A 72,089-nucleotide genomic window follows, 5' to 3' on the forward strand; every position below is an offset into this window, starting at 1 on the left:
CGGCGGTCCTAAGTGTGTTCACACACATCACTGCCATATCATGTCAACAAATATACACTAAAAAAATCCCGGAGGTGACCCTCATGCCAAATCCAAGTATGTAGGTTTCTTGTCCACCTATTGAAGTACAATTTCCACCTTTTCTCCGCCTTCATCTGACCTTCCCAAGTCCTCGGAATCTCGCTCCAAAGATTGATATCCGCACTGCTGCACACTAGGCAAGACTTCACCTTCACCTGCTCATATCTTGGGGAGGCTGTGCCCCTCTCCGCTCACACATCCAAAACCCAATCTAACCACATAGCCTTGTTGACAACTGTCTAAGCACAAACTCCATGTTCGCTTCAACTCCATCTGACACTCCAGGTTCCTGGTACTAACCCTCAAAAATGAGTGTCCGCACTGCCTGCTGCACAAATCTCTCTGACTCCAAAGTTGGAGACCTCATAACTCCCTACTCGCTACTCCCTTTGATGAGCCATCTGGACCGGCTTGTAGAGTAACTCCTCTTGTACAGTCTGCACACTACAACTCCCTTGATCCGCTTCATGCACCTCCTGCTAATAAGTCTCGAATATCAGTGTCTGGCCCTCCGTACACTCTTCAATAAGTTCCACATTCCACCACTTTCTAGCCTACACTCTAGCATCCATCATACATCCTCTGCACTCACCTTCCCTGCTACACCAAGGCCACCCTTCATGTGCATCATCTTCCTCCCTTGAACCCTGGATCACCTGCATCTGCATCAACCAAAGACTGCCCTTTTCCTCCTCCTTGCACCTGACACTAACTAAGTGCACAATGGAGAAGGTGGATATGTATTTATGTGGGAATCAACCCTTGTGTGTGTGAGTACCTATATAAAGGCTTTGTAATTGTGGGCTGAAGAGAGGGCCATTTTATATATACACTTCTAGCTAATACAAGTGGGGGTGAGCGGGCTATTTTGAAATCATCTTTTGTGTATATCAATCTTTTAAAGATTGGAAGTCTTTGCAGGATGAACAAGAGTGTTCAACTGATGAGTTGCTGCAAATTGTGGATTCAGCACTCATTTGGTGGCAGCAACACTTAGGCAAGATCTTTCATTATGAAGATCTTTGTGCTGTGTGTGGGGAGTTCGGGCATTTCTGCAAAAAGAGGAGGTAATGTCCAATTTATGCAATAGCAAAGCTTGAGAAGGTAGAGCAGGAGATACTTGAAGCTATTGAAGTTCAATGGTTAAAAAAAAGAGGGTTACAACAAAGAACAGCAAGGCAGATGAATCACTTGTAAGGGCATTAGAGGGAGGGAAGAGCTTCATTAGCCACAAGGGAGGAGGTAAGCTGTGTGGAGAAAAACCAGTAGCCTCAGAAAGTGGACATGGAAGCAGACTTCTAAGGGAGATGCATCAGTAAAACTGTGAGCTTTCTCTGCCAGAGGTAAAGCTTGTTGCAGATCACTTATGTAAAGATGAAAGTGCAAATTATGTCGGAGCATCTGAGGAATTGTTTATTATGGATTGCTACCAACATGAAGAAGAAGGATTAGATCTGCAGATTGTAATTGGACTACCAGATGAGGATGATGATAAACAAGTTGTGTCAAAAAGCTGGAGGCCAATTTGTAGCAGCCAAATGATAAAATACATCTTCCAAATTATGTTTAATCTGGAGTGTTTCATTCAACATTGTTTATCCATCTATATGATGTTTTGGAGGGTGTTATATATTGTACATGATGAGTTTTGTGAGCATAATGATCAATATAGCTGATAACCATTTAGAAAGCTTTGATAGTTTGGCTGAGAGAGTATGGAATGTACATGTTCACATGAGCAACAATGTTAATTGTTGGACTTGGAGCCTGCAAGGTCTAAGGTTGAATATGCTCACATCAGAGGACAGTATTCAGATGGAGTTTACTACATTTTAGCCTTCAAATGTGTTCGCGTGGTGGGCTCAATCAATTAAAGATATGCATGATGATGCTTTTGATAAAGATAAGCTGCATGGAGGCCAGTTGTTCTTTTCAATATGTGGGCAAGATAGCGATTACATAAAGCAAGACAGTTGCTGCTGCTATCAAGAGTTGCAATGGACATATGAGCCATTCTTGGTGAAGTACTATGTGGAACAGCTAATTATAATGGCAAAACAAGATGTGTTCAAGCAATCGCTATGCTGGATGCAAGAACATTCAAATCCGACTGCAAGAATGGTGTGGGATCCAGGTAGATCATATTCCTCAATTTTGGGGGCTAGCAGCTTTGCTAGTACCCATGGCCATGCTGGCCAACAATCTGGATAATAATACTCCATGGTATTTACTTTCAGTGTGTGTGGTGATACACACTGATGGGTGGCTGCCAGCGCATACTCACTGAAGATGGTGGCCAGACATTATCTCTGATGGGCCAGATTCAGAGTCAGAAAATATCTGAAAGTTTTCAGATATATGTCTGATGGACCAGCATCAGAGATAATTATCTGAAAATATCATCTGAAAATCTGAAAATTTTCAGAGATATGTCTAATGGGCAAGCATCTATGTCTGATGAACCAGCTAAATGTCTGATGGAATAAGTTTGATGGCCATTTCAAATGCTAGAGCTAGAGCAAGGGAACTGCAAAGGGCCAGCTATCATATCTAAAGATGCTAGTGTTTTAATGTGATCGGTGGCGGCCAACGTCTTCATCTGGAGGGTTGACTGCAGATGCCAGCGCCAGTGGCCAAATGGTCAGCATCAGATCGTCAACTGTTTCAGAGATACATATTTCTGATGAATGGCCAGACATTATTTCTGATGATCTTGGCCAGAGATTATGGTGGTCAGAGCAGTTGAAGCCACCGGATTCAACTGATGATGTCCAAATCAGACCATCACATGGTTTAGCTGCAAGCATACATCATGGGCAGTAGTACATTGTATTGAAGGACCAGAATCAGATTAATATCTGAAGGACCAGCATCATATGATAGGCCAGCTAAGCAATGTCTGATGGCGGACCAGCAGTAGTGTGTGTTTTGATACACACTGATCGCGCCAACCAGAGCAACATACACTGAAAACGCTAGTCCTATGACAAAGGTAGGAGTGAGATCGTCGGTGTTCTTATCTGCCCATGGCAGCGTATGCACCAGCCGCCAGCTCACGGTGAAAAGAAGTCAGATGTCTGACATTAGACATCAGCTCGTGAAGGTCAGAATTAGAAGACTTCATGAGCAGGGGGTGGAGATATGCATGATGGCCAACTTGCTCTCATGATAGAGCAGCAGATGGTGGCTGAAGCAACTCCAAGGCCGGCATCAGATATTAGATATTATTCTGATGGACCAACATCTGCTAGCACCATATAGTTATATCTGATGACCGAGCTGATGCTGCTGGCAATATGAAGAATGCCATTCAGATTTTTAACCAAGCTTTTAGAGCAGGCCATCAGATCTTTGGGTCAGAGATTCTCTGATGCGTCAGAGTCCTGAAAGCTGAATGCTGAATGCTGAAATCTGAAATCTGAAGAGAGCAGAATGCTGAAATCTGAAATCTGAAGAGAGCAGAATGTTGAAATCTGAAATCTGAGATTATGTATGTCCGCTTGTGAGGACGCAAGCTAAAAAGAAAAGGGAGGAGAATGGAGAAGGTGGATATGTATTTATGTGGAAATCAGCCCTTTTGTGTGTGAGTGCCTAATAAAGGCTTTGTAATTGTGGGCTGAAGAGAGGGCCATTTTATATATACACTTCTAGCTAATACAAGTGGGGCTGAGCGGGCTATTTTGAAATCTGCTTTTGTCTATCTCTCTCTACTTCTTCTTGGACTCTCTCTCTACTTCTTGATAGCTGTAGGTCATGGCTATGGCTGCTCTAATCCTTCTCCTAGATATGTTATTATGTGGGAATCAGCCCTTGTGTGTGTGAGTGCCTATATAAAGGCTTTGTAATTGTGGGCTGAAGAGAGGGCCATTTTATATATACACTTCTAGCTAATACAAGTGGGGGTGAGCGGGCTATTTTGAAATCAGCTTTTGTCTATCTCTCTCTACTTTTTCTTGGACTCTCTCTCTACTTCTTATTGCTGCAGGTCATGGCTATGGCTGCTCTAATCCTTCTCCCGGTTTACACACCGCAACCTACTACAACCGCTATGTACACAAGACAATCATGACCAAAGCTGCTACGTGTCCGCCAAAACCTTTTGCAAAAAAATCCCAACAGCATGCTCCCCAAGATAGAGGGGGTGAGAGCTCTCTTTTCCACCCTACCGTACAAGAATAGTGTAGCCCTATGTGCCCGTTGGGTTTTATACTAAAACCCTAGCCCATGTCCACAGTCAACCGTCTAGCTGCCCATCGATCCTTTGATCTCGGAGCTACTCTATGAGCGGGCTATGAGTGTGCTAACAGGTTAGGCCCAGCACCTGACTAACTCTTGATCCCTGAGCCCCGTAAATGCCTGAGCGCCATGGCCGTGCCCCACTCTCAACATTACGGTTGAGCTCTCGCTTGGTCAGCGGACTCTTGTCCTAGGACCCTTGTCCTCACAATGCCGTTCTGCAGCAACCCCTGCCTTGAATCTCATCATGGATTTGTTTGCCCTTATCAGCAGCTCCAATCATCTTTCAAGATGCATGTGTGTATGTGTGTGGGTGGGGGGGGGGCATACATGCTCACTAAAGCATGTATGCCTAGCACAATGCTCACTAGAGCATTGCCCAGCACAATGTCGTTCTACAGCAACCCCTACCTTGCAATCTTGTCATGGATTTGTTTGCCCTTATCAACAGCTCCAATTGTGGCACATTCTTTCAAGATGCATGCGTGTGTGTGTGTGTGACATACATGATGCTCACTAGAGCATTGCCCAAGACAATGTCATTCTGTAGCAACCCTTGCCTTGCAATCTCGTCATGGATTTGTTTGCCCTTATCAGCAGCTCCAATCGTGGCACATGCTTTCAAGGAGGGGAGGAGGGACGGGCTCTTTGCAGCAGCAAGGTGGTGTAGGGTGGGTGATGGCAGCAAGCAGTGGAGGAGAGAGGAGAGAGAAGGGGGGAAGGGGAGGAGAGAGAATATGAAGTAGAGAGAGGAGAGAGAAGAGGGGCAGAGAGGAGAGGGGAGGAGAGAGGAGAGAGAAGATAAGGGGCGAATTTTTTTTTTACCCCTCTATTGGTAATAAAATCATGGACACATTCTCTCTCTCTTTCTTTCTTTCTCTCTCCGTTTATCTTTTTGGCCTGCTCTTTGCAAGGCCCTAGTGTTTCAATCTTGAAAGGGAGTTTTCTAGATGGAATTTTTTAAGGCAAGAGTAAAGAAGGGGGAAATTATTGGCTGGCACAAAATCTGGATGCTACTTCTCCAAGCTATTGAAATATAATTAGGTACAAATGCTACTTCTCTAAGCTATTGAAATATAATTAGGTACAAATGCTACTTCTCTAAGCTATTATCGTGAGTTGAAATGAAATGTTATATTAATGTCTTCAAAAGGCCATAATGACCTATGAGACCAAAAGTTACATCATGGTGGATCTGATACAATGTCTGGATTAAAAAAAAAAAAACCCAGAAAATGAAACATAAAGATGATACTACTGGCACCTAGAAAATGAAACTGGAACTGGAAGGTACACTATGGAGGTACCTCCATCTCATAATATGTGCCGCATCGGACACTGGCGGATCTCCTCAGTTGAGAGAGAGAGAGAGAGAGAGAGAGAGAGAGAGAGAGATTTTATTAACGTCTTCCAAAAGACCGAACTCGGCCTATGAGACAAATCGGAGTACCTGTATGGGGTATCCTCTGTCATCCCAACAAAATGAAAAAGTACTGAACAAAAAAGCTGAATCTGGGTGTGCAGGGGATGGAGCTCTACTACTAGGAGAATGCAAAGCTATATGCATGGAGTATACAATCATGATATGCAACCTAGCTAGCTCCATCCTGTACCATACTGGGGGTATAAAATGGTATACATCAGTGAAGGGGGTGTCCACAGCTCCCTGAAGAACATGCCTGGGTCTGCTCTGAAGCAAGCCAGTCGCTCTGCACCCTCTCTGTGAAACTGAGCTCTAATCTCTGTCATCTCTCTGGTATAGGCGTGGTGTCCGAAAGCCAGGTGTCCTCTGTCTCCTGCGGGCTCTAAGTGTCTCTGCTCTCTGGAGAGTAATTCCCTGCCGTGTAGGGGCTGGGAGGGGGATGGATCTCTGAAAAAATGTAGTAATCTGTGTCTGTCGCCCATAGTTACCGCGGAACGGCGTTCCGCCCTCCTGGAACGCCGCTCCGAATCGCATGGCGTGCCCGGAACGTGGAAACGGGAGCCGGAACGGGCCAGTTGCCGGGGAGCATGGCGGAACGCGAGTCGGAACGCCGGAACGCTAGGGCGGAACGCACGTTCCGGGCGTTCCGGAAAAAGTGTCCTTTCGCTAGTCGCCGGCGGCCTTTTTTTCCCAGCGTACGGCGGTTTTTCGTTTTTTTCGCTTGCTTCGTTGGCTGCGCCTGCTTCGTTGGCTGCGCCTGCAACGTTGGTTGCTTTCTTTACTCCACGCTGCCCCCTTCAACCTTGGCTGCCCCGGCCCCCCTTGGCTGCCCCACAGCCTACAGGCACACTCTCCATTCCACCTTCCTCTTGGCTGCCCGGGCCTGCAGGCTGCCCCACACTCTCCCTACCGAGCCTTGGCAAGTTGGCTGCCCCAGACTGCACAGTGCACACTTGTCACTCTCCCTACCTCCTCTTGGCCCCTTCTTTTGCTCGGGTGGCACTCGTGACTCGAGTCTTGAGCACTCAGCAGGTAAGATTTAAAATTTACGCAATGAACATTGGATTTTGGAGATTCTAGTTTGCTGCGTTTTTTTCCACTTTGTGGACACTTTACTTATGTCTCATGCAAGGGCATTTTGCATGTTTTTTTAATTTTCAGCCATTTATCAATTTCAATGGCACCTCCTTGTGGCATAGATGCAGAAAACAGATCCCCTTGGTGGAATGAGGTGGATCTTGTGTCCAGATATGATAGTGCAAGAGGAGGAGGGTCACGCAAGTGGAAGTGCCACTTTTGTGGATCCATTAAGACTGGAGGCACGGATCGTGTGCGAGCCCATTTGTTGGGGGTTAGAGGCAAAGGCATTTCTGTTTGCCCTACAGTGTCAGGAGCAGATATCATACGATTGCAGGCACTTGCAGATAGACTTGATGCAGCAGGGAGTCGGCCCTCTGTTCTTGATCCTCGAGGTACATCATCATCAGCTACACCTGCAGGCGTGGCATCTTCAGCGAGTGCATCTACTCCATTATTTGGGGCTGCTCCACAGCCATCCGCACATGGAACAAATGCTTCCCAGACCTAGGCTTCACGAGGTCCAGTGCAGGCTAGTCTTGTGGCATCATGGCACCCTGGGAGGAGGGCACAAGTAGATGCATCAGTGGCACGGTTTTTTTATGCTGCAGATGTTCCTTTGGTAAAGGCCCGCAACCCATACTTTGCAGATATGGTGAAGGAGATTGCTTCTTTCGGACCTGGCTATGCTCCACCTTCATCCGAGGCATTGCGCACTACACTTCTAGCCACAGAGAGGACGGCCATAGAGGATGCCTTGGGACCCATTCAGGATGTATGGCGTAGATGTGGCGTCACTATCATGGGTGATGGTTGGAGTGACACCAGGAGCCGCTCCATTCAGGGTATCCTTGCCTACTCCAGAGGATGTAGCTTTTTTATTAAAGCTATTGACAATTCAGAGGCGGGCAAAACTGCAGAGAGATTGGCAAATATTTGGAGTGAAGCCATTGAGTACGTGGGTCCCAATAATGTCATCAAGTTTGTTTCTGATGGAGAGAACTCAAACAGGGCAGCAGGGAGGATCATTGAGGATAGGTACCCACATATTTGCTTCACTCCTTGCATGTCACATGGGCTCAACAATCTCCTCAAAGATATTGGTAAGATGCAGTGGGTGGAGCCTTCTATTGAAATGGGCAATCACATTGTTTCATTTATCACTCGCCACCACTACATTTTGGCTGTATATCGACAGAGATCCCCAAAGGATCTCTTAAAGTATTCAGATACACGCTTTGCATATAATTTCCTTATGCTAAAGCGTCTTTTTGAAGTGAAGAATCATTTGAGGCAGCTTGTAGTTTGTGAGGAGTGGGATGCATGGCGAGAGCGTACCTCAGTGGTGGCAGGTATTCGATGCAGGTCCATTGTGCTTGATGACGATTTTTGGGACACTGTTGAGGTATTGTTGCAGGTTGTGCGGCCAATCATTCTTATGTTGAGGCTTCTTGATGGAGATGAGCCTTGCATTGGCAAGGTGTATGAGGAGATGGACAGGATGATTGAGAGAATCCTATCTCTACAGACTTGGATGGGGGTAGGAGACAGGAGCTATCTCGTCTTGCGACAAGCAGGTGGACAGAGTATCACTTTGCATTAGAGGCTGCTGCATTTGTGGTGGATCCAGAATTTCAAGGCAAAGGACAAGAGACAGATGCAGAGGTTGTGCAGGGTTGGGAGGATATCTTGAGGAAGCTTGTACCCAGTGCAGATGATAGGAGGAGGGTTCGTGAAGACCTTTCCTTCTATCGACAAAAGAGAGGCCTCTTCGCTTTGCAGGATGCACAGAATGATAGGTTCAAGATATCCAGTGCACGGTGGTGGGAGGATTATGGGGGAGATACACCATTGCTGCAAAGATTGGCCATTCGAGTGCTTAGCCAGGGTGCTAGCTCCTCGCCATGTGAGCGCTTATGGAGCAGTTTTGGAAACATTGCAAGCAAGAAGAGGAACAGGCTTGGTGTCCAGAAGGCAAATGACCTTGTATTTGTTAATGCAAACTTGCGTTTGCTTAACAAGTTCAGGGCTGAGTGTACTCCAGAGCCATTTATTGGATTTTGCCTTGATCTTGATGACAATGATCGTGAGGATCAGCCAGGGGGAGAGGATGATGTGGAGCAGCATGAGGATGAGCAGACTGAGGGACAGCCTGGACAGGAGGATGAGATCCCACTTGCTGATGACTAGTCTTTGACTCACCAGTTACCTTGGCCCTTGAGGCTAGTTTTGTACTTGTCATGCGATGTACTTTCTTTTTCAGTTTCTATAAATCCAGATTCCACATGCGATGTACTTTCTTTTCAGTTTCTATTTGGAGTCTGGACTCTTCAAATTTTTAATGTTTAAGACTTTAAAGTTTAATCTTGGATATTTTAAATGTTTTGTCATTTTAGTCCTAAATGCCGACATGTCATATGACGTGGCGTTCCGCGACGTTCCCGATCCGCTCCCGTTCCCGTTCCCGCTCCTGTTCCAGCATCCGACGTTCCCGGAACGTTCCCGTTCCGTGGTAACTATGCTGTCGCCCCCCCTCTGGAGCCGTCTGAGCCTGTAATAATGTCTCTCTGTGGCGCTGTATGTCTAGAATGAATCTCCCCAGTATGCGCTGGTCTGCTGCCTCAAAGATCTGGCGTAGAAGATGTGGCTCTCTGAATAAAATGGGATATCTCTCTCTGATGGCTGTATATGCTCTGCATCTGCATACATTATGCTCCTCACTCTCCACCTCCTCTCTGCACAATCTGCATACCCTCTCCTCTCGGGGGATCCGTGCTGCTCTGCCAGTCTCAATCTCCAATCGGTGTGATGAAACTCTGAGCTGACCAATAGCCACTCGGGAGCCGTGTGGTAGAAAGCCCTCCATGTATCTAGGCCTCCCTATAAATCCATCATCAGTGATACTCATGAAGTGATCTCTGTAGTATAGCATCTTCGGTGGAAGAGGCTGTGTAGGCGATATCCATGTCTCTCGTGTATGGAGCTGCCGTAGATCCTGTCTCAATACTCTGTTCCTCTCACTATGAGAGACGGATATGTGGTTCATCCCTGTCATACTGGAATGGTGGTAGATGATCCATGTCTAGGCCATGCTGTGAGAACCAATGTGTGACCTGTGCATACCAGGATCCTCTGTCTCCTGCCTTAGCCAACTGTCTAGATGCCTCAAAAGCTCTGTATGACAATCTGTCCTGTGGCATCTCTCTGAATCTGTCTAGCAGGCATATAGTCTGAAATAACCATCATAGGAGGCGCAGCAAACTCTGCTCGGATAATGTCATGAGGTATTGACGGTTTGCTGCGTATCATGCGTGCCATCATGAGGGCCTTTGGTCTCTCTATTTGTGTCCATTAATGGGTAGCAAGGCCTGGCGCCCATACCGCTGCTCCATACATCAATGCCGGTGTGACTAATGTGTTAAATAGCCACCCCTTCGTCCGGGCTCCTGAAAATGCGCTTGGTGGCACTGTCTCTCTAGCATAGCCAATGCTGCATATCCCCGTGTCAATCTAGCTCTGGCTGCTGAACCCATGGTGAAGTGTGTGGCTGCTGCAGAGAAGGTAACCCCTAGGTACACGTATGATGTCACCACCTCCACCTGGCACCCTGCGAGAGTGAATGTCAGCTGACTCCTTCCCTGTCTCCATGTATGAAAGACCATAACCTTGGTTTTACCAAGGTTCACAGTAAGACCCCTCTGTGTGCAGAAATCATCGAGTGCATGTAGATGCTGCTGTAGACCACCTGGAGACTCAGACACTAATACAATATCATCAGCATAGAGCATAATATGTACTGAGGTACCTGCTAAATCAACTCCATCTCCGCCTCCTCGTGTAATACTTAGCATCTCTCTCTCTCTCTCTCTCAGCCACAGGAGCCTCGACCTACCACAGCTAGCTTCTTTACCCACTCGATGGTACAGGAAGCTATCCGCCGCCTACAGCATGGACGGGCCGCCGACCATATGGGCCTGCAGGGTGAGCATCTCATATATGCAGTAGATTCTTTAGCTCCTTTTCTTGCACACCTGTTTAACAGGGCACTAGCAGAGGGTTTGCCTGCGGAGTGGACGATGCACACCATTGTGCCGATTCACAAAACAGGGGATATGCTCGATCCGAGCAACTACAGGACGGTTATGGTTGGCCACGTGCTGGCCAAACTCTATGGTGCAGTGCTGGAGCAGGAGCTTAGCTTATATGCTGAGCGAGCAGGTTTACGCTCATCAGGGCAGGCAGGCTTCAGGAGAGCTTTCTCTACCACTGACCATGTATTCACTTTGAGATGTATGATTGATCAGGCCAGAGTGAGGAAGAGAAAGCTCTATTGCTGCTTTGTGGATTTCCGCAAGGCATTTGACACAGTACCACGAGAGAGGCTCTTTCAGCGCCTGCAGTCTCTTGGCATACCAGCAGATATGACATGGGGCATCTATGCATTATATGAGCAGGTTTTTGGGCGAGTCAGATGTCCAGGAGGTATGTCCGAGACTATTGCTAGCACCATTGGTGTGAAGCAAGGATGCCCACTTTCCCCCACGCTATTTGGGTTATACATTGATGAGGTGGTTGACTTCATTACACGGGGAGGCGGAGATGGAGTTGATTTAGCAGGTACCTCAGTACATATTATGCTCTATGCTGATGATATTGTATTAGTGTCTGAGTCCCCAAGTGGTCTACAGCAGCATCTACATGTACTCCATGATTTCTGCACGCAGAGGGATCTTACTGTGAACCTTGGGAAAACCAAGGTTATGGTCTTTCATACATCGAGACAGGGCAGGAGTCAGCTGACATTCACTCTCGCAGGATGCCAGGTGGAGGTGGTGACATCATACGTGTACCTAGGGGTTACCTTTTCTGCAGCAGCCACACGCTTTACCATGGGTTCAGCAGCCAGAGCTAGATTGACACGGGGATATGCAGCATTGGCTATGCTAGAGAGACAGTGGCACCAGGCGCATTTTCAGGAGCCCCGGACGAAGGGGTGGCTATTTGACACATTAGTCACACCGGCATTGATGTATGGAGCAGCAGTATGGGCGCCAGGCCTTGCTACTCATTGGTGGACACAGATAGAGAGACCACAGGCCCTCATGATGGCACGCATAATACGCAGCAAACCGTCAGTACCTCATGACATTATCCGAGCAGAGTTTGCTGCGCCTCCTATGATGGTTATTTCAGACTATATGCCTGCTAGACAGATTCAGAGAGATGCCACAAGACAGATTATCATACAGAGCTTTTCAGGCATCTAGACAGTTGGCTGAGGCAGGAGACAGAGGATCATGGTATGCACAGGTCACACATTGGTTCTCACAGCATGGCCTAGACATGGATCATCTACCACCATTCCAGTATGACATGGATACACCACATATCCGTCTCTCATAGTGAGAGGAACAGAGTATTGAGATAGGATCTATGGCAGCTCTATACACGAGAGACATGGATATCGCCTACACAGCCTCTTCCACCGAAGATGCTATACTACAGAGATCACTTCATGAGTATCACTGATGATGGATTTATAGAGAGGCCTAGATACATGGAGGGCTTTTTACCACACGGCTCCCGAGTGGCTATTGGTCAGCTCAGAGTTTCATCACACCGATTGGAGATTGAGACTGGCAGAGCAGCACGGATCCCCCGAGAGGAGAGGGTATGCAGATTGTGCAGAGAGGAGGTGGAGAGTGAGGAGCATTATGTATGTAGATGCAGAGCATATACAGCCATCAGAGAGAGATATCCCATTTTATTCAGAGAGCCACATTCCCTACGCCAGATCTTTGAGACAGCAGACCAGCGCATACTGGGGAGATACATTCTAGACATACAGCGCCAAAGAGAGACATTATTACAGGCTCAGACAGCTCCAGAGGGGGGGCGACAGACACAGATTACTACATTTTTTCAGAGATCCATACCCCTCCCAGCCCCTACACGGCAGGGAATTACTCTCCAGAGAGCAGAGACACTTAGAGCCCGCAGGAGACAGAGGACACCTGGCTTTCGGACACCACGCCTATACCAGAGAGAGATGACAGAGATCAGAGCTCAGTTTCACAGAGAGGTTGCGGAGCGACTGGCTCGCTTCAGAGCACACCCAGGCATGTTCTTCAGGGAGCTGTGGACACCCCCTTCACTGATGTATACCATTTTATACCCCCAGTATGGTACAGGATGGAGCTTTGCATTCTCCTAGTAATAGAGCTCCATCCCCTGTTAATGGGAGAAGGAACCTGAATTAGGGTTAGGTTAGAGTTCATTCATGGGAGACATACACAGAGAAGCAAGGGAGAGAGAGAGAGAGAGTTGTGGGGATAAGTCAACTCATGAAAAGCATGAGTGTGTGACTCCCCTATCACACATGTATATTGCACTAGTACACATAGTGCACTTAGTACATTAAAAGTACTAAGTGTACTATGTACTATAACTTATGGGCTTGTACACACTATAAGGGTGGGCATAACGCCTTTACCCCAACAACCTCCCACTTAAAGGCAAAGTGCCCTTAAGTAAAGGAAAAGAAAAAATCAGCATGTACATGATAATATACAAGGCCATATCAAGGCTGAAAATGGCCTCATCCAATGCCCATCAAGTGTCTGCAATGAGCAAACCTCTCCGGAGGCAAACTCTTCGTCAACAGATCAGCCGGGTTGTCATCCGTGTGAATCTTAACAAGCTGAATTTGCTTGTTCTCTATCACCTCTCTGATGAAGTGATACTTCACATCCACATGCTTCGTCTTTGCATGAAAAACAGGGTTCTTTGCCAACTGAATGGCACTCTGACTGTCACAATGCAACAATGGAATATCCCCTGTATAACCCAAATCAACCACTAACCGAGATAGCCATAATGCCTCCTTGCAAGCCTCTGTGGCTGCAATATACTCGGCCTCTGTAGTAGATAAGGCAGTGCACTTCTGCATCCTGGATATCCATGACACAGCACCTCCTGTGAATGTAAATACATAACCGGTAGTAGACTTCCGGTTATCTGGATGACCGGCATAATCCGAATCCGTGTAACCATGCACTAATGCATCCTGTTTGCCAAAGCAAATGCACAAATCCTGTGTGCCCTTCAGGTATCTCATGACACCTTTCACTGCTTCCCAATGCTTCTTGCCAGGGTTGGCCATGTATCTAGAAACCACTCCCACTGCAAATGCAATGTCCGGCCTAGTAGCAACCATGGCATACATGAGACTGCCACAAGCTGAAGCATACGGAATCTTGGCCATATCAGCCCTGTCACTATCCGACTGTGGGCTGTCCATAGCACTGAGTTTCACATATGGAGGCAAAGGAGTACTAGCTTTCTTCCCCCCGTCCATATTGAACCTCTGCAAGACTTTGCCAATGTATTCCTTCTGAGACAAATACAACACATGCTGATTTCTGTCCCGAAGTATCCGCATACCCAAGATGTGATTAGCATCACCCAAATCCTTCATATCAAAGGTTTCATGCAGCCTCTTCTTCAAAGCATCCATCTCTTTACGAGATTTCCCGGCAATCAACATATCATCAACATACAAAATGAGAATCAATAGACTGCCATCCAAAGCTTTCTTGGTGTACAAGCAGTGATCTATGTCACTTCTCCTGAATTTCTGTGATTTCATGAATGTATCAAATTTATGATACCATTCTCGTGGTGCCTGTTTTAGCCCATAAAGACTCTTTTTCAGCTTGCATACAAGCTTCTCCTTTCCACTCACTGCATAACCCTCTGGCTGCTGCATATATATCTCCTCATGGAGATCACCGTGAAGAAAAGCAGTCTTCACATCCATTTGAATCAAGTCCAGATCATCATGCGCAACCAAAGCCAACACAGCTCTAAGTGTGGTCATTTTGACCACTGGAGAGAAGATCTCATCAAAGTCCACACCATATTCCTGCTTGAAGCCCTTAGCCACTAATCTGGCTTTGTATCTTGGCTTTGCATCTGGTGCAACTTTGAGCCTGTATACCCACTTGCATGGCAAAACCTTCTTGCCTGCAGGCAAAGGCACCAACTTCCAAGTTCCATTTTTATGCAGAGAATCCATCTCTGACTTCATGGCACGCTCCCATAGAGCCTTGTCTGCCCTCTGTAAAGCCTCTTTGTAACATGAGGGCTCCCCACAGTCAGTTAGCATCAAGTAGTCAACCCCTGGAACAAACCTGTCAGGGGCTCTGGAGGGTCTAGTGGACCTCCGTACCCAATGACCATCATTTGCAGGTTGCTGTCCAGCCTGCATATCACCCATTGGTGGCTCCTGTTCCATGCCATAAGGCTGAAAAATCATGCCCGGTATATCCTCCAACTGTGGTATATCCATAGGGATATCTTCTGCCATCTCTGGCTGTCCATTTGGACCATTTTCAGCACCATTTAAGGGCTGGTTTTCCTGCTGTAATGGCTGATTTACAGCCCTTTGTTGTTGTCCATGATGTCCATCATCATCAAAGATGACTCTGCCAGGCTCCTGTTGCCTTGCAGGCTCCTTATACATGCATGTTTCATCAAAAATGACATCATTGGTGCGTATGATCTTTCTATTCATGGGATCCCAAAGTCTATACCCCATTTCACCTCTGTCACCATATCCTAGGAATATGCATTTGTGAGACTTAGGATCAAGTTTGGTGCGCATTTCCCTGCGTATGTGCACGTACGCAACGCAACCAAACACTCTCAAGTGCTTGTATGACGGAGGCTTCCCTGTCCATACTTCTTCTGGCACTTTCCCACCAAGCCTCGTGTTAGGTGACCTGTTTATAAGGTGAACGGCTGTCATAACAGCTTCAGCCCAAAAACCATGAGGTAATGCAGCATGTGACAACATAGAACGGACCTTCTCCTGTATGGTCCTGTTCATCCTCTCTGCTGTCCCGTTTTGTGGAGGATCATAAGGAGTAGAGAGCTCCCTCTTGATGCCTTTAGCATCACAAAAGTCCTGAAACTGTTTGGACATATACTCTCCACCATTGTCGGAACGCAAAGCCTTCAGTGTTTTGCCAGTTTGATTCTCAACATGAGCAACAAACTTCTGAAACACTGAGAATGTATCACTCTTCAAGCGAAGAGGATAGACCCACACCTTGCGTGTGGCATCATCAATGAAAGACACAAAATATTTTGCCCCTCCCAAAGAAAGCTGAGGCATCTCACATACATCTGTATGCACAAGCTCTAACTGAGCATCTTTCTGTCCAAGAGCTTTCTTGTGGGGGCACTGTAGTTGCCTACCATATATACAATGCTCACAAAACTGAAAACTTGAAAACTTTAGAGAAGGCAAGTAACCCAAACGAGACAATTGCTCCATTCCCTTGACACTCATGTGTCCCAACCGGCTATGCCACATAGAAATTTCCGGCAGCTCGGTTGCATTTACATTAGCATGGTGACAAACACCTGCATGCATGAAATAAAGAGTGTCCACCTTAGAGCCTCTGGCAACAACCAGTGAGCCCTTACTAATCTTCCACTTTCCACTACCAAATGTGGTAACATAATCAGCATCATCAAGCTGTCCAGTAGAAAGCAGATTCTTCTTGATCTCAGGCACATGCCTGACATCATGGAGCATAAGCTGTGAGCCATCTGAAAATACAAGCCTCACATCACCTCTGCCAAGAATTTTGCATGCATGGTTATCACCCAAATAAACCACTCCTTCATTGCCAGCAGTGTACTTGACAAACAAGTCTCTGCAACCTGTGACATGAAAGGAGGCACCTGAATCAATGATCCATGAGTGCATACCATGACCACCTGTAAGAAGTGAATGGGCATCAAGTGAAGAAGTAAATAGGACCTCATCCTCACTGCCACCTGCATGTGACACATTGATTTCTTCGATCTTGACTCCACTTTTGCCCTTTGGCTTTACATCTTTGGCTTCATCTTTCTCTTTGTCTTTGCCTTTTCCCTTTTCTTTTTGATCATTTTTCCATTTGTAGCATTGTTTTTTAATGTGTCCCTTCTTGCCACAATAATGGCATTCCAAATCCTTTTTGGAGCGAGACTTGCTCCTTCCCCTTTCTTGGCTTTTCCCCCTTTGCTGGGATCTCCCACGTGCATTCATTGCATTGGACTTTCCAACAGAGTTGTTTTTCCTGTTCATCTCTTCTTGAAGAAGAGCACCCTCAACATCTGCATATGACAGCATAGCATGCGAATTGCTAGTGGCTGTCCTAAATGTGTCCCAACTCTCTGGCAAAGTGCATAACAGAAAAGTGGCTTTGAACTCATCGTCCATTGCCAACTTTTGATTGATGACCTGGCTGACAATACCATTAAACTCATTTAGATGGGCTGTCATAGATGCCCCTTCCTTCATCTGAAGACCTATGAGTTTCTTCAACCAATACACTTTGCTTGAGGCACTTTGTTGGGCATATAAGTCCTGCAATCTCTGCCACATTCCCCAAGCTGTCTTCTCTTCACGAATGCTGAAAAGTAATGAGTCTGACACAGACAACATGATAGTAGATCTTGCCAGCTCATCCATATCTTCCCACTCTTCAGCAGTAAGAGAAGCGGGCATCACACCCCTTTCTTTGATAGGCTTGTGCTGCTTTTTCTGGAGCAACACATTGTAGCACTGGGTTTGCCAAATATCATAGTTATGCGAGCCTTCAAGCTTCTTGATGTGAAGCAATGAAGAGCTCTCACCTGTGGTTGCCATAGCAAAATGCAACCTGTAATGCCTGACTCCCTGCAAATGTGCAAACACTGCACCAAAAGATGTGCAAACACTGCACCCAAAGCACACAAAGTGCTCACAAATGTTCTCCCAAGCTTTATCTCCCACTGCGGAAGCAAGAATGCAACTTTTCTCCCACTTTATGTGATGAAAACACCAAAATCTGGTTGCTGCAGATTTTGGACAGCACCTTAAATGTGCTCTTTTGCCCTTCCAAAGTACTGTACAACAGTACCAATTGCTCACAAATGATGTACCAAACCTGTACCGGCAAGTTCAGCAGCTGAATTTGAACCTCTTGATCACTCAAAACAGTGTACAGCCATGCCAAAACATGCACAAAGCTGTGCCAAATCTGTACCAGCAGGTACAGTAGCAATAAATGCTCTCCTGGCTGTCCAAATGAGTGAAAATCAGACTTTTACAGTCACGAACACTGCATACAACAGTTCCGAACAGAAATTGGGCAAAAGCCCCTTGACTGCAAGCTGATTTTTGAGGATTCAAGGCCTAAATGTCTTGCCTGCTGCTTTGCCAAGCTCAACAAGCATACAAACTTGAAAAGCCCCTTGATTTGAGATCAATTTCTGATCATACATGGTACATTGACGCACATGAAGGCATCCTGTGTGTTCACGATGCTTCCCCCTGGCCACATATACATCAAATACATGAAAGCCCCTTGATTTACAGGCACATTGAGTGCTTGTAAGGCATCAGCACATTATCCACAGCATCAAATGCGATTGCCTGCATGCAAATCAACTCAATCGGCACAAAAGCCCCTTGATTTGCACTGCAATTTGCTGCAATTTGCTGCGATTTTGCCCAAATGTGCGATTTCTCACATCATACAGCATGTATGAGTGCTTAATTGCACAATTACATCAAAAGCCCCAAATTTCGACATCCAATTTCTTGCAAATTGATCCTGATTTGACCAATTTCCTGCAAATTTATCCTGATTGTGACCAATGTCACCCAATTTTGCCAATTTTGCTCAAAATTGAGCAATTTGGGCACCTGTACCTGCTCAATTGCTTGAATTGATAAGAAATTCGCAAAATTGAAGCAAAAATACCTCTGAAATTTCTGATTTTTTCTGATTTGCAGGTTGATTTTGGTGCTGATGCTGATGCTGATGCTGATGTTGATGTTGATGCTCCTGCAGCTATGTAGGTAGGGCGGGTTTCATCTCCTTACTCCTTTACCCCAGGAGTCTTGATGTTGATGCTCCTGCAGCTCCAACGGCTGCTCCAATGAGAGCGACTGAGGGGAGCAGCAGGTGATGACACGCACGCGGAGATGCGCACTGTAATTGTGAGCATATCTCGTTAAAGGTGAACGTAAGGCCTTCGTTGGAAGAAGAGGTGAAGGGGTACTTGGCAGGTGTAAGCATGCAGCCGGCGCCAGTTGATCGACTTCGCAGCCTATTCGCCCACGCTTCGCTCGTTGCCTTCGCTCAACTTGCCTAGCGCCTATACGCCCAGCGCTAATACCTTCGCTCACACGCTTCGCCTCTTACGCTGAAGGGCCAGCAATCCTATGCTCCTTCGCTCCACGCCCAGCGTTTGTTTCCGCTCGCTGCTCTTGTCGACGCCTTGTGTTGCACAGAACCCGCCTAGTGCACTTTGTTGGTGCGCTGGCTAACCTGCATCGGCTCCTGCGAATTGGTGCGCTGGCTAACCTGCATCGGCTCCTGCGAATGCTGCCTTGTGCCACTAGCTCGCCCAGCCTGTCTGCGACCTTCTACAGTTGATGGAAGCAGGCGACCAGTTGATGGAAGAAGGCGACCAGTTGATGGGGCTGAATACGACCAGAAATCAGCAAGGAGAAGAGGGAGGGACCATATGGCTCTGATACCAGTTAATGGGAGAAGGAACCTGAATTAGGGTTAGGTTAGAGTTCATTCATGGGAGACATACACAGAGAAGCAAGGGAGAGAGAGAGAGAGAGTTGTGGGGATAAGTCAACTCATGAAAAGCATGAGTGTGTGACTCCCCTATCACACATGTATATTGCACTAGTACACATAGTGCACTTAGTACATTAAAAGTACTAAGTGTACTATGTACTATAACTTATGGGCTTGTACACACTATAAGGGTGGGCATAACGCCTTTACCCCAACACTGCACACCCAGTTTCAGCTTTTTTATTCAGTACTTTTTCATTTTGTTGGGATGACAGAGGATACCCCATACAGGTACTCCGATTTGTCTCATAGGCCGAGTTCGGTCTTTTGGAAGACGTTAATAAAATCTTTCTTTCTTTCTTTCTTTCTCTCTCTCTCTCTCTCTCTCTCTCACACACACACACACACACACACACACATATCTCAAAAGACAAAATGACGCGTTCCTTTGACTAAAAGCTCTCTCTCTCTAAACGGGCATGCAAGGGTCCTCAGGATGAAATCCAAGCTCTAATCCTTGTCATCTAGTACATGTGGGAAAAAAGCCCTTTTTATTACCACCTATACAGCCCCCATATTCTGGTTTCCGAATTGGCACCAAGGAAAGTGTGTGTCTCTATGAAAAGTTAGAGAAAGAAGAAGCATGGAAAGGGGGATTGAATCTAAGGGAGTGAAGTATCTTGATGGGAGGATAGTGAGTGTGTCACCATGAACGCTTAGAGAAAGAAGAAGCAACTAGCGTGGGTGCTAGAAGGCTGAAGCCATAATGTGTGTGTGTGTGTGTGTGTGTGAAAGAGAGAGAGAGAGGTATGGAAGCCATAATGTGTGTGTGTGTGTGTGAGAGAGAGAGAGAGAGAGAAAGAAAGAAAGAAAGAAAGATATATTAATGTCTACGAGAGGCCAAAGTCGGCCTATGAGACAAAAAATAATACAACTGTGTTCTTCCGATCATCGGAAGAAAAGAAACAAAAGAAAAAGTGTGCATGTGTCTGGATACGACCATGAATCATCATGGATCGGTGGAGCCCATATACAAACAATATAAGGGGGGTGGGGATGTGGATGGAGTGCTAAGGCAAGATGCATCTCTATATGCTGAAGGGGTAGTACAAGCATGCTGCAGATCTATGTCTAACTCCATCCAGTGCCATAAGAGGGATATAAGATATCATACATCGTCGATGCTGAGGCTGTGAATGGCATGAACATGTATCCCGAGTCTGAATGAAAGCGAGCTAGCCTCTCCTGTGTCTCCATCTGGTGTCTCATTCGGATAGCTGCTATCTCTCAGTGATGGAGTCGGGGTGCTCTATGTCCAGTCTGTCTAGGTCTCCTCCTGGCTCTCAATTCCTCTGCTCTCTTTGCGGTCACCCCACGTGGTACATCAGCTGGCACTGGCATAGCTCTCTGGAAGAAATCTGTGAGCTGGGACTGTCTCCCACCCCTAGTGGGAGCGGGTGTCTGGAGGAGTCTCTCTCGAGAACTATGAAGCTCTAGTAGTAGTCTGCCAAGCTGTCGCTGGTCCGAGGCCTCCATCAACAGATGTAGTGAAGAGTGCTCCTCAAACAATCCTGCATATCTATCTCTGACCCCCTGGTGGGCTCTACATCTACATACAAAGTGATCCTCAGTCTCCACCTCCTCACGGCACAATCTGCATATCCGCTAAGCTCTAGGAACCCGTGCCGCTCTCGCAGCCTCTATCTCTAGCTGATGTGATGAGACTCGTAGCTGTCCAATAGCAACGCGAGAGCTGTGTGGCATGTATACATCCATGTACCGCGGTCGATGTATAAACCCATCCCCTGAGATGTTCATAAAGTGGTCTCTGTAGTACAGCATCTTTGGTGGTAGTGGGCTTTCTGGTGCTGTCCATGTCTCCTCTATGTAGTGCTGCCATATGTCCTGTCTCATCACTCTGTTCCTCTCATTGAGAGAGGTGTAACCCCGTGGAGCAGACTGATCATATTGAAAAGGTGGCAACCGCTCAATGTCTATACCATGATGTGAGAACCACTGTAGCATCTGTGCATACCAAGATCCAGTGTGTCCAGCCTCGGCCAGCTGTCTGGATGCCTCAAAAGCTCGGCGGGATAATCTCTCCATGGGCATCTCCCTCATCCTGTATATAAAGGAGATCGTCTGGAACAATGCCTCCACTGCCATAGGTGGTGCAGCAAACTCAGCTCGAACAATGTCGTGCGGGACGGATGGTTTGCTGCGTATCATCCTCGAGAGCATCAAGATCTGTGGTCTCTCCAGCTGTACCCATGTGGAGGCTGCAAGCCCTGGTGCCCAAACCGCTGCTGCATACATCAAGGCTGGTGTCACTAATGTATCAATAAGCAACCCCTTCGTGCGGGGTTCCTGAAAATGCGCCTGATGACACTGACGTTCAAGGCCAGCAAGAGCTGCATACCCCCGGGTCACGCTGTCTCGGACTGCATGAGCCATGGAGAATCGTCCAGCTGAACTAGTAAATGTGATGCCAAGGTAAACATAAGAGCTTACCACCTCGACCCGCCCTCCTGCTAATGTGAGAGTAGTGTGGCTCCTGACTGCGGGTGAAGTGTGGAAGATCATAACCTTGGTTTTCCCAAGGTTCACTGTGAGCCCCTGCTGTGCACAGAAGTCATCAAGAGCCACAAGGTGTCTTTGAAGCCTAACCTACGTGTCGGATACCAAGACGATGTCATCAGCATAAAGCATAACATGGACAGTAATACCTGATAGCTCAACCCCAGAGCCTCCTCCCTGTGTGATGTACCTCATCAATATAGAGCCCAAAGAGCGTGGGGGAGAGCAGGCACCCCTGCTTCACACCAATGGTGCTAGCAACTGTGTCGGACAAGCCTCCTGGGCATCGGACTCTCCCAAAGACCTGCTGATATAGCCTGTATATGCCCCACATCATGTCTGAAGGTATGCCTAGTGTCTGTAGTCGCCGAAAGAGGCGCTCTCTGGGCACAATATCAAATGCCTTGCGGAAATCCACAAAGCAACAATAGAGCCGTTGCCTCCGTGCCTTGGCCTGATCAATCAGGCACCTCAATGTAAAAATGTGGTCGATGGTCGAGAAGGCTCGACGGAAGCCTGCCTGGCCTGCTGCTCTCAATCCCCCAACCTCTGCATGAGTGCTCAGCTCTGCCTCCAAAACTGCCCCGTATAGTTTGGCCAATATATGGCCAATCATGATGGTCCTGTAGTTCCCGGGGTCTAGTACATCTCTCGCTTTATGGATCGGCACAATAGTGTGCATCGTCCACTCAGCCGGAAACCCCTCTGACAGAGCTTTGTTGAAGAGATGAGCAAGAAATGGTGCCAGTGTATCAACAGCATAGATGAGATGCTCTCCCTGTAATCTTGTATGATCTGTCGCCCGTCCATGTTGGAGTCGGCATATGGCCCTCCTAACCATAGGTGGGGTGAAGGTGGAGACTGTGGAGCATGGCTCTGTGGGCTGTGGTATAGGGGGCTGTGCAGGCACATCATAAAGTCTCTCTGCATATGTCTGCCAGGTCTGAGGATCGGCAATAGGTGTGGGAGGACGGGGCTCTCTGAGTCTCCTCCAAGCAGCAGCAGCATCTCTGCTCATGAGCATGTGATATGTGTCCCAGTACTGAGCCTCCTCATAAGCTCGCCGCTTACGGCGGGTGAGAGTATGCATCCTCCTGCCTGCCTGCCTCCGGGTGATCTCCCCGCGAGCCCTCTGCACTCGGAGACTACGGTAAAGGTTTCTGCACTCATCATTATACCATCGGTTCTGGGGCATGCTCCCAGATGTAGGTGGCCGTCCTGTCTGTATGTGGTATGGGAAACTCCTCGCGGCTGCGGAGTGAAGTACATGTGAGAGGTGGGAGGTGAGCATGGCCATGGGTGCCGATGGATCTAAGGCAAATAGCTGATCATGAACACGATAGTCGTACACCTTGGCTAGGTCCTGAGTGAAGTGAAAAATAGTGCGTGGTGGCTGTATGATGGGTGGGTGGGTCTCCAATAAGCTCCTGAAAGTGAGGGATAGGTATGTATGATCCGCCCCAATGGGGCATGGTGGTACGGTGAAGTGAGACACCATATCTGCTGCCTCCCGGGATCCCATCACATAATCCACTGTACTACTGCCGCCTCCCACTGGAAAGCAAGTCAACCCACCTGAATCTGGCCACTGAGTCATCCCATTATAAATAACGAGATGGTGTCGGGCCCCAAGCTCCAGCAAATGTTGCCCATATCCAGTGCTGTCAGCTCCTCCATCAGCGGAGATCCGAGTGGTCCCTGTATCCTCTGTAGCTAGCGGCTCTAGTCTCAGGGGATCCTCAAGGTCATAGATCTCGCACTGTCTGCTCTGAGTCCGTGCATTGAAGTCCCCCATCAAGAAGACTTCTCCCAGTGTCGAATAGTGTAAGATCTCCTCAGATAAGACAGAGTATGGAGACTCACTAGCCTCTCCTCCACCCGGCTCCTCGGTGGTGGCAAACCGCGACCCCTTCGGAGGAAAGTAGCAAAGAGCGATATAAATCCATCTGGTCTCCGAGAGACGTAAGCTAATCCACATGTATCTCGCCTCCGAGTCTCGTGCTACGACTCGAACATGCTCATGTAACCCATGCCTTAAAGGCACTGCAATACCTCTTGAACCTCGGGAGGTGGCCTGTCTCATCTCCTGTCGGTGAGCCGACTCCCACTGATAACCCTCAACCTGTGGTAAGCCCCTCTCCGGGCTCTCATGTGTCTCTGTCATCAAGATGATATCCCGGCCCTCCATCACCTCCTCCAGTCTCCCTGGATGTGTCCATAGGACTCCATTACAGTTCCAGATTGCTATGTGTATCTCTTTGTCCTCATGTTGTTTCCTCCGTGTCTCATAGGCCAGATGGCGCTATTCGACCCTCTTTCCATCAATGTAGATGTGACCATCCCTATAATGTGTCTTCTTCCCTTCTTTGCATGCCGCCTTGATCTTCGGCATGCATAATCTTCTATGCTCCAGTTGCATCCATGTGAGGTCATCATCGAAGTAGATGGGGTCCCCTGGCAAGCTCCTCAAGATAGCCGGTCTTCTCATAAAGCTCATCCTACTCTCCTTGTCCGGGAACTGTAGCACTAAGGCCTTGCCTTTGGTGGAGTCCTTTGGGGTTGTCCTCCATACTCTAGTGAATGGGAGCGGCTCATTCTCCTTTAGTCCTAGCTTGGTACATAGGTTCCGCCCGTCAATCTCGGGCGTGGAGGTAGTGCTCTCTGGTATCCCTGTGACTCGGATGTTGAGGCGCCCGATCCGTCGCATCTTCTCTTCATCAAGAGTAGACTGCATCATGTGTACATCTTCTTGTACCTCCTTCTTGATGTTCTTCTTCATCACTTGTACATCTTCTTGCACCTCCTTTTTGATGTTCTTCTTCATCACTTCTACCCATCCTTCGCGGGCCACCTCCATTTTCCCCTCGATTGTGTGGGTGAGGGTTTTGGTGATCTCTTCTTTGATTGCCTCTTTGTCCACCTCAAGAGTCTCTCCTTCCTCCCGTGGACGATCGCGTAAGGATGCCACTTCGCCCTTCAAAAGGTTGATTTCCTCCTGCATTGCGAGCTTTTCCTTCTCCCACTCCTCTTGCATGGTAAGCTTCTCTTCCTTCCATATTTCGGCTTCGGCCTCCAGCTTCCTCATGCGCGTCAATAAGTCCTTCTTGATGGCGGTGATGGTGCTATCCAATGTCTTCTTCTCGTCCTTGATAAGATCCCTAAGGATATGATCAAGCTGGCTGATTTTGTCATCTACAGACCCTCCCATTGTAGAAAGAAAGAAAGAAAGATAGAGAGAGAGAGAGAGAGAGAGAGAGTATGTGTTGTAGAGAGAAATAGTAGCCTAGGCCCTAGCGTGCACAGGTGAATTCAAATAGCCATGGGGATGATGTGGCTACGGTGAGGGGGCTTGGAGTAGTTGGAGGATCCACGCTATCTGCCAGAAACCAGAATATGGGGGCTATATAGATGGCACTGAGAAAGGCCAAGGATTAGAGCTTGGATTTTTTCCTCAGGAGAGAGAGAGAGAGAGAGAGAGAGAGAAAGAAAGAAAGAAAGAAAGAAAGATTTTATTAACGTCTTCCAAAAGACCGAACTCGGCCTATGAGACAAATCGGAGTACCTGTATGGGGTATCCTCTGTCATCCCAACAAAATGAAAAAGTACTGAATAAAAAAGCTGAATCTGGGTGTGCAGGGGATGGAGCTCTATTACTAGGAGAATGCAAAGCTATATGCATGGAGTATACAATCATGATATGCAACCTAGCTAGCTCCATCCTGTACCATACTGGGGGTATAAAATGGTATACATCAGTGAAGGGGGTGTCCACAGCTCCCTGAAGAACATGCTTGGGTGTGCTCTGAAGCGAGCCAGTCGCTCCGCACCCTCTCTGTGAAACTGAGCTCTGATCTCTGTCATCTCTCTCTGGTATAGGCGTGGTGTCCGAAAGCCAGGTGTCCTCTGTCTCCTGCGGGCTCTAAGTGTCTCTGCTCTCTGGAGAGTAATTCCCTGCCGTGTAGGAGCTGGGAGGGGTATGGATCTCTGAAAAAATGTAGTAATCTGTGTCTGTCGCCCCCCCTCTGGAGCTGTCTGAGCCTGTAATAATGTCTCTCTGTGGCGCTGTATGTCTAGAATGTATCTCCCCAGTATGCGCTGGTCTGCTGTCTCAAAGATCTGGCGTAGGGAATGTGGCTCTCTGAATAAAATGGGATATCTCTCTCTGATGGCTGTATATGCTCTGCATCTTCATACATAATGCTCCTCACTCTCCACCTCCTCTCTGCACAATCTGCATACCCTCTCCTCTCGGGGGATCCGTGCTGCTCTGCCAGTCTCAATCTCCAATCGGTGTGATGAAACTCTGAGCTGACCAATAGCCACTCGGGAGCCGTGTGGTAAAAAGCCCTCCATGTATCTAGGCCTCTCTATAAATCCATCATCAGTGATACTCATGAAGTGATCTCTGTAGTATAGCATCTTCGGTGGAAGAGGCTGTGTAGGCGATATCCATGTCTCTCGTGTATAGAGCTGCCATAGATCCTATCTCAATACTCTGTTCCTCTCACTATGAGAGACGGATATGTGGTGCATCCATGTCATACTGGAATGGTGGTAGATGATCCATGTCTAGGCCATGCTGTGAGAACCAATGTGTGACCTGTGCATACCATGATCCTCTGTCTCCTGCCTCAGCCAACTGTCTAGATGCCTGAAAAGCTCTGTATGATAATCTGTCCTGTGGCATCTCTCTGAATCTACTAGCAGGCATATAGTCTGAAATATGGCCTCTACCATCATAGGAGGCGTAGCAAACTCTGCTCGGATAATGTCATGAGGTACTGACGGTTTGCTGCGTATCATGCGTGCCATCATGAGGGCCTGTGGTCTCTCTATCTGTGTCCACCAATGGGTAGCAAGGCCTGGCGCCCATACTGCTGCTCCATACATCAATGCCGGTGTGACTAATGTGTCAAATAGCCACCCCTTCGTCCGGGGCTCCTGAAAATGCGCCTGGTGCCACTGTCTCTCTAGCATAGCCAATGCTGCATATCCCCGTGTCAATCTAGCTCTGGCTGCTGAACCCATGGTAAAGCGTGTGGCTGCTGCAGAGAAGGTAACCCCTAGGTACACGTATGATGTCACCACCTCCACCTGGCATCCGGCGAGAGTGAATGTCAGCTGACTCCTGCCCTGTCTCGATGTATGAAAGACCATAACCTTGGTTTTCCCAAGGTTCACAGTAAGACCCCTCTGTGTGTAGAAATCATGGAGTGCATGTAGATGCTGCTGTAGACCACTTGGGGACTCAGACACTAATACAATATCATCAGCATAGAGCATAATATGTACTGAGGTACCTGCTAAATCAACTCCATCTCCGCCTCCCCGTGTAATGAAGTCAACCACCTCATCAATGTATAACCCAAATAGCGTGGGGGAAAGTGGGCATCCTTGCTTCACACCAATGGTGCTAGCAATAGTCTCGGACATACCTCCTGGACATCTGACTCGCCCAAAAACCTGCTCATATAATGCATAGATGCCCCATGTCATATCTGCTGGTATGCCAAGAGACTGCAGGCGCTGAAAGAGCCTCTCTCGTGGTACTGTGTCAAATGCCTTGCGGAAATCCACAAAGCAGCAATAGAGCTTTCTCTTCCTCACTCTGGCCTGATCAATCATACATCTCAAAGTGAATACATGGTCAGTGGTAGAGAAAGCTCTCCTGAAGCCTGCCTGCCCTGATGAGCGTAAACCTGCTCGCTCAGCATATAAGCTAAGCTCCTGCTCCAGCACTGCACCATAGAGTTTGGCCAGCACGTGGCCAACCATAACCGTCCTGTAGTTGCTCGGATCGAGCATATCCCCTGTTTTGTGAATCGGCACAATGGTGTGCATCGTCCACTCCGCAGGCAAACCCTCTGCTAGTGCCCTGTTAAACAGGTGTGCAAGAAAAGGAGCTAAAGAATCTACTGCATATATGAGATGCTCACCCTGCAGGCCCATATGGTCGGCGGCCCGTCCATGCTGTAGGCGGCGGATAGCTTCCTGTACCATCGAGTGGGTAAAGAAGCTAGCTGTGGTAGGTCGAGGCTCCTGTGGTGGCTGAGGTATAGGTGGCTGCTGTGGGGCATGGTATAGACCCTCTGCATATGTGTGCCATGTCTGTGGGTCTGCAATAGGTGTCGGGGTCCGGGGCTCTCTAAAGTGCCGCCATGAGACAGGGCTATCTCTACTCATGAAGAAATGAAAGATCTCTAGCTCCTGCATCTCTGCGAAGGCCCGCCTTTTGCGGCGAGTAAGTCTCCTCATCTCTCTCCTCGACTCCTGCTCTGTGATGGCTCCCAAAGCTCTCTGTATGCGGAGTCGTGAGTATAGGGCTCTGCACTCGTCATCATACCATCTGTTCTGGGGCATAGTCCCAGGTCTCGCAGGCTCTCCTGAGTGTACACGATATGGGAAGCTCTGTAATGCAACCGTGTGTAGGAGTGATGCGAGCTGGGCTGTAATGGTATCCATAGATGCCAGGGGATCCATGAGTAGGAGCCCATCCTCTACTCTGCCAGTGTATATGTCTGCCATGTCATGTGTGAAGTAGATGGTAGTGTGTGGCGTCGGTATGTGAGGGGCTGGTGATACTGGTGATCCGGCTAGTGAAAATGCCAAGTATGTATGATCTGCCCCAATAGGACGAGGTGGAATGGAGAATGAGGTGACAAGCTGTGATGCCTCCAAAGACCCCATAATGTAGTCTACCACCGTGCCTCCGGTCCGTGTATGACCCCCATGTGGGAAGCATGTCAGCCCTCCTGATCCCGGCCACTGTAGCATCCCGTTATAAATAACGAGACGATGCCTGGCTCCCAACTCTAGTAAGTGGTCCTCATAAGGTCCTCTGTCTGGTCCAGTGTCCTTTGATGCCCGACTAGCCCCTATCTCCTCTGGATCCACAGGGTGAAGGATCTCCATGTCATCATAGTCATACACCTCACACTGTCTGCTCTGTGTGTGGGCATTGAAGTCGCCCGTAAGAAATACTTCTCCTAGTGTAGAATAATGCATAATCTCCTCTGACAGACAAGTGTATGGCGAGGCTCCTATCTCCTCCTCCTGTGGCATGTCCTCTGTAATGACATAGGAGGATCCTGATGGAGAAAAGTAACATAGAGCTATGTATATAACCCTGTCCTGTGAGAGCTGTAAGCTGATCCACATGTATCTGGCCTCTCGATCCTGTGCTACCACTCTCAGTCTCCCCTGTAGCTCCCGTCTGAATAGGACTGCTACTCCCCCCGACCCTCTCGAGGTACCCTGGCGTGTGGTCCTCCTGTATGCTGACTCCCACTGGAATCCCTCTACTCGAGGTAGCCCTCTCTCTGGGCTCTGATGTGTCTCTGTCAGAAGTATGATGTCTCTCCCCACCATAACATGCTCCAGTCGTCCAGGCTGCACCCATAGTGAACCATTACAGTTCCATACTGCTATGTGTATCTCTGTCAGTGGCCTGGTCTGTGTCCCATAGGCCCCAAACCGCTAATCCATGGGCCGGCCATCAATGATGACCCGACCATCTCGATAGAAGGCCTTCTTGCCTTCTCTCCTCGCGTGTAAGACTCGTGGCATGCAAGTTCTCCTATGCTCAAGCTGCATCCTCGTGAGATCATCATCCAAGAAAATAGGAGCTCCCTCTAAACCCCGTAGTATGACCCTCTTCCTCATGAAGGTGACCCTCTCCGTCTCTCCTGCAAACTGTAGGATGAGGGCTCGCTTGCGTGTTGAGTCTTTCCCGGCTCTCCATGCTTTGGTGAAGGGGAGAGGGTGCTCTTCCTTGTAGCCGAGCTTCATGCATAGAAGCTGTCCATCTTTCTCGGGAGTGGAGTCAGGTGTCTCGGCTATACCTGTGACTCGAATGTTGAGGCGGCGGGCATGCCTCATCTTCTCCTCCTCAATGGTGGTGTGAATGATTTGGTTTTCTTCCCTTTGAGTTTCCTCCCTCACTTCTTTACGGATGTTCTTCTTCACCACCTCGACCCATCCTGACTGCTTGGCTTCGAGCTTTTCCTCCATGTCCTTTGTGATCTCCTTGGAGATCTCTTCTTTGATGGCCGTGAGAGTGTTGTCATTGATCTCCCCTTCTTCCTTCTCAGCATTCTTGATGGCTACCATTTTCACTTTCAATGCACTCACCTCCTCCTTGAGTGCGGTGTTCTCTTGTTCGAGGTTCGTGACCCGTGCTTCGAGAGCTATGATGTGCTTGTGTAGTTTGTTTTCCACCTCATTGAGGTTGGAATCGGATGTCTTCTTGTTCTCCTTGATTAATGCCTTCATTGCCATCTCGAGGGCCTCGAGTTTCTCTTGGAGACTCGGGGCCATTCCTCCAAATCACTCTGCAGTCCTTCCCACAGGCAGGGAGGAGAGAGAGAGAGAGAGAGTTATGTTGCTGCCTTGGGGGCCTGAGCAAGGCCAGAACAGAAGCGAACTGGGCAGCGAACTGAGGCCTAACGCGAACTGAGGCGGGAAAGGGGGCCAGAACAGAAGCGAACTGGGCAGCGAACTGAGGCCTAACGCGAACTGAGGCAGGAAAGGGGGCCAGAACAGAAGTGAACTGGGCAGCGAACTGAGGCCTAACGCGAACTGAGGCGAAAGGCGAACTGATATGATCAAGCTGGCTGATTTTGTCATCTACAGACCCTCCCATTGTAGAGAGAGAGAGAGAGAGAGAGAGAGAGAGAGAGAGAGAGTATGTGTTGTAGAGAGAAATAGTAGCCTAGGCCCTAGCGTGCACAGGTGAATTCAAATAGCCATGGGGATGATGTGGCTACGGTGAGGGGGCTTGGAGTAGTTGGAGGATCCACGCTATCTGCCAGAAACCAGAATATGGGGGCTATATAGATGGCACTGAGAAAGGCCAAGGATTAGAGCTTGGATTTTTTCCTCAGGAGAGAGAGAGAGAGAGAGAGAGAGAGAGAGAGAGGACCCGATATGCTTAAGCCCTTTTCAAAACAGATTTTTGAAAAGAGCATTGCTTAGCTCTAGGCATTGAGAAATGCTAGGTGAGCTTGAAGCTATTGCTTATGTATGTTTTATTGCTTTCTTTCCATTGAAGTAGCTTGATAAGGGTAGTTGTGTAGTGAAGTGGTGGTGGTTAAGCACCTTCCATTGCTTGGCTATTTGGTTAAGGGAAGTGAGTGAGTAAACAAGTGTAGCCAAGGATCACAACCCCCAAGTGCTTGCTAGAGATTCCTTTGCATGACAAGCGAGGTTTCTTCCATGAGCTAGTCAGGTTAAGTTCTTCGCCCATGATCCCTTCTTGGAGGAGTGTTGGTGAGTAGCCGCTAGCTACGGTGACCCCACCAATGGCGCCAATGCCGGGGAGCGGTAGCTTAAGCTAGTGAGTCTTTAGCTTGCTTCGGGGTATTAGGAAGCTCCATTGGTTGCAAAACCTTAAAGGATGTTAGATTAAGGGTTTAGGTATTTCATCTACTTGTTGAGTTGTGGGTTCTCACAAATCCTCACCCACATTGCGGTTGAGAGACTCCCGCCTCCTTTTAGTTAGCTTGCATTGCATTCATATGTGCATCATCCATGTGCATTGAAAGGTTAGCCTCATAAGCACTTTGTCAAGTTATTTCATGCTTTCTAGCTAGCTTTTAATCATAGGGAAGTTAGGCTTTAGCTTGCATTACTTGCATTGCATAAAGTAACCATTTGCATCAATAAGCTTGCATTGCATTAGGATATCATATGCATCATAGATTAACAAACATCCATAGCATCAATGCATTGCATAAAAGATCATAAAGCATTCAAGCATCCTAGCTTATAAGGATGACTAGCTTTAGCATCATTAGCAAGTTTAAGGTTTTAAGCTTTGGTTAGTGTAGCTTACATTAGCATCTTTGTCTTTGTTTGCAGCAATAGATTAAAAACTTTTCAAGCATTTGCATCACAAAAACCATTGTATATTCAAGTATCAAAAAGACACAAGCATGTTTAGTTCAAGCTTTACTAGCAAGTACAATGTTTTGGGCAATGATTAGTAGGCACTTGTTAGTGTAGCTTGAAAAGTTTTTTGGTATTCACTTGCATCAAAAGTTTAGCTTCATAAGCACTTTTGATTAGTGTAATCTAAGCGCTTAAGTTAGCCTTCATCTTAGGAAAGGATTAGGCACTTGCATCATTTAGGAATGAATAGCTTAATAACATTTGCATAGCATTTAGAATCATAGTACGTAAAATCATCCTAGCAATTGCATAAGTAGATTGGATTAGCTTTGGTAGCTTTAGTACCTTGCTTATCATTGGGATTATCTGGAACCATTCAAGCGGATTTCCTTTTAACCCATCAAGAGACACAAACTTTTTGAGTGTCTAACGACTTCCTTCTTCCTTCAATCGGGCTTCGGCCCGAGGCAACCCTGGGGATGGAGGACTAGTCGACGGACTTCCTAGAGTTAACCCCTGATTGCTTAGAAACGAAAAGATTGCCGAATACGCCATAGACAAGAACTTTGATTTCTAGCTATTTTATGCATCCTAGGCCAATTCTTGCATCATAGGTATACTCCATACATTGCATCAGAGCTCTGTAAACTCCAGATTAACTCTCTGTTTCCACCATCGACAGGATGCAAAAATAGAGGTGTCAATGGTGGAACCTCACAAGCAGGGAAAAAACTTTTTTTGAAAACTGACCACAAGGTGGTGTTGTACAGGCTGCAGGCTACAGGCACACCAAAACTTGGGCTATTTTTAGCTGTCGATGGTCTGTGTCAATGGTGGACCCAGAGAGGCACCTGAATAGGGTATAAGGCGGCTTGGAAGGCCTAAGTATAGCCCTTAGAGTGCATGGCTGCACCTAGAAGAAGATTTTTAGCTTATACTTTGCTCTGCAAAGAGGCCTAAGGGCTACCTGACACTTCTTGAAGTAGGGTTATGCTACGCAATTGCTTGCAAGAGGTTGTTGGAATAGCCTACATTGCCTAAATAGGGCCAAGACCTCATCCAAGTTCCAACAAAGACCATAAGACATCAAAGCATCTAGGCACACTTGCAAACCTTACAAAAGGCAAAAAAATAAACTAAAACATCGTAAAGAACAAGTGCCAACAAGACAAGTACACACTTGCCCTTCAAAACAATAAAAAAACGTTCCCACAATACTTTCATTTCATGGAAACGGACATAACTTTTGCATCCAATATTTTTTAATGAGTCCCAAGGGCTAGAGCTCCTCTACAGAGTTCTATACATAGCAAAACAAAAAGTCGTAGACATTTCGGTCTGGGCTTCAAAAAGTGACCAGAAGACCTCCGTTTTTTGACCTGAAGTTTGGGTGGTCTAAAATTGCCAAAAATTTACATTTTTTTGCTCACTTGGAAACTGCTTAAGGGGAGAAGGGAGTCCAAAGACCACTCAAAAAGAAAAGTTTGAGCGTAAAAACGAGTCCGAAAATGTGAGTGAAAGAACCTGCAAAAGTGCTAAAGGAAAAAAGCAATCCACTACACTTCATTGCACACATCTATGCATAGGCATTCATGGTCCGGAAGGACCATTGCATCCGGATCTTCACTTGTTTCTCGGGGGTTCCTACCCAAGGAAGTAACGTAAGATCTGCAAAGCCACTTGAGCTGGACATAGAGAGCATATCTACAGACTCAAGTGAGACATCAAAAGCGCATCGCAAAGCGAAGCATCCTACCTCATGGATGACTTCTATGATCCGGAAGCGTAGACACAATCACAACCACTAGACCAAGCACGGGGATTTAGATTTGACATAAGGCTCAATTATGTTAGGTATAATTGATACGAAGCGAAGCTATATGTCAATCCTTTAAACCAACTGACGGTTAAAATCGAGGATGTTCCACCCCCCTTTGAGTCGGAAGTTGGGGTCAACTATCAAGGTGACCGGTACGTGAGCGTACCGGTCACCTTGATAGTTGACCCCAACTAACACCTTTGTTTGAGTTCATGGATTCAACAGGTGTTACCCATTGTGAATCGGAGGGAAGAATGGTTTTTATGCCAAATCTTGCAAGAATCCCTCAAAGGTTGTACACGGATCGACAAACGCTAAGTGTGGTCAAGTGCACCACCACTGCCAACTCAAGGGCAAAAAGAGGTAAGATTTGAACCTACCATGTTCTTCATTTGTGATATGGTTGATAAAACAGTGTATGTTGATAACGAAAGCATTGTGCTTTATCAAAACAAGGTGGGCATAGTCTACAAAATGCTTGTCTTTGATAAGTATGACTATCCTCCTGAAACTACTCTCCATGTGTATGGGAAAAAGGGGACAGTAGTTGTTAACTTCTATGACGATTGGGACAACTCATACACCGTCGCATACACAGACCAATTAGGCCATTACACATGGCAAGGAAGACCAGTGTTCCAAGGGAGAGTGTCTTCTCCTAGAACATACGCAGTACCTACTACTACAACTAGACCAAACGAGATCGAGTATAATGTGCCAACTCCAACTTTTATGCATCCATTGAATTTTGATTTTGCTAGCTTGGGCATGTATCCAAGCATGGGGATGGCATTCAAGGGTAATAGACCAGGAGAACCACCCTATCCAAGAGCACCATGTGCCAACATATATGCTACGGGAAGGGTAGGACAACCAACAACTGTGGAAACTGGGGGTTACAAGATCAATGAAGGATCACATAAGCCTCATGAAACCAAAACTGAAACCAGGGATGGAACAAGGGGAAGGCGTGAGAGAGCTCGCGGAAAGTAACTTAGGCCCATTGACTTGGCTAAACATAGCAAGAAGTTTGACGAGACTACGGATCCGTACAAGCATATTGCCCAATTCCGGCAACTAGTGTATGTTGAGGGAGTCTATGATGAGCACACCAAGGTACAAGGCTTTGGTCTAACCATGGAAAGCCAGGCTAGAACATGGTTTCAAATCCTGAAGCGAGTAGCTCTATATGACTTCAAGATGCTAGCTAAGAACTTCATAGGGGCACACACTAAGATTGGGATTAAACATAACACTGCCACGGATATCTTGAACTTCAAGCAAGGAGTCGGTGCGAGAGTGCATTAACTGGCTCAAAAGGTACATTGTGAGATGCCCTAAATCTGAGACACCTAGTGTAGAGAGACTTTTCTCTTGCTTTCTAGAAGGGCTGCGTGATAATGAGCTATACATGCACTTGTTTGTAAAGAATCACATAGACCTAGATGAGTGTTACTTTGATGCTCAGAGATTGGACGACAATTGCAATCTTTCGCAAAACAAGTCTAGCCAAGATCCATCAATGTCTGGCGAGTCAAGCAAGAACGTAGAAATCCAAGCTTTGGTAGATCTCATCGTGCAAAAGCTATAGCTTTTGACTCTAGACTAACCCATCCTTCTCAAAGCTACAATCCGAGTGAATCCCATCAAAACATAGCAAAGTGGTGCAACTTTTGCATCAAGTGGACTAATCACGAGACACTAGAATGCCAACAAAGGATTAGATACTTGAGAGAAGAAAGTAGTCAAGCGTGTCATTCTGCACCAAGAACGGTTTCAAATGCGAGCGAAGAGAACCCAGGGCTTAGTACATCGGCTCAAAGGAACGTGGAAAAGGAGTGGAATGAGAGCAAAGGGGCACTAGTGCCTATTCTACCTTATCATGCTGAGAGAGAGTTGAGCTCTGAAAAAGAGTCAGCACATCAATCTAAGAGTTCTCAACTCGAATGAGCTATGCATTGCTATAAATGACATGGACCCCATTGGACCAAGAATTGTCCTCTAGAGCCAGAGCCTAATGAAAAAGGCAAGGTCAGTTGTTCTGATTGGCCAAAAATCCGGAGATATTGTGAAGGTTGTGCTGTTAATCATTTAGGCAAGCATTTCTCGCATAGACCCGATAATGATATTCGAGTTGAGAGAAGGACTTTCAATTACATTGAAGTCATCCCCTCACCAACCTCATCAGAGAGCGAGAGTGAAAATCTTTCCTTGTTGGGTAGTGACTAGAGTTCTGGCTAGGAAAGTAGCAGTAGCAGCTGATGAACCAGCGCTAAAGTCTAAGGATGAACCAGCGCTAAAGCTTGAGGAAGAGTCGGTGCTTCAGGAAATCCCTCTAGGCAAAAAGCCTAAGCCAAAGCAAAGGAAGCGCAGCAAATCCAAGAAAACCAACCCAGAGAAAACAAAGGAACACGGAGATTCCAGTGGAACTGACACTTTAGAGTCAGGTTCATGGGAATCCATTGTCTTAGAGACCCCTGAGACGGAGTGCATAGAGAATTTATAGTCAAATCCTCTATTGATCCCAAACCAGCTCAAGGAGAGCCAAAATCTGAGCCTAAGCCAAAAGAGAGTGTGGACATGCCTTTATTGGCAATTACGAGAGCTCAAGCCAAACTAGTTGGAGGAAAAGGGTGACAACAAGTCAAAACCTGAGAGCTCCAATGCTTGGGAAGAAAAGAAAGGAAAAAGGAAACAACGAAAGTCAAGAAAAATGCCCAGCCCTAAACGTTCTGAGTCAAATCAAAGTTCAGTACTACGGGTTGGAGATGCACCTACGAGACGGGAGTCGAGTAAGGTAGAAGAATGCAGAGCTGCAGTTCTGAATCAAGTTGAAGCGCTATCTAGCATGAGTTCTGGAGGATCGGTTCTTGTGGATAAGGTGAATGAAACCTTGGAAAGCATCCTCAAGGCTTATGAGAAACATCTCAAGGCGGATACCATTATCCCACCCAAGCTGAAAGAATACCCTAGTCCTATCTAGGAGAAAGTCAACTTAGTCAAGTAGGACGCACTCATAAGGGACACGCAAACAGTGTTGGAAGGGCCTCGACCCTACTCAGCCAGAAGACTGCCTTGGAAACGATTCCAAAAGTCTCTGACAAAGGGACAGCAAAAATGGAACAACACCAAGAACGAGAATGCCAGAGTGTGGGAGTCATTCCACGAGTGAGCCTACCTTGGAAACGATTCCAAAAGTCTCTGACAAAGGGACAGCAAGAATGGAACAACACCAAGAACGAGAAAGCCATAGTGTGGGAGCCATTCCACGTCTGCAGCACGAAATGGCGGAAGAACTTTGGAGAGAAGTCAGGGACTTCAAGGAGAGGGATGCAGGGTTAGAGGAGGCAGCTCCTTTTTCGGTCATCCAGCTCTCAGATTCTGTGCTTTCAGAAATAGCACCCTTGTCAATAGAAGTAAGGAGGTAGCTCCTTTTTCGGTCACCAGCTCTCAGATTCTGTGCTTTCAAAAATAGCACCCTTCTCAATAGAAGTAAGGAGCGATGACGATGATGCTAGCAGTCAAGCTAACATCTTAGCAACATTGCCATCTTAGATGGGAAGGACTGAAGCGAGCACAAAAATTTTGCCTCTTCCTTCTTCCCGACAAATCACTCCAGAAGTGAAAGATATATTGAGCCTTCAAGCTATTCTAGTAGCTCCTGTATAATGGCAACACTGCCTTTGATGGATTTTCTCAAGGTTAAGCCTGAGATGTGGACTCAAGTGTCAAAGATGTTACGGAGTAAAGGCTATGCAGTTGAAGAAGATACACGGTTAATAACGGAACTTTCGGGAGCAGCAAGCTTGGTGAGGAAAGTTCCCTTGAATAAGGTGAACAAGTAAGAATAGCCCGGCAAAGACAAAGGAAATGCCATGCTTCCGATAAAGTTGGACAAGATAAAGACCATGGCCATTCTCGATACGGGAGCAGGAATTAGTATCGCTACGAAGGCCATGTGGATTAAATGGGGGAAACAAGCTCCGAGGAAAACAAGAATGGATCTGTAGCTACTAGCAGACAAAAATCTAGAACACCCACTTGGAGTGCTTGAGAACGTAGTAGTTGAGTCTTGTGGTGTGCAATATGAGCACACCTTCGCAGTTGTCGATTTATGATATTGGGAAGGCCATTTATGTGCCAACTGAAATCCATTCAGGATTGGGGTTGTGATTACCTCTACTTACGGCATGACAACGTCACCACCCGGATTAACCTTGTAGACTACACATATAGAGATGTGACAAAGACTCCGGTGGATGACTTTGACTCATTTTCTTCAGCAGTGACTCATGCATCCACAGATGCAGCCAACTATCTCAAAAATGCATAGATCTTTCAGACTCCAACCGAAGAGACTCTCGCGCGAAGAGACTCTCGAGGAGAATAGGAGGTTGATAGATGAAGCATTGCTAGATAAGGATTACAAGCCATCTCCTTTTTGAGAATGTTGGGGTATAAAGCCCATATGGCCGGTAGAGTGGCCGGGCGCCCATAGCGTGTATATCTTTACTTTCTTGTGAATAGAACACTAACACTTCTAACCCTATCTTATGTGTGTGTTCTAGCTTAGCTTTCATCGTGTGCGTGCTACCGCGCCGCTCCCGCAGCTCGTACGCGGTATCAGAGCCCGGATTCGGCATCCCAGCATCCTGCGTGTGAGAATGAGCCCTCTATTGGAGTGGATGAGGTTGAGTGTGGGAGAAGAAATCTACACACAGAAAAACGTTTTTGCTGTGTAGAGGAGCTGGAGCTTGTGTAGCTGCTTCCCGGGTATTGTGTAGTGGTTATAGCTTGCCGCACTAGCGAGAGGAAGCTCCTGTGTAGGCAATACACACACACACACACACACACACACACACACACACACACACACACACACACACACGTGCTGAAAATTGCAGCAATACACACTCTTTTTTTCAGTTTTTTGCCTTCCTGTTCAAAAACGTGAGAGATAGAGAGAGAGATTGTGTGCGGTATTCGCTGCCAGTGCCCAAAAAGCAGCAGGAGAGTGAGAGAGAGAGCTCACGATTTCCTCATACACACACACGTTTCTGTTTCTCTTTTACAGAGAGCAAATTAGCTTTTTTAATTATTAATTAATTATAAGCTAAGCTTCGTTTCACACGCTAGTTCTTCCCGGCTTTAATTTCAAGCATCCGGCAGCTCCGAACGAGCGATTTTCTCAGCGAAGTACCCACTACGAGCAATTCGAGCATCTGCGTGTGCTATTCGCTCACGTCTACGACGCCCACTAGCCCGTGCGCGCTCCCACGATCACGCCCGCGGCGGAGGCATTTTCGGGTGCATTTTCGACATCGGCATTGCGATTCGGCATCAGCATCTACGAGGACATCGACATCGACAGCATCGACGTCGACCTCGTTAGTGCACGTTTGCACTTACGGGAACATCTTTTCATCCAGGTACGAGGTACATCGGTTTTTTGAAGCTGGTGTGTACCTGAGGTAGGACACAACTCGTGGATTAGGTACGCTGGAGCATCCCTCGAGCACCCCATTCGGCATCAGCATAGGATGTATTTGATTGTGGATAGTCATTGGATGGCATCTCGTGCTTGTTGACGCCGTTGAGGCATTGTTTTGGCTTATGCGTTTATGGTGACGGCCATGCCCAGAGACATATAGAGACGGTGATCATCTTGGTCTATGTGTGTAGACAGTCGAGCCAGCTGACAGGACACTCAGAGTTGAGCTTGATTTTTGGTTTACATAGTCGTTTTACAGAGGAGACTCTGCCGAATTTTTCGGAGATCTCGGTAGTGCTATACGCACGCGGTTATACTTCTTAGCAGCGTTCTTTTTTGGTTTCCAGAGCCAGTTTAGAGGGGAAACTCTGTCGGATTTTTCCTAGGGAGGTAGACAGTGAGGTTGGTCATGGCGACGTCCTCGCAAGAAGCTCTGTTTAACATCAAGAAGCTGGATGGCACAAACTTTCCGTTCTGGAAGAAGCAGATTTGGCAAGTGTTGGCGCAGAAGAAGCAGATCAAACCAATAAAGCTCAAAGGGGAGAGACCTGAAGCTACGGCACAGCCTGAGTGGGATGAGATGGATGAGTTAGCATGTTCGACGATCATGCTGACACTAGCCGAGAATGTTTACTTCAACGTGGCAGAAGAGACTACAACATATGGAGTATGGTAGAAGCTATGTGGTTTGTACGAGAAGCAAAGTGCTGCATCTCAGATATACTGGCTCAAGAAGCTTGTGGATTTGAAGATGAAAGAGGGGACACCGATGTCCAATCATCTCAATGAGTTCCATACGATCTTCAGTCAGTTAACAGCGCAAGAAATAGAGTTTCCGGATCCCGTGAAAGCTATGTTCTTGTTAATCACATTGCCAGAAAGCTAGGATACGTTCAGGACAGCTCTCAGCAACGGCAGATGGTCTCACGAGTGCCAATGTTGAAGGTAGCTTGTTGACAGAGGAGGTCAACAGGAAGAACAATGACAAGGGCAAAGGCAATAGCGCATTGGTGGTTAGAGGAAGAACTACCAAGAAGGAGAAAAAGGGTTCGAGAGGTAAATCACGCAGTAAATCCCATGACTCGAAGAGTGACATAGAGTGTTACCATTGCGGTAGATCGGGTCACATGCGAAGGGATTGTCCGAAATGGAAAGCGAAAAAAGGCAAAGGAAAGGCCTGTGATTCAGATGAGAAGAAGAAATCGTCAGTGAAGCTCGAAGAGATTAATGTGACAGACACTGATGCTCATGAGCATGTGGATGGTGATGACGCATGCAAGGCAGCACCCGTAGAGATCTATTTAAAGCACGATGGATTCTGCAATGTTGACTGCAAACGATGGTTTTGCACTGAGTGATTGGATTATCGACTCAGGTGCTTCTCTACATGTTTCTCCTCACAGAGAGTGGTTTACATCGTACGTGGCCACTAAGGATCTAGTCAGGCTTGGGAATGAGCAGACATGTGAGATTGTGAACACTGTGTGTATGGCAAGCAAACACAGGAACGGCATGTGGTAAGAGGTATCAGGAAAGATCAGAGACTGGCACTGGTGCACAGTGATCTTTGTGGTCCAATGCCTAGCTTGTCGCTAGGGGGAGCCTCTTATTTTCTGACATTCATTGATGACTATTCTCGCAAGGTCTGGATTTATTTTCTCAAGCACAAAGACGAAGTCTTGGAGAGGTTCAAGACGTTTGTAGCATTGGTGGAGAATCAGAGTGGCAAGAAGCTGAAATGCTTACGCACTGATAACGGCGGAGAGTACACTTCAAAGACTTTTCAGGACTTTTGTGATGACAAAGGCATAAAGCGTGAATTGACTGCTCCGTACAATCCTTCACAGAATGGTGTGGCAGAGAGAATGAATCGCACGGTTCAGGAGAAAGTCCGTAGTATGTTGTCTAATGCAGAGTTGCCTAATGGGTTTTGGGCAGAGGCAATGGCTACAGCAGTTCATCTTATTAATCGGTCTCCCAGCAGAGTTTTAGAGAATGAAGCTTTGGCAGAGATGGTATGGTCGGGCAAGCCGCCCTCGTACGAGCATCTCAGAGTCTTTGGTTGTGAGGCTTACAGCCATATTCCGAAGGAATTCAGGAACAAGCTAGAACCAAAGAGCAGGAAGTGCATATTTCTTGGCTATGGTGAGTCTCGAGAGATGGGATACAGGCTTTGGAATCCAGAATCCAGAAAGGTCTTACGTAGCAATGATGTGTATTTCAACGAGGCCAAATTTCATGCTAAACCAGAGAAGACTGAGGAGATAAGACGAGTTATCTTCCAAGAAGATGGACCTAGTACATCAAGACAACAAACTAATGCTCAAGGAGAGCAAGGCAATGTTAGAGTGGAAGAGCCAGTGGTGGAACCACCTGTGTTGCGGAGATCTGAGCGTATCTCGCATCCACCTGATCGTTTCGTTCCATCTCTACATTACATCATGTTGACTGATTGCGGAGAGCCTTCATGTTACAAGGAATCGATGCAGATGGCAGATTCGGGTAAGTGGCAGTTAGCAATGCAGTCAGAGATGCAGGCGCTGCATAAGAATCAGACATGGGATCTGGTTAAGTTGCCAGTGGGCAAGAAAGCTTTACCTTGTAAATGGGTTTACAGGTATAAGATAACTCCTCATGATGGGCAGCCTAAATACAAAGCACGGTTGGTTGCTAAGGGATTTAAGCAAGAACAGGGAATTGATTTTGATGAAGTCTTTTCGGCGGTTATCAAGATGACTACACTGAGATGTGTACTTGCTTTGGTTGCTTAACAAGATTTGGTGTTGCACCAAATGGATGTCAAGACGGCGTTCTTGCATGGAGATTTGCATGAGGAGGTATACATGCAGCAGCAGCCAGAAGGGTTCTATGAGAAAGGCAAAGAGAACATGGTATGCCATTTAAAGAGAAGTCTTTATGGTTTGAAACAGGCACCAAGGGAGTGGTACCAGAAGTTTTATACGTTCGTGCTTTCTCAAGGTTACAAGAGAAGTGAGATTGATCACTTCTTATACACCAAGCGAGCTAAGGATGGTAGCTTGCTGATTCTCATTCTATATGTGGATGACATGTTAATTGCTGGTAGGCAGTTGGCAGAGATCTCAGCACTCAAGTCAAAGATGGCGAAGACCTTTGACATAAAGGACATGGGTGAGGCAAGTCATATACTTGGTATGCGTATCCGCAGAGAAAGGGAGAAGCGATTGCTTTACTTGTCTCAACAGGAGTATATTGACAAGGTCTTGCAGCGTTTCAATATGGACAGGGGAAAGGCATTGCCGACGCCATTGCCGTCATATGTGAAACTTAGCAAGCAAGATTGCCCAGAGTCTGATGAGGCTAAGGCTGAGATGGACAAGGTGCCATATGCGTCTGCAGTGGGTAGTTTGATGTATGCGATGATTGCTACACGTCCAGACATTGCATTTGCAGTGGGAGTGGTTAGCCGATATATGTCAAACCCAGGCAAGAAACATTGGGAAGCAGTGAAAGGTATCATGCGATATCTGAAAGCGACAAAGCATATGTGCATATGCTTCGGTAGTCAGAGTGATCTGAGTGTCAGAGGGTACACTGATTCAGATTATGCAGGAGATTTAGACAGGAGAAGGTCTACGTCAGGCTATGTCTTTACGATGACTGGAGGTGCAGTGTCGTGGCGATCTCGATTACAAGATTGTGTTATGCAATCTACAACGGAAGCTGAGTGTGTTGCAGCGTGAGAGGCTTGCAAAGAGGCTATTTGGCTTGGTAGATTAGTCGCGGACTTGGGAATCAAGGAAGAGATGCCAGCTTTGCATTGTGATAGCCAAAGTGCTATACAGTTAGCCAAGAATCCAGTGTTTCATGCGAAGACAAAGCATGTGGATGTGAAGTATCACTTCATCAGGGAGGTGATCGAGGACAAGCAGATACAGCTCGTCAAGGTTCATACCGCAGAGAATCCTGCTGATCTACTCACCAAGGGACTTCCAGGGCAAAGCTTTGCACATTGTCGTGAGCTATTGGGCGTTGGGTAGTCTGTTTGTCTACTCATCTTTGTACTAGTGCACACAATATGCTCACACCGTCTTCTGTATCCTGAGTTTCGTGAGTTTAGCAATCCATTTCATTTACTTCAAACTTTAAAGAGATGAGAGAGAGATATGAGAACTGTACACCAGATGGGGTCCCGAATTACCCACTGAAGGGCCCCCTATCCCGATAACGAGATAGTATTTGCTTTATTACTTTAGAGAGAATGACTTTGGACTGTAGATAAGCCAAAGGCAAGATCTCGGAGGATCGGAGTATGGCTGATCTGTACACTGCTGTAGAAACACCTCAATGACTTGATCTCGAGCCTATGCACTCCTCCCAAGGGCATGAGGAAGGGCTGCACACCTGAGGCTCAAAGAAGAAGAAGGTGGACTGTTCTACACACTGTTAGAATGCTGAAAACACATATGAATGCTGAGTTACCTTCACCAGATGACTGCTGAATGTGTTGATGATGCACAGAATGCTGGACACTGATGCAAACAACTGTTTCAGGGCTGGAAACTGCTGTAGACTGTTGCTTCAAGGCTGGAATCTGCTGTGGACAGAAATGCAGGGGTCTGGAGAGGGCTGTGGACTGAAACGCATGAGCAACAGAGGACTGTAGGTCTGCTGCTATACGGCTGGAGCAAAACGCAGATGGACTGCTGTACGGCTGCACCAAAACACAGGTATGAAGGCTGTCAACTGCTGGTTTTCAGGCGTGGAACTGAGCTGAAGAGTATGCTGAATCTAGGGCATGAACTGATGCTGAATTCAGGGCTGAAAGAGGCTGAGGACAAGCACCTAGGGCTGGGCTGAAGCTATGGATCTCAAGGGCTGGAGAAGAAAGCTTATGGGCACTAGGGCTGGATTAGTCTTGGGCTGAAAGCAAGAGAGAGGAGAGCTCTTAGCACAATGAAGACTGAATGAGCAAAAGAGGCTCTAGGCAAGCCTATTTATACTAACTGGAGGTTGGTCATTTAATAAAGTTAATATTTATAAATGCCCAACAATGCAAATCATGCTAAATAAATACTAATAAATATGGGAAAAATACCAGATAAATCCCAGTAAATTCCCTAAGGCTTTGGGGATGTTCTAAATGATGCACAGGCATATGTATGCATATTATGCAAGATGCAGAGTGCTTTCTGATGCAAACCCTAAGGCTTCTACTGACTCTACATGCATGAATGATTCTCTCCAAGTGGGTTAAGGGACTTGACTGAGGCTGAGGAATGACCTACGTAGCTCGTGCCTGACTTATCCTGGACTGAGGATGTACAATGGGGTCACGGCGTACGACAAATATCATCCTATTGGGTTCTAAAACTGTACAACTGCTGCACTTCTGATGATGAGCCATCTTGTCACCATGCACTGAGTGCAGAGTGCATGTGACAGATTCAGATAGTCCACACACACCGTATCCTAGCGTGGGGGCATCCTCGGATGGTTAGATTGCGTTCCGGCACGACCACCGACTTCAGCATCATGTCTACACGAGAGAGTACTCATCAGCCGGAAGACGTCTCCCCCGAAGGAGACCTTGCTCTTACGCCTACAGCAGACACCATAGCTCTTCTAAGAGCTCAGAACCAGCTACTCATGGAGCGTCTCCAACTCTTGGAGGCAGCAGCAGCACGTCCTTCTACACCTCCAGCAGCACCCGACTACATCTCCCTCTTCTTTCAGATGGAACAACAAAGGAGAGAGGACGAGGCTCGAAGGAGAAGAGAAAAAGAAGAAAGACGGGACTATGAGGAAGCCCAACGCAGGATCGACGAAGACCGGCGTCAGGCTGAACTCGCCGCTCGGGAACACCAACGTGAGCTTGATCGAGAACGTATGTTACTCGAACACCAACGGGAAAAGGAGGCCATACACTTGAGGTATCAGCAGCTCTCCTCAGTCTCCACAGTCATAGGTGTCACCAGTCAGCATCCCGCAGCAGCTTCAACCACCATCATTCGCAGTCAACCGAATTTCAGCAAGTATGATGGTAAGTGTGATCATTCTTCAGTTAATCAATTTGTTCATCAGTTTAATGCTCATTTTCCATTAGCTAGGATCACAGACCCTCAAGACAAAGTCCACTTAGCGGCTCCCCATCTCACTGGTGAGGCAGTCACTTGGTGGCAGCATTGGTCTAGTATTCATACTGACCAGGCCACAGGTGTCACAGCCTTTGACTGGGACATCTTTGTCCATGACCTGAAGACCAGATTTCTCCCGCCCCAGTACATGACCGGTCTGAAAGACGAGTTCTATGGACTCAGGCAGAACGGTTCCCCAGTGCTTCAGTTTTCCGGTAAGGTTATTACTTTAGCACAGCAGTTAGGGTTATCTGAGTAGGCCAAGATGGAGCAATTGATTCGTGGATTGGACTCCAACATTCGGTTCACAGTTCGTAACTTTGAACCAAGCACATATGACCGGGCTTTGACTCTCGCTCAGAATGAAGAAATGAAGCTCAACGGAGGCAAGCCCAAGCAGACATCTCAGTCTAGTACCAAACCCCAGCAGCAGCAATCAGCTGCACAGACAGGGAAAGGTAACGCATCTTCTAAAGATGCTAAGAAGGACAGCAGTAATAGCTCCAGTTCAGGGGGTAAAAAGGATAAAGAACCTAAGAAAACCCCTGATGAAAAGGCTAAAGCAGGCATTACTGGAGGTTATCTTCCTCCAGAGGAGCAAAAGAAGTACCAGTCAGAAAATAGATGTTTTTTCTGTCATATTATAGGACATGGTAAGAAGGATTGCCACAAATGGCAAGCGGCACAAGCTGCCAAAGCTCCTTCTGCCACAGTTGCCACAGCCTCCCCAGCTCCTCCAGTCCCGCCTACTACCTCAAATGCAGTTCAACTTTTACCTTCCATGCATCCTATACCATCCGTGGTATTTGATGCTAAGCAGGAGGGTGAGAGCGATGCTGCTTAGAAGAGCCTTATCCGAGCTTATGGCTCTGCCCAGGGCCGACAGTTTGTAGTCCTTTTCGATATGGGTAGTTCTGAGGACGCCATCTCTCCCCAGTTGGCTAATAAATTGAATTGTACTTTAGTCCCATATCATCTGGATGTGGACGGGTTTACACCTGGTCTTCGCACCCATATTTCCCAGAAGGCACAGCAGGCTGTGTCACAAATCCCTATATTCTAGGGACATGCGGATGCGTGTCAGGCCTAGAAACATGCGGATGCATGTATGTATTATACTTGGGCATGTGTATGGATCATATGAGTGGATGCATATGAGTCCAAGGACATGGCAGGACATTTGTGGACTTTCGGGCGGTGCCCGTGTGGATTCCGGCCATGCACACATGGTGTGTTATGATGGCAGGCGGAATATTTTCAAGTACAAGAATGATGATAGGTGGTTCTCCAAGTTTACATGTGCACAATGCATAAATGATGCATGCCATAACTTTATTTTACTCTGTGTGACATTGTCTTGCTGCCTGGACAATGCTTGTTATTTTGGCTTGTGAAGCCCGAGGGACCGGGGACGCCCGGGCACCTTGTGGACACGTGTGTGCACTCCTGCTTGGGCCTAAAATTGTGGGCTTATGGGTTTTGCAGGTGGTAAGTGCGTCCACATTCAATTTACAGTTTATTTCATTTACTACTAAAGTTTATTAGTTTGCAGGTCCACACTCATTAATAAGTGGCCGGACAACTTATAATGCGTTCGCATTTAGTTGGACCAAAATTAATGAAGTCCGGACAACTTATGGCCATTTCCCATTTGGTTGGACCTAAACTTATACAAACAGGACAAATGGAGCACTATGGGCTGGACACCTACCTGGACACCTTATGGGGGACACATGTCAGCCAGTTTGTGCACCCACCAAGCCCCATAGGTGGCACTGGAGAAAGGCGCCTCCTTCAAGAGGCCATTTGGGCTGTTTTATTCATAACTCAACACATTGGAGAGCTGGTTGAAGCTTTGGGAGTTGCTACAGGGCTGGTTGCTTGCTTCCCGGACTCACACAAGCTTGGATATCGATCCCCACACTCTTCTAAAGGGCTGGTTGGTAAATTTCAGACCTGTATTTTTCTGGTTATTGCGAGTTTTGGGCTGGTTACAGGTGTCCAAAGTCAACTTGGACAATACAGGACAGCTCTAGGGACCTCCACAGGGCTATAGGACCCTTTACAGGTGGATTTCTCGCGATGGAAAGCTGCTGTTTTGGACTGGTTATTGCATAAAACAGGCCGGACAGCAATGGAATATGTGAGCATGGATGTGTCTCAAGGATTCCTGGTGTAACAGGTGTTTAGGGCAAGCATTGGGAACACTTGCTCGCGGAGAACACAGGTTTCTGGATCAGTTTCTCGCGTAGAAACAGGGCCTAAAGATCCATTTACATCCTGTGCAGGGCGGAGTACCTGTGAGGATTGTGATACTCTTGTGCAGGGCGGATGTACCTGTGAAGAGGCTTGTGCAGGGCGGATGTACCTGTGTGTAGGGCGGATGTACCTACAGATTCTCTTGTTTGAGATGTATTCATACATGATGTATTTGGAAGAATCAGGTGCAGGCTGGTGGTGAATCCCCAGGCACCCATAATCTTGTACTTTGCAGACTCTTTTGGTAATATAACCTAAAGGGGGGGGGTCAGCCTATCATCGGCCCCTTTATGTTGTGTACTCTCATTTTCAGCTTTGTGGTTGTAATGCTCAATTGTTAAGTGCTCAGAATCTTGTTCACATTTATACGATTCCAATTCACGCTTCCGCCTTCCCGTCACATTGGTATCAGAGCTCAGTTTTTTCCCCTCATTGGAAAACGGTTTGAGGCTTGGAATCATAAGTGGTGACCTGATTTGAGTGTCATGGACAGCCACATTTCTGACAGTGTGGAGAACACACAGGACCGTGAACTTCATGGTACAAGGGATGCAAGAGATGCTGCAGGCAATGATGTCTATGGAGATGCAGGTACTCATGACACTATGCATTCTGATTTGGAATCTTTGAGGCGTCAAGTGCGACGCTATAGGGCTGAAACCGAAGAGCTTAGGTCATTGAAAAATGACCCGGATGTACAAAGGGTGTTGGCTGCGAAGGCAAAGGCTTCGGTCCATGAAGTCACTTTTGAAGCAATTGCAAAGGAAATGGATGTTGAGAAACCCCGAGAGCTTGCACTTGCATACCTAATGGTTAAGGGTGATGTATACACTGAAGCAGATGGTAGTTTGGCTTTCAAGAAGCCACCCCTTATGGCTGCCCGTGGTGATGCACATGATGCGCAACAAGCAGAAAGAGCACAGCAAGTGCCAAATGCTGAAAGGACAAGAGTCCCTGGTGCTAGGCTTGATGCAGGTCAAGAGAAGAGTAAGGATGAGGGATCCTCTACTCATTCCCGCTTTGCTCCAAGAAGACATGTCCGTTCTCGTGTTGAGCTTTCCACTCATTTGGAGAGTGTGACTCAAGAGAGAACGAAGAGGGATCGTGAATCTTCATCGCGGCATCATCATCATGCAGATGAACAGGATGTACATAGGGATGCATATAGAAGGAAGAAGCCTCGAGAGTTCAAGTCCGGTGAGAAGGATGTAAAGTTTGAAAACTTTCAGGGACGGATGGACTCTACCAAAGCACTTGCTTTCATTAGACAGTTTGAGATAGCTTTTTGCAATGAAGACTTTTCGGAAAAGTCTATGCTCAGGCATGTGGGAATGCATCTCAAGGATACGGCAAGTGATTGGTGGCTTGCAAAAATACTTGATGGAAGTGCTGCCCCAACTTGGTCTTCTTTCAAAATTCAGTTTTATGATCAATTCTTACCACCAAACTTTGCAAAGGATGTACGCAAGGAGTGGGATTGGCTGTCCCAAGATGAGGGAGAGTCCGTTGCTTCATACATAGCAAAGTTTTGGAAAGTCCTTCTCAAGCATAGTTTCCATGAGTTTCGGAAACGGGGGTGCGGAGCACGGCGGGAAACGGAGTTTCGGAGTTTCGGCCTTCGGGAAGAAACGGGGAAACGGAGTTTCGGTTTTAGGGTTTAATACATACATATATAATTAATAAAAACATTACAAAAGCTTGAAAAATACATCTTTGCTTAAGTTCAATGTCAAAGACTCAAATGATAGATCAAAATTCAGAAATGACAACTGTAGGCTCAAGGCTCAAGCCTCAAAAGAGTCAATACAAAACAAGATCCATCATTCATAATCCATAATCCATATGTATAGACTATAGTAAATACAAAACATGATCAAAAAATATCCATGTGGCTGGCAGGCTGGCAGCAGCTGCTGGCATGACAAAATCCTAGAGCTAAGTGCTCCAAAAATCACTCATCAAGATCATCCATGGAGGAGTCATCCTCCGACTCATGAGAGTCAGGCTCAGATGAAGAAATGGTAGGATCGTGGTCCTCTGCCTCTGCTGAAGTGGAAGCGATGGATCCCCCCCTCTGCCTCTGAGAATGGGTGGTGCAGCGGGTGTTGTGGCTCGGCACTGTCAGCTCCTCATAAAGCAAGGTGTACATATCACGCTCATTCCGTGGGATCTCTGGGATGAACCTCTCCCTCATGATGTCGATCTTATCCACATTCACCTGCGAAGGCTCCGGATGTCGGGCATTCCTCTCAAGGAGCTGGAGGTTGCAATGACAAAACACCAACCGCTCTAGCTGAGCGGTACTCAGCCTATTCCTCTTCTTTGTATGGAAGAGGGCCCAAGTGCTCCAATTCCTCTCACATGGACCCGAACTGCAATCCTGTGAGAGCACTCGAATGGCGATGCGTTTCTGTTATTGAAATGCACATACAATTAGAAATTAGAACTAAGTGGAAACAAGAAAGATGCACATTGTACAGTGTACTATGTAAACTGTAGTTAAGGGTAGTGAATTACCAGCGTGGGAGCACAATTTCCATACTTCTCCCACCATAAGACAGGCTGTAGCTGAGTCTCTCGAAGCTTTGCAGTCTCTCGACCAAAGCTCCCTGTCTGGTTGCGAAAGGCCAAGAGATCATCCTCTATACATTTCAGCATGTGCACATTACCAGATGTCAAGTTCCTCATGTATGTCATGAAGCCTTCTTCTAGCTCCTCGTTCTCGTATTGCTCCTCATCTCGCCACAAAGGATGCAATACATGTGCTACTGCATGAATCGGCCTGTGAAACCAATCCCATCGCCGATTCCACACAGCCTTGATTTCATCAACCCTTTAGAGATCAAACCATAAGATAAAAAAGGACAAAAAACAAGAGTCAAGAGTCGAGACCAATGTAAAGACTCAAGAGTAAAATAAAGATAAGAAGTAAAGCAAGGGTAGCCATGACTGAGGAGACTTACTGCCCTGCTCTCAAGTAGTCTTGCTTGTTGAGAGCCTCCCCAATCTTGTCCATGTACTCGTATAAAAGGCCTAGAGTACTGCCCTCCATGTCTGTAATGCGTAACACTGTGTAGATGGGGTTGAGAGTTTTGATCAACCCCTCAACCTCTACCCACCACTCCTCTCTCATGACATCACGCACAAAAGCTCTTGCCTTGGGGCTCTCTCTCTCATCCCACTCTAGCCATTCATTTGAGTAGACAGTGCGTACCAACTCTCTGCGGACTCGCAGGAGTCTCTCAAGCACAATGAACATGTATGCAAATCTGGTGGCTGCAGGCTGCAATAGCTCAAGAGTGCTGTAGGCCCGATACATGCTCAAGACTTTTGGCCTCTTCTTCACAAACTTCACCATGCTTCGTGCGGTGCAAAAGATGGCTTCAACCCATTGTATTTGACCTATGTCCTCAATCAATAAGTCGAGGCTATGTGATGCACAAGGGGTCCACACAATGGCTGGAAATTCATCCTCTAGCATAGAGCCCATAGACTTACAATTACTTCCATTATCTGTCACCACCTGCACAACATTCTCAGGCCCAACTTGCACTATAGTCTCCCTTATATGTGTCCAAATAAATGCACCTGTAACTGTGAGACCTCGGAGGGAGGCATCAATGGCTTTCAAAAACATAGTGCCTTTGCAGCATGACACCAAAACATTGTATACATTTCTCCTGCGTACATCTGACCACCCATCACACAATATAGTGCAGCCATACTTTTTCCATGTTTCCTTCAAGGGCTCTAGCTGCACTTCTATGCATGATTTTTCCCGCTTTAGCTCTCGTGTCCGCAGAGCCTCAGATGTAGGGCCATCCCACTCGCATCCAATGCGGCTGATGGCCCTCATGGTCTTCCTCCATTGATTTGTCTTGGCCACATGAAAGGGAATGGCACACCGTATGAACATCCGGGTGAGCTCCCTAGTTGCCTCTGCAATTGCTTGCTTTTGAAATCCTGCTTGGATGCTAGCCCTTTGTACAGTATTTATTGGAGGGGTGTCTTGTGAATGTGATACATCACCTGGCAAAGGAGTCCTTGCATGCACACCCGACACTGAGGTAGAGGAGAAATCTGATCCTGTGTCTTTTCCTCTGGCCCTCTTTGCTGCTGCTGCTTGACTTGAACCAGCTTCATGCTCTTGACCACCCATTGCTGTAGATACTTCCTCTTCGGGAATGGCCAAACGCTTTCGCCTCCACATTTCAAGGCTTTTCCGAACATCTAGAGGAACAGAGGGGCATGGCCCTACATCTTTGTTTGGAACATGAGCAAGATGGTCCTTCACACGGGTGACACTCCCCGTTTTGACCAACCCACAATATTTACATCTCCATTTCCTGGAGCCACCAGATCCTGCATAAGCCCCCACTTGCTCCACATGCTGCCAAAAAGGATCCGGAGTCCGAGCCATGTTACTTAACTTACTTGTGCGGTTCGAGGTCGGAAGACTCGGAGAGATTCGAGAAGTGGAGGCTGTTTTTCTGGTCCTGCAGGCTGCGAGCAAGGTGTGACTCCTTCTTGCTTGGTAGAGCTTAGATGGCAAAGGTGGAGGCCCCAAGTAGAGAGGTAGAGGGCGTGGTAGAGGGCTGATGTGGAGGTAGAGGAGTAGAGGGCAAGGTAGATGGGTAGAGCAGCTCCAAACAGGCGGCGGAAAGAAGGCGCAAAATGCCGGCGAAGAGAGCACGCGGGTTTCTAAACCCTGGAAAAAATAAAACTTGGAAACGCCGTTTCCGTTTCTGGAAACGTTTCCGAAACGTTGGAAACGTTTCGGTGGTCCAGAAACGCCGTTTCTGGAAACTATGTGAATCTCAAGGTTACTCCCTTCATGAAGATTGGAGAGGACGAGAAGAAGAGAAAGTTTGAATCGGGGCTCCATCACATCATTCAACAAAGCTTGGGAGTGTACCCAAATAAGACCATACAAGAGCTTATACACTCAGCCATGATTGCGGAGAACTTACACATAAAAGCACCCACAAATAAGCCATTTGCAGGTCAAAACAAGAGCAAATTCAGGGCTGGTTATGACCAGAAAAAGGGTGGACAGCCACCTAAGAATGCTCCCAAAGATGGCCGAGATGCAAAGGATGACTCCGAAAAGAAGCCGGGGGGTAAACGCCACAATTTTGGGCTCTCAAAACAGCAATTGGAAGAGTACAGGAAGGCTGGAAAATGCTTTAAGTGTGGCAGTAAAGATCATATATATCCTAAATGCCCACAGAATCCTAAGAATGCTGAGCCTAATGTGCAAAAGCCTCTTGTGAATGTTGTACCCGATGTGCAGGGTAATACAGGGCATGAGCCCAAGAGTAGAGTCATATGCAAGGCTTGGGGCAAATTGAAGGATCAGTCCGCTTTGTTTCTTTTTGATGATGCTTCCACAGATAACTTTATATCCGTACAAATGGCTGCCGCCATAGGTCTCAATGTGGAAGACATGGGAATGCAAATGAATGCAGATGCCGCCTTTGAGGGCAAACAGGTTGATTTAACTCCGGTCATTGGTAAGCTCCGTGTACAAATACAGGACTACCTCGACTATGAGAGCTTTTTAGTGGCTCCTCTTACAGGTTGTGATGTTTTGTTGGGGATGCCCTGGCATCACCGTTTAGAGCCTACTAAGGCTTACAAAGAGAAGAAAATCAGCTTTGTACATAGAGGCCGTGAGCACTCTATAGATGCTGGTACTACTGGAAGTACCATACCTCTTGTAAGCCATGTACAAATTAATAAGGCAATAAAGAAATCAGCTTGTTCTTACTTGGTTTTTGTACGTGATACCATTGAACATTCTACTGTTGATGTTACTGCATTAGATCAAGACAAGCTTAACTTTTTGAATGAGTTCAAAGATTGTTTTGCAAATGCTTTGCCAGCAAGGTTGCCACCAGAGAGGCCGGAAGATCATTGCATAGATCTAATTCCCGGTAGCTCTCCACCTAATAGGCCACCATACAGGGTGAGTGCTAGTCAACAAGAAGAGATTATGGCACAGGTGAATGAACTTTTGGAAAAGGGTTTGATTCGGCCTAGTTCCTCGCCATATTGCTCGCCGGTACTTCTTGTTCAAAAGAAGGATGGTACTTACAGGATGTGTGTTGATTACCGTGCCCTCAATAAGATAACCATCAAGAATCGGTTTCCCATTCCCCGTATTGATGACATCTTGGACAAGCTTGAAGGTTCGGCATGTTTCAGCCGAATAGACCTCAAGAGCGGGTATCATCAAGTGAGAGTGGCACCTCAAGATGTACACAAGACCGCATTCAGGACAGCCTTTGGTCAAATCATGGTTAGCCACAAACCCTAAGCCATGCATGAAAGTGTATAAATACCCCCCATTTCCTCATTCAAGGGGGGAGAAGTGAGCATTGCATAAGCAAGCTATGGCACACTTGCATGATAGTGAGCACTCTCTTAGAAGGTGTACTCTAGCATTCATGTGAGCTCTTCGTTTGAGCTTGCATGCACATCTTGAAGCTCTCTTTTCCACCTTAACATCCAAGGATCTCCCCCTTGTTAGCAAAGGAAGCCACACAAGCTAGTGTAGCACTTCCTCCCCCCCAGATTCACTCCCATCACTAGTGAATTTTTCACCTCCCTTCTTAGAATCATTAAGCACTTGGTGGATTCCCCCGTGCCTCCTTAGTGTGCCCATCATGTACATTTTCATCACCCCATCCCCTCTCCCAAACATTGTGAGCACAAGAAAAGGCTAGGTATCACTCACCCTACTCATAACCACCACATTAGGCATCAACCTTCCTAATTCCATGCACAAGGCATCAAAGCCCATTGTAAGAAAAGAATTGGCGGCGCCAAGGCCTCCCTTCTCAAGGAAAACAAGCTTTCGCTTTGCTCCTAAGGTTTTGCACGCTCATTGTTTTCGTGAATTCGTTGTGTAGAAACGGGAACAGATTGGATCACTAGCATGGTCTAAGTTACAACTTCAACCACCAACAAAAAGAAAGTTGCAGTATAATCCTTTACCAGTCAGAAGGAGAGCTCTTCTAGTACAGAATCTAGCAGTAATGGCAGCCCCTAACCTAGCTAACCTAAAGGTCAAGTTTGCAAATTTCAAGGGAAAATCCAAAAAAGGTGACCCTGATGCCCATGTTGCTCAGTTTGCCACAAAATGGGAAGCAAGTGGCCTAAATGGTATGTATGGGGATGATGTGAAAAAGCAGCAATTTGCTGCCACATTGGAAGGCAAAGACATGAATTGGTTTAAACAGTATGGTGCAGCACACTTTGCTACAACAAATGATCTGCAGACAACTTTCCTTGGGAGGTTCAGAAAAGAGAAGACCACCACTTATGTCTTGAAGAAAATAAAAGGATTGAGACAAAAGAAGTTGTTGGTTGAAGCTTTTGCTCAGACATTCCTAGATCTGAATGGCAGATTAGCACTCAATGAAAGGCCCACCAATGAGACATTGGGGGAGTACTTCTGTAAAGGTCTCAAGAAAGCCTTGAGAACTTCAATTGCCAGTACTGACATACCTGCAGGAGCAGGAGGATTCAATGATTTGGTAGTAGCAGCTGCAAGGAGAGCAGAGAAGAGGTTGGGTACCTCAGTAGCTAGTTCATCCAGAAGTAAGAAGAAGCACAGGCATGATAATGATTTAGATTCAGATGATGAGGACACAGAATCTAATTCAGATTCAGATTCAGACTCAGCATCTGATGAAGATGATGACAGCTCAAATGAAGACAGCAAGAAGAAGAAGAGAAAGAAGAAAACCAAAGAAAAGAAAAAATCTAACAAGAAAAAGAAGTCTAAGTCCAAGGGAGATTTGGACAGTTTGGACAGAAAAATTATTGCTACACTGAAGAATTTGGGGATTTCAGGATCTCAAAAGAAAGATAAACCTTTTTGTCAAATCTGTCAGAAGATAGGTCATTCAGATGCTAATTGCTGGTATAATCCCAATGTGAGAGCCAATCCAGGACAACAAGGTCCTAGGTTCAACAATAATCCACCTACTGCAAATGCAATCATACCTGACAGAAATAGGGGACAGGGAGGACCTCCAAGGAGATTTCAGCAGAGGAATAATTGGGGCCCACCGCAATTACAAGTTAATCCCATTAGAATGATCAAGCATGTACATATTGTGGGGAAATGAATCACATGCAAGGTCCTGGGTGCCCACTCTGGTGTAAACATAGGGAAGAGAGGGGAATTCCCATCATCATATATAATGATAACCAAAGGGTGGCTTCTCCTACTCAGCAGTGTCAACAAAATAGAGTACCTCAATCTAATGTGGTGATTGTTGAAGTGGATAATTCAGAAACAATTTCCCAGGATCTGACAGAATCTCAGAAGGTTTTACACATGGAATGTGACTGCTCACAATGCATTCAGGTTGAGGAAGTCCCTGAAAAACAAATTCATGTGTTGGCTATTACTACATCAGGCAAGAAGTATGAGAGCAGCAAAGACTTACCAGTAAAGGTTTGAAAGACCCCAAAGTATGGGAGGCACAATAGCAAATCAGACAGGGAGTCTGTAAACAGATTCAGAATCTTCAGCAAGCTATAACAGAGGAGGATGACAGTAGGATGCATTCATAGCAGGAAGTGAATGACAAGCAAATGGCAGTCTAGAAGGATATCAAAGTAGATAATTTGTTCAGAGTGTTGAAACACACCACAGTTTCTTTGGATTAGATACTTAGTTTGGTACCTGAATTCGGGAAGGAAGTATTGAGGATTTTTTTTCAGGAGGATGACCAAGCAGAAAATGTTGACAGTTGTCAGGCAAAACCTGAAGATGTGGACTATAAAGTTCCAAAAAGTCAGGTGCAATTTTATAACGCAAATATTTCAAGTGTTCTGTTAGATGAAGGATCAGGGAGTAAACATACTACCTGAATTCATGTACAAGAAGTTTCAGCTACCTGAATTGGAGGAAGTTCCATTTCAGCTCAAGATGGCAGGAGATCAGAGGAGAATCCAACCAATGGGTATTCTCAGAAATCAGGAAATTATTGTTTCAGGACTGTCATTCCAAGTGAATTTGGTAGTTCTGAAGATGGAAGAGAGTGATAGTCCCTACCCCTTGCTTTTCGGAAGACATTGGTTTAAACAGGCAAAGGTGAAAATGGACTGGGGAGCAACAAGAGTTACCTTAAGGAAAGGCAAAAAGAAGATCAGTATGAACATGGTACCATCAGTTGTACTACCTAACTAAGCAAGCAAGAGCTTTGCATGCTCAAGCCATTAACATGGGTAGAAGATGATGAAGAGGATGTATTCCTGAAAGCAAGTGAATAAGTGATTCCTATGTTTGATATTGATGTGGAAAGAATTCTGAATCAGTATAAAAGCCAAAGAAAGCCTGAAGAACTGAAGCAAGAGGACAATAGGGAAACAAAATTGCTGGAGAAGGAAGATCTGAATGAAGAGAATTCTGATATGAATCAGAAAATACATGTACAACAGATTTTGCAAAGCAGAGAAAGCCTTTGACGAACATATGTCTAAGAGAGCAAGAGTGAAAGAAGATGATCTTCAAGATCTGAATTTGGGTTCAGAAAAGGATCCACGAACAGTCAAAATCAGCATTCATGTTGAAGGGAAGTTCAAGCAAGATCTGACTGCATTGCCTTTGGAGTTCAAGGATATTTTTGCTTGGCAATACATTGACATGAAAGGAGTAGATCCCAACTTTTGCACGCATAGGATAAATATGAACAAGGATGTTGTTCCTGTTATTTCTCAAAGATACAGGATGAATCCAAATTATGCTAAAGTTGTGAAAGAAGAATTGGATGAATTACTGAAAGTGGGTTTCATCTATCCACTTAAACAGGTTACATGGTTGTCACCCTTTGTGATTGTACCAAAGAAGAATGGGAAGCTGAGAATTTCTGTGGATTATAGAAAGTTAAATTCAGCCACAAAAATAGATCCATTCCCATTACCATTTCAGGATACTCTCCTTGATGCAGTAGCAAGACATCAGATGTATAGTTTTCTTGATGGATTTAGTGGATATAATCAGATCTTAATGGCTCCAAAAGACAAGGACAAAATAGCATTTATTATTGAATGGGGGGTGTATGCCAGTAATGTGATGGCTTTTGGTCTGAAGAATGCACCACCTACATTTCAGAAATATGTTCAGAGGGCCTTTGCTCCATTTCTGACAACCTTTATGAGAGTATTTCTGGATGATTTTAGTGTTTTTGGGAAAGTGGCTGAACAACTTGAGCAGCTCAGATTATGCTTTGAAAAGTGCAGAATGGCAAGGCTGAGTTTGAATCCAGCTAACTGTGCCTTTGCAATTAAGAGAGGAATTTTGTCAGGGCATATTATTTCAGAGGAGGGAATGCAGGTTGATCCAAGGAGAGTGGATACAATTCAGAAAGCCAAACCTCCAACTAATCTGAAAAAATTATGCAGATTCATTGGTCAGATCAAATGGCGCAATAGGTTTCTGAAGTATTTATCTCATGTCTATGTACCATTGGCAAAATTGACAAAGAAAGATGTGAAGTTTGAGTGGCTCGAAGAGCAGGAAACTGCATTCAGAATTCTGAAGAAGATGTTACAAATTACTCCAACTGTGCAGCCACCAGATTGGACATTACCTTTTCATATCTTTGTGGATGCTTCTCACATGGCAGTAGGAGCAGTACTAATGCAGGAGAAACAGACAGGATGGTACAAACTAGTGTACTATGCAAGCAAGGGCACGACAGCTGCACATGGTGCAACTTGTTCCAGAAACCTGCTCTCTATGAAGGATGAACATATTTCTCCTGCTCACTAATCCCAAAACACTTATGTCTGCAATGAATTGGTAACAGAGAGAGAATGTTTAGCAATGGTGTTTGCATTGAAGAAATTCAGGCACTATCTTTTGGAAAACAGGATAGTCATTCATGTAGATCATCAAGCACTGATTTACTTGGTGAATAAATCTGAACCATTAGAGGCAGATTGGCTAGGTGGATCTTACTTCTACAGGAATTTGACTATTCAGTTGTGCACAGACCAGGAAGAGAACATGCAATTCTTGATTATCTCAGTAGATTGGATTCAAGAGAACCTCTTGAAGGCATTTAGGATGAATTGCCTGATGCAGAATTGTTTGAAGTGCAAACAATAAAGTCTTCTGATTGGTATGATCAGATGTTCAACTACTTGAAGGATGGTACATTTCCTCAAACAATGACAAAAAATTAGAGAAGGAAGTTGTCTCTACAAAGCAGGTCTTTTCACATGATTTCAGGATATATATACAAGAAAGGAGTCGATTAGGTAATCAGAAGATGTGTACCTGATTGGGAACAGAGAGCAATCTTGGAGGAAGCACATTTAGGTTTTTAGGTGGACATTTTTCAGGTCAAATTACAAGTAGAAAAATATTTCAGGCTGGTTTATGGTGGCTTACAATAATCAGAGATTCTTACAAAATTGCTTACAATGTTAGAAGGATGGTTATCCAACATTGTCAGATAGGATGCTTCATCATTGTCAGATAGGATGGTTATCCAACATTGTCAAATAGGATGCTTCATCATCTTGTCCTACGCCTTGAACCATTTCAAAAGTGGGGGATGGATTTTATTGGTCCAGTCAAACCACCAACAACAAGTTCAGGAAGCAGATATATTTTGGTTGCTACTAATTATTGTACAAAATGGGTGGAAGCTGCTACACTGAAGGATAACAAAGCTGCAAGTGTAGCAAAATTCCTTTACAACAATATCATGACAAGATTTGGATGTCCAGTGGTAACTTGTTTCAGATCAAGGAGTATAGTTTCTAAATCAGGTGATCAAAGTGTTGACAAAGGTCCACATGATCAACCACAAGAAGTCATCAGTCTATTACTCTCAGGCAAATGGACAAGCTGAAGGAAGAAATAAAATTCTGGTGAAGATTTTGAGAAAAAAAGTTTTAGAGAACAAGAAGTATTGGGATCTGAAGTTGAATTCAGCTTTGTGGGCATTCAGAACAGCATTCAAAGTCAATACAGGGTTAACACCATTCAGATTGGTGTATGGGCTAAAAGCTGTAGTGCCAATGGATTTTATTGTGCCTTCTTTAAGGATTGTTGTATCTGAAAAGCTGACATCTGAAGACTCATTACCTTTCAGAATTGATCAACTGATGCAATTAGAAGAGGATAGAATTCAGAGTAATTCAAAATAGGAGAGCAAGTTGGGTGAATAGGTATATTAAAAAGAAGCTGTTTAAAAAAGGAGATAAAGTTTTGGTGTATAATTCCAGGTTGGGGAAACATCCAGGGAAATCGAAGCTTAGATACTCAGGACCATTTCAGATTATAGAGGATTTGGGTCAGAAAACATTTCAGATAGCTGACATGGAAGGCAGGGTAGTGATTAAACCCATCAATGGTTTTAGAAACCATACTTGGAGAATAAGGTGGACATTGGTGTTCATTTGTGTAGTATGATTTTTCAAAATTCCCAAGGACAAAATGATGTCAATTTTGAAGATAAAGTCGGTTGGATAGGAAAGGTGGACATAAAAAGAGAAGTGAACTTGGAGGGAAGTGTCACATGTGCGAAAAGTTCACTCAAGTTTGAAAGGAAAGTTTTAGCATTTCATGCAGGTTGATTGCTCAAGCGCATAAGCTTTGCATTTTTCTGCACTCTCTACCTTCTTGCTAGCTTCTGTAGAATGAGGAGGACAAACACAACAACTGCTGCTAGTAGTGGCAAAGAGGTGTTGCATGTTCGACGCCTCAACAAGAGGAAAGCACACATTACATCAAATTGAAGATTCGGATTCAGGGTATGAAGAAGTCCAAGACTACGAGATGAAGCCCAGAGCTCTGAAGATGATAGCAAATAATCTCATGCATCCACTTCTCAATTTTAGACACAGCTGAATGTTGACTTTGAAGTCAATAAGGCATGGTTAGAGATGCATAGATGTTCTTCTCATACTTGCTCCATGGCAAGCCTGCAAACTCCCACAATCTGAGTTCTTACCCAACTCAACAGTTTGTAGAATTTGGGAGTAATGAATGGAGATGGAAAGGAAATTACTACAGAACTTTTCTCTGAAATATTCAAACTACCCAATGATGATGTGATAGATTGGGAAAAGAGTTTTGAAGAGGAGATGAGGAAGGAGTTTGGTATTGCAGAGGGACAGAGGAACTATTATGTGATCAAACGAATTACTAATGCAAACAGAAGACATTAGCTCACATGGTTTATGGAGAGGGTATTCTTGCTTGTGAAGATGGATTATATGAGCAAGGATAACTATGGTCTAATTGCTACAGCAGAATGAGGAATACAATTTAATTGGGCATATATTGTGCATAACAGATTTATATCTGAAGTGGGAGGAAGAGATAAATGCAAACAGTCAGGATCATCTAAAGCTTCACCTTATCTTGGTATGCACTTTGAATATGCCAAGGAGAAAGATTATGCATTAAAGCTCCCTACCATGAAGACGAAGAAGTCTGTGAAAGCTGTAACATGAAAGGGGAAGAAGACAACTCAGTCAACCTTTCAGGGAGAGGATGAGCCTCCTTTGAAGAAGCCTAGAGATGATCAGAAAGAAGAAGGAGAAGACAGTAAGGCACATGATGCAGATTTGTTTGAAACCAAGCCAGATTCAAAGACCGTGACAGATCTGATCAACTTAGGGTTGACTACAAAGGAATGTGCAGATGTTGTGAAGCAAAATTGGTCTAGGTCTATGGATGATAAACTCTTTAACACACCAATAACAAAGTCAGTGTTGTGAAAACTGGTTTAGTGGAGATGAAGAGAGGAACATTAAAATTTTCAAAATCAATGTTTCCTAAGGATCAAAAGCAGAAATCCAGCAAAAAAGAGTCTAGCAGGACTGTGTCAAAAGATGTAGTAAAGACAGGTCATAACTTGTTAGAAGATCTGAAGGCATCGAAGTTAGATCAGAGTTCCTCTGAAGCAGAGGGCAAGAAAGTTACTTCTGAAACTTCTTTACAAGCACATTTGAATGCTATTGCTTACTATAGCAGGAAATTGAGATGAAGAAGTTGTTTTTCAAAGTTGATAGATTGGTTGTTGCAAATCAGGCAGAGATGGAGTTAATGCTGGAAAATGAAAAGATGAGGATAAGGGGTATGATCAGCTTTATGCTAATATATCTGTCTTGAAGGATGAGCTGAAAGTGCAACTGGAGAACAAGAATGCTGAAATTTTAGCACTTCAGAGAGAGGTTGTGACAACTCAGACAAAAGTTGCTACAATTAAGGAATGGATTGAGGAGTTAAAAGACAGGTTCATGACTGAACTGAAAGTATTATCTAATGATAATACTATACTCTAGACAAGCTGTTAAGTTTTATAGAACAGGCTGAAAGTACTTGAATCGGTATAGAAGCAACTCAAGAGCTTAGTTGAGGAGGAAGAAGTAGAGGTAGAAGGCATTTTTCTATCAAATACAGACTTTACCTCTATGGTAGAGGAAGTAGCTGAAGCTGGACAAAATGTGTGGGAGATGATACAGGAGATTGCTACTAACAGTTATGCAAAGACCGTATCAGATGTTTAAATTGAAGAACATGAAAGATTCAGAAGTAGATCTCAGTATCAGACGTGAAGAGCTTGAAAAAAATTTCTGGCAATCTCAGAGTTGAATTGCAAGTACAGGCTAAAGAGAAAGAGCTTTATAAATGGAAGCATAAGCTCTAAGAAGACAGATTGATGAGGGAGAAAATATATCCAAGGGGAAAGAACAGAGTGTTAAAGAGGAGCAATCTGATTTGACTAACTTGGTTATGTTTTTGCAGGGATTTGTTGTTTGAGAAGAATCAGATGTTGTTACAGGAGGATGTAGTGTCACCTATTGCCTTCATATGATGAGGAAAGAAAATTCACACTCTCAAGTGGATAAAGTACCAACTCTCCAATCTAATTTCTCCTCTCCGAAAAACCAAAACCCTTATGTCTAACCTCGACTAGCTGGGTACTATGCCTGTGCATACATAGAGATAACCCACTTGATTTGAAAAGGGATCACACATAAAAAAATCAAAGATGAAAGTAGAGAGAAATCAAGAGAAAAACCTGAACATGACCCAATAATTCTCATATAGCTTCACTCCCAACCATTTACACCACAATAGGCTTCATAATACTCCATGACTATGCACATAGTCAAGGCAAACCCTAATCGGAACAGACCCCAACCAATTCACACTTCAAATAAGTTTTTCATCAGAGAAAAACTAAGAAAATTCTACAAGAGATAAGGGAAATTTTCTGATATGAAATATGTATAAGGATGAGCTTCATACAAGCTAAATTAGCCTCGAACATGGACGCATTAGAGAGATAAACACACCATAATCCTCACACATCAAGCCATACATGAAGAGAGACTCATATGCAAAGCTAAAACCGCTTTTTCATAAGCTTATAGAGGAGAGACAAACCCTCAACACAACTCTACAAGCCCCTTGCTTGGCAACAAGAGCAACTCCACCACCCAATTGACCTCCACCCTTCACTGTGGCTATGGAAATAGGGCTGATTTGCTTCTTCTTCTTCTCCCCCTTAACATATGAGTATTCACCACTTTTTTCCTCGAAAACCTGAACTTTTTTTGTTATTTTTCATCCGCCAATCATATTCACTTTCCCACATGCTTTCCCCTATGATCTGGACACTTTCTAGTAACACTAGCTGCCCGCCGCACATAGTCGTGGCACGCATAAAATCCATCGCCTTATGTACATATCATACAAGCATGATTTTTGCTATTCTATATCCTCATAAACCTCATCATTTATACTACATTTATGTACAGTATTGTTCTCCACATCATCAAAAAGTCTCTCACAACGAATGTAAGTGTGCATGTGTGTGCTTGCTTATACCAAGGTGTGTGTGTGTGTGGATGCACGTTTGTATGTATGTGTGTATATGTGTGCTTGTACAAAGTGTCTGTGTGTATGTATGTAAGTGTGTCTATGTACGTGTGTGCATGAATGCACACAAAGCATGTTTGTGTGTGTAGTGTGCATGCGTGTACGATTGTGTGTGCGCATCTGAGGGAGAGAGAGCTTACATGAGCTCTTCAAAACCCCAAGATGGAGTATCCCGGCTACTCCTCCACAAAGGTTCCCATGTAACTCTATGCTTAGAGTCTTAGTACCTTGGGCTTGACCTGCTCTGGCGGCTGTTCCAGACAGAGAGAGAAGCAGCTTGAAATGGCTGGCCTGCGCTGCAGAGGCAGAGGGAGAGAGAGGAGGAGCCAGTTTTGCTATCACCACAAGGGCTCCCACGTAACCCTATGCTTAGAGTCTTGGTACCTTTGGCTTGGCTTGTTGTTGCACCAGTGACAGAGACAAAGGGAGAGAGAGAGGTTCTTGGTTGGCTGCAGAGACAGAGGGAGAGAGAGAGAGACAAGCCCACTCTGGATAAGCATGGGGGGGTGGGTGCCTGCTGGCAGTGCGATAAGAGGAGGGCAGGGGGCTGGTCAGCACCGCCTACAGAGAGAGGGAGAGAGTCTTCATGGGTGTGGGCTGCTAGCGCGCCACGCGCGAGAGGGAGGGCGGGTGTGTGTGTGTGCGCGCATCATGCGTTGCCAGCAGCGACCGAGAGAGAGAGAGAGATTCTTAGTTGATGGGGGGGGGGGGGGGGGGGGGGTTGGCAACCACATGGCTGGCTGCCCCCCTTTGAAAATTTATATATATATTTTTTTAAAAAGGGTGGTGACCTTCCTCCCACGAAGGTAGCCCAACAAGGCACTTGTCGCGCCTTTGAAGAGGACCGCACTTGGCATACAAGTCCACAAGAGCATTGCCCAGCGCAATGTCATTCTGCACCAACCCCTACCTTGCAATCTCACCATGGATTTGTTTCCCATTGTCAGCCGGTCCAATTGTGGCACATGCTTTCAAGATTCACGCGTAGGTCACTGCATCTGGAAGGATGTCCTCATGCTGCATTTGTTCAAAACAATCTAAAACACTTTGGCCGTGCCCCTCTCAGGCATAGCGAGCTATTAATGCAGTCCATGTGACAAGATTGTTGTTGCTCTTATGCATGTTAAATAACTCTTTTGCCTTTCCAAGCTCACCACATTTCGCGTACATGATCACTAGATCATGTGAGAACTTTTCAAGCAACCCCCTTTGCACAACGTCATCATGTATGCTGGTGCCTCTAACAAGATCTGTGTTTCGGGTACAAGCCCTGAGTGAGGCCACAAAAATATGTATTTGAGACTTTGATTGGCATGGGTCTGTAGATCAGGCAGCATCATGACATGGGTCTTGAGTTCTGAGCTCTTCAAGAACCGAGGATGGAGTATCCCAGCTATCCATCCACAAAGGCTCCCGTGTAACTTGATGCTAAAAGTCTGGGTACCTTGGGCTTGGCTTGCTTTTGCGATTGTCCCACCACTTTGAGGGATCTTGTACTCCTTCCAGCCCTCCTCGTCTGCTTCTTTTGTGTACACAAAACTCGATAGGTACTGCTGATAAACTGTACCATCCATCATCCTACACCCGGCCTCCCCTTTCTAGCTTTGTCATGGGTTTGTTTCCCCTTACCAAGGGCTTCAATCCTTGCACATGTTTTCAAGGTGCCTATGGGGTCCGTGCACTTGGAGGGATACCCCCTTGCCACATTCATTAAAGCAATTTAGTGCTTGCTCAGCTTCAACTTCGTGTGCATGTCCTGTAATTAATCCAAAAGTGACCTTCCAAGGAGGGAAACCCTCAAGCACACATGCCTCTCAAAGTCCCGCACTTGGCATACATGTTGACCATAGCATTGGCAAGCACAATATCATTATGTAGCAGCCCTTGGTTTGTAGTCCCACCATGATTTTTCCTTTTGTCAATGGTGGCACAACCTTACAAGATGCAAGCATAGGTGACATGCATCCTGAAGCATGCCCTCATGTGCATACAGTCCATGTGTATGTGTGTGTGTGTGACCCATTGCCTGGTCTACCCATCCCATCGGCTAAGTGCCTCTGCCAATAGTGCATACCCAAAAGCTATTGTGTTGGTGCATGTGTGAATGAAGGTGTTAGATGGTGTGTTCCCATGGTTTAGAAGTGCAAAAACGTGGTTGCAAAAAATCCTACCTCATACTTAGCGCAACCAAAAGCTTTGGAGGCAATTATGCCTCCAAAGAATCTATGCCAGAGACATTCATGCCTCTAGCAAACCATCTTCTCTCTTTTTTAAAAAATAAAAATAAATAAATAAATATAAATATAAATATATATATATATATATATATATATATATATATATGTATATATATATATATATATATAAATTTCGATATACTTTTTATATATATATATATATATGTATATGTATATATATATATATATATATATAAATTTCGATATACTTTATATATATATATATATATATGTATATATATATATATATATATAAATTTTGATATACTTTGATATACTTAATATAGTATATATGCAAACTTGTATCCATATGTGGATAGGGCTAGAGGAGTGTCCGTATATCATAATTATATAATTATATAGGGTGGGTGTATACTCGTTATATTAGAGTATAGATATAAGAGAGGCTATAAAAATGATACATAAAGGTATATAAAACGAGGGCCTTGGGTGATATTGATAAGTAAGTACAATAGCTAGAGTCATGTTTTAATTTGATATGTGTCCTTGTGATTGGCGGTGTGCCCAAAGTGCACGTGCATGTATATGGCTCTCAACGGAAAAACTATTGGTGCTTATTATGAGCAAAGTGAAGTGATGATTGTGAAGTGAAAGTGGAAGCGTATGTGATGCTAAAACCTAACTCCATTGGATCAAGTATAGGCTTAAACACCAGTTGAAGTGATTGTTGGGTGTGCATTATGGAAAAATATTCTGGTGACAAGCTAACCGTCATATCCGCCGAGAGAAGTAAAGTGTTAAAAGATGTGTGCCAGTGAGGTGCAAATGTTTTAAATAAGCATGCTAAAAAATTGCCTAGGTGCAAAGAAAGTGTAAAAAAAAAATTCATGTTGTGAAGAGATCAGTCAAAGAAAGAGCTAAATCCTCCAAATCGGGTGGCTCCTTTGGACTCATGCATATACTGTCTTTCTCCCTTTCCAAGAGTAGATAATCGAAGAGGGGGGGAAGAGGGGGGGGAGGGGGGGGGGGGGGGGGTGAGGTCCAAGAATATCGAGTGTTCCTCGAGTGATAGTGGCCCTAAGCCCCCAGATTTTTACAATGGACTTAAGGTCGTCAATGATGAATACGGGCAAGCCATTGAATAGTTGTACCAAAGGGCGAACCAGATCAAAGTGGGATGCCACGATTTCACCAACTTGGCCCTCCCACTTGACGCTTACCAAATCAATTTCTACCTTCTCCACTAGGCCTGTGACCGTGGACAATTGTATGTAAAGTAGGTCTCCTTCGCGTCCCTCTTCTAAGAAGCCAGGGAAGTGAATGCAAAGGGTCGAGTCCCTTAGGTACACTGAGCAGGATTCGCTCACCCGCTTCAGCACAAACTCTTGCACGTCCCTAGGGAGGTTGCACACGAGTAAAGACAGGGTCCATGCTGCAATAGGCATTTTATTTTTTTTGGTTAGAAAATAGAGAAACTGAAACTGCTTAGATGTTGTGCAAGGCTAAAAATTTTACTTCTTTTCTTCTTCTCTCTTTAAATGGTGTCACAACACTTTAGATAGCTTCCTAGAGGGCTTAAATGAATGCATTGGTTTGGTCTTGTAAGCGGAAGGGTTTTATGGCCCTATTCAGTGGGGGTCAAGTGGATTATATCCTGGCCTAGGATTCCACCTAGATCGAAAACGAGTGGTGTAAGGCCAAGTGTTTGGTGGTGCAGGAACATTCAAGGTGACGGGTTGGAGTAGGTGCTAGTGGGTCCACTAGATGGTGGTACTCTTCATCAAAAGAGTATGGGAGCCCCCGTAAAGCCCTCAAGATGGGTCTCACATGCTCAACGGAAACTCTTAGAAGCACTCACCAAAGAAGGTGATAGGAATTTCATAGATGGTGATGATCACTGCCTCAGTAATCTAGCCCAAATTTGCACAAAGTTGGATGAAGTGTAGGTCGCTCTCACCACCTTGGTCAAGATATGTTACATAGTCAATGTACAATATGAAGTCTTCAATCCACACCACCTACGAGAAGGCCAATCTCTCAATTGAAACACATTGCATGTCCTCTGGGAGGCTATTAACGAGCCGTTGTAGAACATCCATCTATGAAATTGAAAGCCATTGATTTAAAAAGAAATTTTTGCTTCATGCAATACAATCATCAGTCTCCAACCAAAAATGGTCAAATGAACCCAATCCACGAAGAGACAAGCATCTACTATAAGAAAACTTTTCGATCAACATGTAATTAAATCCGTATGCCATTATGTGGGTTAAATTTTCCAAAGAGATGGCGGAGTTGCATTCATAGGTGCAAGTGTAATGCATGGTTGCTAAAATTTTAGATTTTTTCTTTTCTATTGAGACACACGCAAGGTCTTTTGACAAAAAAAAAAAAACAAGGTGCAGAAAGCTCACATATCTTTGCATTCATATTTACAACAATAAAGAGGATTCACCCAGTGAATTCTTTTGGTGCTCATACGGGCTGTTTGGCGATACCTGCGGGGCAAGGTTGGCTTATCTTGCCAAAGAGGTGATAGTCCAAGTGGTAAAGTGTTTGCCTAGGACCGAAAGGTCTTGGGTTCAAACCCTGCTTGGGCCCCTCGGCGGCACCTCTCATCTGCGCTCTCCATAAGCTTCCCGGCGTCGATCGTGTTCTGGCCGCCTTTCCCAGGAGGACTCCAGTGTAGCCCCTTCGCTCTCTGTGGTCGAGTGTGCTCGTTGCCCTCTTCAGAGGGCCGCGTAGATGGTCTTGTAGCTCACAACACCGGCGTGGCTGGGACGTTGAGCGAGTTGTAATGTTAACTATTAGTAGGATCTCTCTCCCGGGAAAAAAAAAAGGTTGGCTTATCTTGACTAGGGGGTGGAGAGCTAACTTCTTCAAGGTATATAAAAGTGGCAGGGGAATTCACTGATGGTTCTGACACAAAAGTCACCTCTTGTGGGCTAATCCTAGATTTCAAGGGATGCTTGACTCGCCTCCGGGCTATCGGGACTGTCTCACGGGTGTTAGGATCAATGAAAAAGTATCCCGGGTCATCGGATATTATCACCTTCATGTTGCTTGATGGTGGTGAAAATAAAATACCCTAGAAAAAACTAGCAACATTTCATGAGACTTTGCACAAAACAAAAGCAGCACACAATTCATGAATTACTAAGTGCTCGGTGCTAATACCTAATATCAATTCATGTTTGAAAACTAAAAGCCATTGATACCATCCCTAGTATATGATGCGGAGAGTGGAAAGGACAAATATTTTACTTTTTTTATGCTTAAGGACTTTTTGGTGATACCAAGAATGACCATGCCAAAACGTATACCAAGTTTTGATGCGAGGGAGATGCGTGTACTAAAAATATATATATATATATATGATTCGGCTACAAGATGAGGAAAATAGAGTTCAAAAACGACAGAAGTAGTATAAAATTCATAGAACAATATCCTAGAATGCTTGGATAAACGCATTATAAATTTTTGCTTGCAAAGTTTGTAAACTGAAGGTTGAAATAGCCCTCCTCAGTGGGGGCACCATTTATGAGAGGGGAAAAATTGAGCAGGATGGCCTCAACACCCCGAACAACCTTCAGACTTATAAGGAATGCTCGGGGAAAGGACCTCCCAAGCATCCAAGGTTAGAAAAGGGGCACCACCTAGTCAAGGCACGGGCTAGGACATATCACAAACACTGCCAATAAAATTTAGCCAACCCAAGGGCACCTATACATATCAAGAGGAGGGGAATACACAACCAAACCTAAAACATTAACATGTGGCCATCTCCTCTCTCACATACATATGAAGTCACCATTGGGGCATTTACTTTGATACCAAAATATTAACTCAAAATTCAATACCCTACATTGCATACTTTATACAAGACTTAATGTTAATGATACCCCATGCTCATCATGTACCATAGGGCAAGCCAAACACATCAAGGGAAAGCACCAATCAACCATTTCTGGCTTGTTTTTACTCTCGCTTTGATTCAAGACTTAAACCCATCTTCTATGTGAGACACGAGAGAGCTACTATCTAGGGTATTCACTTACAGATATCTATATTTTGAATGAGACATTAGCAAGGTTATGGGAGCATAAGATATTCTCTCTTTTTTAACATTAATATGATCTCACCGATTAAATAAGGTTAGCTCACAAGAAACACAAATCAAAAGTAGGAAAACATAAGAAACTAACTGTGATATGGCACCTTCTTGTTTGAAAAGACCGTGTCAATTACTTGGGAAGGGAGGGAGGCCTTGATGCCACCAGCTTGTGCTACACTTGGAAAACCCTTGAGATGGAGGATGGGTGAAATATTATGATTAAGTGGGGGTGGGGTTGGCTTGAGATGATGAGCTTGTGCACAAATGCAAACATGTGCAAGAAAGCCTTAGTTGAGCTTTAGGTGAAGTGCTAATGATGAGCTATTTGAGTGCACATGAGTTTGTGGGGAGCCTCTAAAGCAAGAGTTTGTGTGAGAGTTCATTTGCTACTCCATGAAAAGGGTGCCAATGCTTGAGCCATAATGCGTGTGTGTGTGTGCATTATGTGCCAAAATGAAGATCCCAAAGCTAGAGAGTGTAAGCTAGCAAAACTAAGTTGTTGTTGAAGCCCCCCCAAAATGAGAGGAAGGAAGGGGTTTATATACAACTCCCCACCCCTGCTTAGGGATAATTTGGTTTAGTTTTAAGTGTGATTTAAGGTGTTGAAAAAGATGTTAATTCTACCAAATAAAATATGAAAACATAACTCACTCTAGCCCTCCCCTCTCTTTGAAAAGAGAGGGGAGGTGATGAGGTGGAGAGAGGGGAAATCTTATACAAAATGGCTTGGGAAAGTAATTACATTCATGGGGGAAAATGGGAAGAGAGGAAAGTAGGAGAATTTGATGGTGAGGTTTCGTTCCTGCATTTGGCGCTCCCTCGTTGACACGTCCTTCCCTTTTAGGTACCTTGATGGACGGCCACCAAGGCATATTTTATGAAAGGAGGGTCATTATGATGGATCCCCGTATGCTAGAAAACCTGTGAAATGTGACCTGCTAATGATGGAAGTCACTAGGCCTTATGTGTGCATGTTAAAGATGTATATATGTGCATATGTGAGCAAAGGTGACGATGGTGCTAAATTATTAGTGTGCTCAAAGCTTGGATGCATGACATCTACCCCTATGCATGGATGGGTAGCTCTTATTTGCATGGCATACATAGCTAGAATTATTTTAGTGCTTTTTAGATAGCTACAAAACTGCCATATAGATGCTTTGCTATGTGTGTATGTGTACATGTGTGTAGATAGATATAGGAGTATGGGTGGGTGCAAACATATAGAGATATATGTTTGACTCCTATAATAGAGCTATTTTGGTGCATGTGAGCTTGTGTCGTGATTTTGTGCTTTGATGTATATAGGTGTATTCCTATGCCCCCACATATATGTATAGATGTATGAGAGCGTAAGTGGGTGTAAGTGCCTTTGGTATGCGTATGTGTGTGTGTGTGTGCATAAAAGTTAATGTGTGTAGATTTGTAACCATGTATCCATTGTCAATGGGTGCGTGTGCCAAAGGTGCATGTATTTGAGAGCATTTGTATGTGTGGCATCATTGCACCATGTGTATGTGTGTATATTAGCGTGCATGTATGTGGGTATGCGTGCTAACAGTGTGTGTGCCTTGGATATATGTATATGTGTGCATTTACATGGATGTGGGTTCCGTGTACTTACGCACCTATGTGTGTGTCAAAAATATGTGTGTGTGTGTGTCAAAGATATGTGTGTGTGTGTCAAAGATATGTGCGTGTTCAAACTATGTGTACATGTTTATAGGTGTATGTGTATGTGTGCGTTTTTTCTTTGGTATAGCCAAGAACGAGAGAGAGAGTGAGAGGGAGAAAGAGATTTTCTTTCTTTTCGTGTATAGGAAGAGGGCAGCTCCACCTACAGCTAAGCAGGTTCGTTGGGATAATAAAGATGCATAGGCTCATGCCTTGATTGCGTTATCTATTAAACGTACCATTGTCCAACACATTCGCTCAGCCAAAACAGCGAAGCAGGCTTGGGACATTCTTGCTCATCTGTATGCAGGTCGCAATGAGGCACATGTTGCCTATCTTCAAAAACAGTTAGAGTCTAAGCATATGGAGGAAGGAGACTCTATGGACATTTTCCTTATAGAGATTAAAGATCTCAAGAGCAGTTAATTGCTGCAGATGAGATCATTCCTGATAGTTCACTTGTGCAGACTGTTCTTGATGGCTTGCCAGACTCTTATCAGAGCTTTGCTTCTACTTTCAGACTTGTGACGAAGGGTAATCCGATGGCAATCAAGTTTGATGAGTTAGTCA

At 45.5% G+C, this 72,089-nt stretch overlaps 2 protein-coding genes across 2 annotated transcripts; one reads left to right on the forward strand and one right to left on the reverse strand.

The window, feature by feature from the left end:
- Positions 1-6,917: 6,917 nt before the first annotated feature.
- Positions 6,918-9,007, forward strand: LOC147625504 (uncharacterized). The gene is made up of 3 exons (XM_086818832.1): positions 6,918-7,257; positions 7,429-8,169; positions 8,346-9,007. Exons 1-3 carry the CDS (start codon positions 6,918-6,920, stop codon positions 9,005-9,007), a joined length of 1,743 nt encoding a protein of 580 aa, XP_086674958.1.
- Positions 9,008-49,463: 40,456 nt separating this feature from the next.
- Positions 49,464-52,363, reverse strand: LOC147625505 (uncharacterized). The gene is made up of 2 exons (XM_086818822.1): positions 50,123-52,363; positions 49,464-50,015 (listed from the first exon to the last, which is right to left on the reverse strand). Exon 1 carries the CDS (start codon positions 52,023-52,025, stop codon positions 50,565-50,567), a length of 1,461 nt encoding a protein of 486 aa, XP_086674948.1. The 5' UTR covers positions 52,026-52,363; the 3' UTR covers positions 49,464-50,015; positions 50,123-50,564.
- Positions 52,364-72,089: the final 19,726 nt, after the last annotated feature.

This window comes from Cibotium barometz, chromosome 24, assembly GCF_041138505.1.
Source record: "Cibotium barometz isolate CiBa-2024 chromosome 24, ASM4113850v1, whole genome shotgun sequence".
Classification (NCBI taxonomy): Eukaryota; Viridiplantae; Streptophyta; class Polypodiopsida; order Cyatheales; family Cibotiaceae; genus Cibotium; species Cibotium barometz.

Coding starts and splice junctions, on each gene's coding strand:
- LOC147625504 (XM_086818832.1), top strand. CDS start 6,918: ATGGCACCTCCTTGTGGCATAGATGCAGAAAACAGATCCCCTTGGTGG. Junction 7,258..7,428: donor AGGCGTGGCATCTTCAGCGA/GTGCATCTACTC, acceptor TTTATGCTGCAG/ATGTTCCTTTGGTAAAGGCC. Junction 8,170..8,345: donor GCGTACCTCAGTGGTGGCAG/GTATTCGATGCA, acceptor CTATCTCTACAG/ACTTGGATGGGGGTAGGAGA.
- LOC147625505 (XM_086818822.1), bottom strand. CDS start 52,025: ATGGCTCGGACTCCGGATCCTTTTTGGCAGCATGTGGAGCAAGTGGGG.